General features: G+C 43.0%; 1 protein-coding gene across 1 annotated transcript; it reads left to right on the top strand.

Annotated features, from left to right (window-relative positions):
• The first annotated feature begins 18,924 nt into the window (after window positions 1-18,924).
• TSC22D2 (TSC22 domain family member 2) lies at window positions 18,925-70,667 on the top strand. Its single transcript, XM_088447712.1, is given in 5 exon segments — window positions 18,925-19,394; window positions 19,397-21,098; window positions 40,339-40,407; window positions 62,697-62,748; window positions 68,122-70,667. Coding segments are annotated over 5 exon segments (2,121 nt in total). The 5' UTR covers window positions 18,925-19,363; the 3' UTR covers window positions 68,389-70,667.
• The last annotated feature ends 1,422 nt before the right edge of the window (window positions 70,668-72,089 follow it).

Genomic DNA, 72,089 nt, shown 5'->3' with positions numbered 1-72,089 from the left:
AGCAACAATACAGCTGGGCCCATCAGTATGTTCCAGTCCACATTCCTGAAAGAAAACACTCTGAGCATGGAAATCAGACTTCCACTCTTCCTAATCATTGGTTGGTTTAGGGTCATGAAGTGTCTGAAGTACACAGCGAACAAGTCCAGCGAACTCCTCACTAAACATTCTTGGAGGTTCCCCCTAGTTACTCCTCATGGAACTCCTGTTCCCTAAATGGTTGTTTACTCCTTTGCATTTCTGACATGCTTTCAGCTGCAGGCATATTAGTGACACAGGTCCCTTGTGGCTGTACAATATTGCTGTTAACGCTAACTAAAGTAGACCTTTGACAGTATGAGCTTTCTGTTGTTAGGGTACCAATGAACATTTGCTCTGATTACAGTATCCTTGCATGATACATTGAAAGATCTTCAAATCAGGTTTGTTTCTATACTCCTTGGTTACGTGAGCATAAGCTCTACTTCAAAATACATGTAGATGGCTAATATTTGGCATTCTAACAGTCCAAATCTTCCAGTAGTGTCGTGTTCCTGACTGCCATTGCAGGTGATTGAGTTTTAAGGTTATTCAGCTGTTGTCACTGCTTACGCCCAGAATTTCTTCTTGAGATTTGAATCATTCAGCATAGCTCAGATTCTCTCAACTATTGTTCTGTTTGCTCTTTCACTGATGCCATCTTGTTTCGGTGTATAGGCAATAGTTAGTTGATGCTGTACGCCATTTCCTTTCAGTTACTTAGTTAACTTTCTATTCTCATATTTTCCACCATTGTCAGATCTTAGAACTTTCAGCTTCTGACCTGTTTGGTTTGAAAAGTGATTCCTGTATACTTTGATCTTGTTACTTCGCTTGTTTCTTAGTAAATAAACTTGTGTCATCCTTGCAACATCATCAATAAGTGTCATGAAGTAATGCCTGCCACTCATGGATTCAACTGCCATTGGTCCACAGTTTGCACTAACTTCAATGGCACTTATGCTCTGTATAAAAACTTAGAACTGGAGTTTAGGGTGTTGCTGGGCGTTGTAGTGCGCTGAGCGTGATTGTGGTAAATACGCCAGCGGATGTTAGCACTGGTGCACTATACACTAGGGGTGGTGATACAATGTACTTGCTCTTTGGCATTGTGGCTCTGTATGGTGTGAGTATCCTGGGTCCAACCATCCCTAAGGAATGCCAGGGAGTAAAGATGTGCGGAGACATCACACAGTAACGCATGACAGAGTTCAGGCTTGTCTAAATGACTCCAGCAAGTCCTAGTGACCACCAAGTGAGTCTACCTTGTCAGGGTACCTGGGGGATGCAGCGCAGAGGACAAGAATGCTGCCTTCCTGGGCACACACCTCCATTCATCCTCTTTTTGGGGAAAGAGGGCATAGTTTTGCCTCCACAGCCCTGATTGCTCTCTACAGCCCTGATCCAAATACACAGAATAAGTAGGGATTCAAAATACACAAAATATGTCGGTTAGATTTCTGCAACAGGTCCACCTTATATGACACCCTATAGCAAATATGTTTTGAGTGTCCTGGCCTGAAAAACTTTAGGTCACATGGGCGTCCCAGCTTCTCATTTCAAACTTATGTGAACCCAACCACTCTTGCCTTTTAAATACGATAACTGCGGTGCTTCCTTCTTTTCTGCAATTAGCAGAAACTCCAGTGCAAATTCACTGTAATTAAAAAATGTGGCTTTGTGTTTTAAACAGGAAATAACACTGAAAAAGGCACATTTTATAATTAAAAAATATAAATTGTTAAGTAATCCATTGTACAGGTATGCACTGAACAACAGGTTCTTAATGCAGTTCATCATTAGGTTTCCAGTTCAGATGGACTATTGCTCATAATGGAGTAACAGAGAAATTAATTTTGCTTTTCTTTTCTGAAAAACAGGTTTTTATTGGTATTATAAAACAAACATCCTATGATGATTTGATAAATACTGACAATATGAAATGAAATTATAGAAAGCAGCTGAATGTATCAACCGGCAAATGTGTGACAGAACAGTGTGTTTTCTCTGTTGACACGACATGCTGTCCTATTCAGCCTCCAAATCTATCCAGAATGGTTTGGTACTCCTGTCATATGCCAACGGGTATCGAGCCACGCTCTTCTTCAAGGCCATTAAGATTGTGATATCCATGCTATGAATTTTATCTTTGACGGTACCTTTCAATAAATAGTGTAATTGTGTTACACTATATTGTGGTGATTAGCTTTTATCTTTCATGTATGAGAGACAATTATCATTTATATGACACCACATGTCGTGTCAACAGAGAAAACAATTTTTAAGGGAAGTAATTGCCTTTGGTATCGCATTGCTGTTTTATGTAACGGATTTGTGATTAATAGGATTAGCGCCCAATGTCCGGTCATTTCCGTATATATAAATAAAAAAAGTCTAGTTTTTATAAGCAATACTGTACACTCATAGTTACAGAAAGCATTCTTTGGAAGAGCATTTAGAGAGAATTGCAAAACTGTTTTTCTATACAAAGGAAGGAAAAACATATTGTAGCTGGTTTTGTTCCAAAAAAGAAAAGCCCTATTTCAATAATGATATATTCTTACATTGCTTATTTTACTAAACAGTTTAACCTCCCTGATGCTAGTATGTAAATAAACTTGCGTGTATGTCTAGAGGGAAATACTCTGGATTAATTGGGTTAAGGAAATGAGATTACAATTAGTGTGCTTTATTTAAACAAAGATAATGTTTGGTGCATTCTTTTCCATAATGTCATCCAGTCTAGTCACACTGTGATTACCCTAATGTCATGTAATATAATTTTACTATTTTTTTTCGCATATAACCACCAAAAAAAAGTTTGAAAAATGTTTACATTACACGTATTACTATTAACTGCAACATAGTTCATGGTCTTATTAAAAAATACAGTCCGACATTTTTTTCTTCATATGACATTTGCATGTATACTGGCTCTTTTTTGAGTAATTGTAATATACTGTAGTGGATGTCTCATACCCCCCATTTCTCCCAAATTAGCCAGGACAGTCCCAGTTTGAGGGGACTATGGGCAGGGGCTGGCTGACAACTTTCAGCCTGGGGGGAAACCAGAGCAAGTGGCCTAGCTTTTCTACCGGCAAATACAATTTTAAAAATGGGCGCGACAATAATGTTGGAGGGGTGTACCACGTCCTGATGACAAAGTAAACTACTACATGCCTGATTTTTTAGCCTATATGGTATCTATAATAATGACCTTTTTTACTTCAATGACATTGAATTTATTACACTATAAGGCGCTTGTTTTTCACCTTTTGCCAAATTATGTATATATTGTGACACAGTTAGGTTAGTGGGTCCCTCTCCTGGGTAGAGGACTCCTTCCTTACACACACACACAGCAGCAGGGAAGCAGCACACCAGTCTGGATGCAAGTACAAGCTGGTCGGCGCCAGTCTTTATTGTACAATGTCAGAAACATAAAGAAAACATAAATATAAATCCTAGCCCTGTCGGGGCACTAACTTCACAGGTAGTTCCCTCACTACCAGAACCTGGCAGGGCCTAATACCCTCGCCAGCAACAAAGCACAGCACAACACTCACAGTTAGGTTTCCAAGTGTCTCTGAGCAAACTCCCTGCCTGCTCTCCCAGGTGAGACAATCAGCCCTCAACACACTAGGCTTATATTGGCCACTCTCAGGTGGAAAACTAACAAGCCTGTTACCAGGCTGCGAGAACCAAAACCTGGAGTGGCCGTGGGTGGAGCCCTCCCTCTCCTCTCACCCACAACCCCCAGGTCCCAAACCGGCTTTTCAAAAAGCCGAAACTCAAGCCTGCTACACTGCAGACTTTCTCCTGGGGATTTTAAACACATAGGACAGGAATCTGGGATAAATGTCCCTGCCACAGACCACTTTACCAGTGATCCTATCACAATATATATATATATATATATATACACAGTGCTCGAAGTGTGCCAGTATGGAACGGTATGTCATGCCGTCACTGGCATACGCCGGTCATCAAGCAGCTACTCTCTGCTTGTTTAAATTTGCCTCCGGCCGCGAGTCAATCATGGCCGCTCCTGATTGGCTGCCGGTCCACAAGCTGTCATTTGCTCACAACCGGCATTGAATTCAAAATGCCTGTGCCACCAAGGACAAAGATTGGGGAAGGGCCCAGGCAGTGGCGGATCTAGACCTTTCTTTTAGGGGGGGGGGCGATTTACTGTTTAGCATAAACTCCTCCCCTTTCCAGACCCGACTACCTCCCCCTTCAATTAATTTAATAAACACCTTGCCTTGCCAGCCAATGAAGTGGGTATGATAGTGGTGCAGTGCCTGATATATCTGTGCCCTAGTTTGAAACCATGAGAACGCTATATTCACCATTTCCAACAAACCTTTATATAAAACAAACAGGACATATGATAAGACTTTGTCAAAGCATGCACACACACACACACACACACACACACACACACACACACACACACACACACACACACACACACACACACACACAGATAACCACACATATACACACAGCCACATATGCACACAGATAGCCGAATATATACACACAGCCACATATATACACACACAGAGATAGCCATATGCACACACAGCCACATATGCACACACACAGCCACATATGCACAGATAGCCACATACATACACACAGCCACATATGCACACAGATAGCCACATACATACACACAGCCACATATGCACACAGATAGCCACATACATACACACAGCCACATTCAGTATATACACACAACCACATATGCACAAACAGATAGCCACATACATACACACAGCCACATATATACACACAGCCACATATGCACACACAGATAGCCTACCCTCCAACATGACCCGTTCCATTAGGTACAAAACACTCTGCTCCTGGACTTCCCACCAAATGTATGATTGCAGTCACCTGTGTTGAACTAGATAATTGACTAGGCAGGTGTTTCAGCACAGGTGTCTGCAATCATAAATTAAGAGGAAAGTCCAGGAGCAGAGCAATGGAAAGGGTCATATTGGAGGGTCTGAGATAGCCACATACATACACACAACCACATATGCACACAGGTAGCCACACACTGTATATACACACAGCCACATATGCACACACAGATAGCCACATATGCACACACAGATAGCCACACATATACACACAGCCACATATGCACACAGACAGCCACATATATACACACAGCCACATATGCCCCCACATATATACACACAGCCACATATGCACACACAGATAGCCACATATAAACACTAGAGATGAGCGGTTCGGATTCTGTGGAATCCGAACCACTCCGGACATTGGGGATCCGAGTCCACCCGAACGCTCCCTGCCTGACTCGGATCCCCGTTCGAGGCCGAGCCACAGCCTCCTGATGTCAGATTCTCGCGAGAGAATCCGACGTCAGGGCTCCTCTAGTGTAGGGCAGACATCTGTGATAGCGGTCTGCTCTACATAGGAACAAACACACAGCCGCCAGCGGCAGCTGTGTGTTTGTAATAGCAGCCAATGAGAGTCACACAGACTCTCATTGGCTGCTGCATGGAGGGAGCCGGTTGGAGCTCACTCATGAGCTCCGTCTTCCGGCTCCCTCCGCGCGTTATACAGCAGAGTACAGCGGCGGGAGCGGGGATCCAGGTAAGTATCTTTTTTAATATATATGTGTGTGTGTGTGTGTAAGGGGGCATTACTGGGGGGCATACTACTACTGGGGGCCTGCTAAGTGGGGGCCTGCTAAGTGGGGGCATACTACAACTGGGGGCCTGCTAATGGGGGCACTACTACTACTGGGGGCCTGCTAAGGGGGGGCATACTACTACTGGGAGCCTGCTAAGGACGGCACTACTACTACTGGGGGCCTGCTAAGGGGGAGCATACTACTACTGGGGGCATGTTAATGGGGGCACTACTGCTGGGGGCACTACTACTGGGGCACTACTACTGGGGGGCATGCTACTGGGGGCCTGCTAATGGGGACACTACTACTGGGGGCCTGCTAATGGGGGCACTGCTACTGAGGGGCATACTACTGGGGACATGCTACTGGGGGGCATACTACTACTGGGGGTACTGCATAGGGGGCCCTACTACTAAGGGGACTGCATAGGTGGCACCACTACTGGGGCCATTGTGTAAGGGACACCACTGCTGGGGGCATTGTATAAGTGGCACTACTACTGTGGGCATTGTATAAGGGGCATTATTACTGTGGGCTTTGTGTATAAGGGTCACTACTGTGGGCATTGCGTAAAAGGGGCACCACTGTGGGCATTGTGTAAAAGGGGCACTACTGTGTGTCGAGACCCTACTTTATGGTGTAATATGAATCAGGGGCACTATGTGCGGTGTAATGTGAATAAGATTGTGCACTGTGACTCCTTGGGCCGTAGCCCACTTTGTAAACAAGTACTGTGATTCTACTGGCTGTACCCACTGGGTGGGTGCACTACTTTTCATTTCTGCCACTGCTGTGTGGCAATGTTTCATAGATGTGCTTTAAATTGTGGTGTCTGTGCCGCTGCTTTGTCGCTTAGCAATCAGTCAGCTCACTGCAACCTTTGGCCAATAATGTTGAAAACAATATTATAAGCTGTGAGGTGGTCTAAATTGAATGTAAATGACTGGAAATTAATGTTATTGAGGTTAATGATACTCTAAGAAGAAAAAAAGGACCAATTTATGTGATTTTAGCTTTTTTTGTACATTTTTGTAAAAAAATCCAAATCAAAATCCAGTCACCGCAGTTTGGCAAATCCAAAGCCGGACGACGAATTAGAACCAAATCCAAATCCGGTGTTAAATTTGTAAATAAACCTTTTAATATATTCCTTCCTATAAACCTCTAAGATTCACCTGCCTAGAACCTCTAAGACAAAACCCTGCCTAGAACCTCTAAGACAAAACCCTGCCTAAAAACCTCTAAGACAACGCTAATTGCGTACGCAGTATGACCGCAAATAAGGACAGGAGTGGAACCTTGTGGTTCCAACGCACAAGTATTATTCAGGTAAAAGTACAGTCAGTTACACGCAATCTATACATACATAATTTAGGCGTAAAAGGAAATAATACAGACCAAGTACGGTTATACATACGCTGCGCCTCCGGACCCAGAGATAGACTTCTGACTAGATATCCTCAGTTCACCCAAAATTCAGCATGAACTCCCAAACCAGTGTTTGGACACATGTATTTATTCCCCCCCAGACTGAAACAGGACAAAAGGGAAACTTCCTGCTGATCTCATTGGTTCCCAGAGGAGGAGCATATGTAACAACACATTTAACAGGTTGTTTCAAATAGACTTTCCCTGCCTCTAACAGCCGGGGTCTTTCTGGTAACGCCTCCTGTAACATCCTAACAGTTGAATCTAAAATATACATTTTGGTTGCTTGTAGGTTCTGTGGCCCATAACTCGAGAATGCATAATGCGATCTCCTCACCGATAGCACCGGAAAACTGTGGAAAGAGTATGCGTCAGAACAACTCCAAGAATGACATATTTATCTTGTATAATTCCTTAGTTAACAAATATCTTTATTTCTTAGCATTTAAACTAACTGAACCTTCTTGAATCATACATTTTGATGCTAATGGAACCTTGTGTGCGAATATGTAGTGTGTGGGTATTCGGGGTTTAATATAAGGACGCTAGTTATTAATGGGTGAGATTTAAGTGCATAATCTCTCATACACGAAGTGAACATCCAGCAGTGTGGATGGCTGAGGGTTGTAATTCCACATGCCCTCTGTCAGCAGGCCCCCTCCTGCTGTGTTCAAAGGAAAACAAAACCTCTTTTGTTCTCACAGACTCTTGTGTGAAGTGCAAATGTATTATCACCTCAAACTATGGGATTTAGAGCCATCTTGTCTAGAATTCAGGCAAATCCAATTGTGTAGATATTATATTACAATTGCCACAACTATACTTTATCTGCATCCCGGGATTCCCAATTTGTATGTAAAAATACCCATTGTCTCTCCTTATTTACTTCTACTTAGAAAGCTGTTTTTTCCCGTTGCCCTTGGTGTTAACAAAAACATTGCCATCTGTTCTTAGTTAATGGGTTATAACTTGAATTAATGCTGACCACACAAAATGGTGTCTTGTGATCTCATTTCCAAAATGGAGTCTTGTGGCCATTCGCAAGATGGCGTCGCTGCGATTAAATTTTAAACTGAACTTGTCTCACTCAATTATTCAGCTTTGACACCGGCAAAAATGGTTCCGGCGCACACCGCTACTAAACACACAGATAGCCACATATATACACACAGCCACATACACACACACAGATAGCCACATACACACACACAGATAGCCACATATGCACACACACAGATAGCCACATACACACACACAGATAGCCACATATGCACACACAGATAGCCACATATATACACACAGCCACATATATACACACACAGATAGCCACATAGCATTGAACACACAGATAGCCACATATATACACACAGCCACATATATACAAACACTGAAATATAAGGAGCTTATGTGCTGTTATTACCTTGTTATGGTACCACTTTATGCCTGAGCCGAGTACTATCCTGTGATGCACTTTGGAACTTTTACAGCCTGCACTCTGCTTGTCTCTGCCATGGCACTCTCCCCCATCAGTCCCCTCTTCCAGTATCACCAGTTGCTCGCTCCCCACAGCTCCTGGACCCAACCTACTATAGCAGAGATGAAGGAAGGGGTGGGGGCCTCAGACGGAGGTGCTATCACAGCTGCTAACATGGTAGCAGCTACGATAGCACTATTATGCCGACTGCCGCAGATGCACAAAAGAGGCCAGGAAATTTCCGTCAGCTGACATAGATCCTGGCCATTTACCTCCACCACAACGGCGACAACATGCCTCCATTTGGAGAAACGGAGGCCGTCAATGCCCCCTCCCCGCCCAGAAACGTCAGCAGACTATCAATCACTGACGGACTGCATGCGGGATTCACAGACCCATACTGCACATGCACGGTACGGTTCATGCGCCTACACACAGCACTGGTCATCGGAGATGTGCGCTAACCATCGGGTTAGCGTGCATCTCTGAATCAGCCCCTAGGTGACCAGGTGTCAATGGTGAGTAGTGCTTTGAGTATCTGCAAATAAAATACACAGCAATTCCAAGGAGTTTTTATTAGAGCATGCTAAGGGACGACACCCCAGGACGTGGCATGCTCTCATGTGACATGTTCACACCCCTTTACCCATTTGCCAGGAGTTCATTGTTGGGAGGTATGGTGATCTCTCAAAATATCTACTAAAAGACTGTGAAAGAAAGGATGCATGTACCAATAACTACCATGATGGGGTGGGGTTTGTGGCTTATTTAAAGTTTTCACCCATGCCAGGGTTCTTTCTTATTTTTTATAGTGTAGCGTTTTTCTTGTCTATTGCAAATCACACAGGTCTACGATGAAAAAAGCTTCTTTTAACGAATTTATGTGATACTTATAGATTTTTAGCTTCTGAACACGAAAATGACTCCCGATTTTGCAAATCACATCACTTTTTTTGCAAAACGTGCATTTATGAATATTTTTTTTTCATATTCTTTAAAGAAATAAATGTATTCTGCCTACATTTATTATAAAACATTGTCTTAAATGAATTCAGTCGGTAGTATAGAACGTTGCAATTCAATTCTCAGCATAAAACTTCGCCCTGCCCACTGCCAGATTAAGGTCCACATGGTCCTGGAGCTGAAATGTACAAAGGGCCTAAACCCCATACTGTCTAAAGCAGGCCTGGCCAACCTGAGGCTCTCTAGCTGTTGTGAAACTACAAGTCCCAGCATGCCTTGCCACAGTTTTGCTATTATGGAATGCTAAAACTCTGGCAAGGCATGCTGGGACTTGTAGTTTCACAACAGCTGGAGAGCCACAGGTTGGCCAGGCCTGGTCTAAAGGAATATTGCACACACACAACTACAAGGTGAGCTGGCGAAATGGAACCAAATACAACAGATGCAACACAGTTTTGCCCTGTGCCGGCTCATTTTAACCCCTGCCTACCACCACATACACACACATAGGACATATACAGTACACACCACTCATACAGTACAAGTGATTTCAAAAGGCAATGTCAAGGATCCAAACTACAAAGAAATTGTCAGGGAACAGCTTAATAGTTACAGTAACCTTGGCTGCAATATGAGTTTAAAGGTACATTTCTTGAATTCCCATATTGAGCATTTCCAGAATAATCTCGGAGACTACAGTGAAGAACAGGGTGAATGGTTCCACCAAGACGATATTTCATAAGTGATACACTTCATTCGTTTCTATTCTTATACAGATTCAGATATCCTACGTCAGCATTATCTACGATATAGCTACTGCGCATAATATTGCCTGGTGGTCAAAATATTTTGTCCACTCAGTGTATATGATATGGTCTTAACTCGGTATTTTAAATTCTAGTAAAGCTGGGCATACACAGCAATATAAAATGCCTGTCAGACCGACACATTTTATCTGGCAGCCTGCCAGCCGCAGATGTCCGCGGTATACACTGTGAGATTTCTCTTACAGTGTATTAGCTGACATCTGCGCTCTGCCCCCGGGGGAGGAGACAAATCCCTGTTCCTTCCATGGGAAGGAACACAGGAAATATCTGTCTGTCGGCCGCTGCTGGGCATACACTGCTTGATGCGGCGACAGTTTACCAGTAAATATCGCATCAGACGGGCATGCTGGACAATCCGGCATGCCCAACCGAGCAATATTTAACCCTCGGTCGCCCCCCCACACGCTACAATTATCGGGGAGATCTGCGGCTATCGGGTGGATCGCCCCGATAATTGTAGCGTGTATGGCCAGCTTAAGTGTGAATGATGATATTCCTGAAAAGGAAAACACAGTGGAATTAAATTAGTTTGTGACCCAAACACTGTGTCCTGGCTTACTGTGCTATTGAATGTATTCTGTAAAAAGTATCAAATGTATTTCTTCGGTGTATCTAATACAGGTTGGTTTTTTGTACATTTTGAAATCTCGTATGTTTTTTCATCACTGTCCACTGAGGTTTGATCACATAGGGACCTTGGTTTTCCCTTAACCTTGAAAATGTAAGTGACTGGCACCAAGTCCGTCTTGGGGGACAAATGAGGGTAAAGATGTGCAGCCAGGTACAGCAGGAGTCTTTCAATTGGGCTCCTCAAAGCAGGGCAGGGCCAGCCTGGATATCTGGTACTTTTGGCAAATGCCAGAAGGGCCAATATAGGCCGATACGGGTCAAAATCCTGGCCGAGCAGATCCACCTTTCAACTCTCTGCTCAGCCAGCATGCAGAGAAACGGGGTGTGCCGTGTGGTTCACGTTGCAGTGACTCAAGATGCAATAACTCAAGACACACCGCCCATAAGGTGTAGCCATGCTTTGTTTGGTGTGGCCATGCTCCTTTTTCTGTTGATGTTTAATTATGGGACACCAAGTCCATTTAAATTATACCATCACTATAATACAGAGGGACATCAGGTTTTTAAATAAATGTCCAAGGCGATTTCACATCCTAACAAGAGTGAGTATATTGTGTAGCATTTAGAAAGCACAGTATAATCTGTTCACACTGATCTGCACCATCTTGGCTTTCCATTCCTCTACCTCTGGGATTTCTGTGGTATAAGAATACATGACAACAAAGACACCCGGTGCAGGATCTACTTAGCAGTAAAATGCTGTCAAACCTCAGAAAACTGCCATTTTGTGAGGTTTGACGCAATCCTTGCTGGAGTTTGAGCCCGATAACCTACGCCATAAATAGATGATGTTGCATATAGAAGCCTATCCCTGGAGAGGGATCAGAAGTATCCCTCTCAGTCCCTCCCGTCCCCCTCCTGTGTGGCTTGCATATGCACAGGCTGACAGTATACGCAACAGGGCTCCTTGGTCTTAAACCCGGAAGCCCTCACATTGTGAGGGACAGTTCTAAACGGAAATTGTTCCAAGCATAAGAATTCGTATTTATTCATGCATATGGCTTTAATAAACGCTTCTATGCATGCAATAAGGAGAGGGATGTATCTCATAGAATATGCGATACATGATACATCGCGCCCCTAATTTGCTTACACAACCACCGTAGGACAAGGGTGTGAATTTTTCCAAGGGGTGGGGGGAAAAGGTGATAAGTGAAATTGACACATGTAACACTACTTACCTGTCCACTTCTGTGGGCCGCTGTATAGCACTACAGTGGCAATGGTACATTGGGCAGGGAAGGAGACTGGACCCTCCGCAGCCCAGCATACAACAGCATGTGCTGGGCTGGGGAGGGAGGCACAGCAGTAGCAGTCTCCTCTTTCTCCCTGCTATACCACTGCATCTGCTCTTCTGTACAGCGGCCATCGGTAGTGGGTAGGTGAGAAGTGTTACGGGGAGGATCCGCCCCTGATTTGTCCAATGCATGTTTATATTCAGAGGGAGTATATAGATGTATTCTCCTTGATCCTTTAATTAACATTACAATGCACACTATATTGCACTCTCTCTCCCACATATTTCAGGACACCCATTTGAAGAAATTATCTAAACAACATATTACTCAGGGGTCAAAAAAAGCACCAGACCACCTTCTCTTCCCCATTTCCCTTAATCTTGAATGTCACTTTAGTGGTTTGGATGTTTTACTCTGTTAAATGTTTGGACAGATTACAGCTCACGTACAATGTGCAGCACAAAATGATTTGGTTTTGCACTGGTGCACCCATGTAATTAACCAAGCACACGTTGGGGGTACATGCCCACTCTGCTCTCCTGGGAGATCATAGGGGCAGATGTATGAAGCTCTGGAAAGTGATAAAGTGCAGAGTGATAAATGACCAACCAATCAGCTCCTGTCATGTTACAGACTGTGTCTGAAAAATGACAGTTGGGAGCTGATAGGTTGGTCATTTATCACTCTCCACTTTATCACTTCCCAGAGCTTCATACATCTGCCCCATATGGGGTATATAAGAGGTATTTATTGATGTGTGGAGAGACAAAGAAAATGTAAAAGCTGCAATGTTCAAAAATGCAGACGTCACATCAAAGGTCCAATCACATACTCCTCTAGTACCACACCTTTAATTAAACTTTCACTTTCTGCCGTAAAATACTGATCAGCTAACAATAAATTATGCCAACATGTAAAACTTTGTATATTTTCAAGATTTATTTTATATTGCGAAAAATGCACAAGTCCATTTTCAAAGTAGAAATGGCTGTATGTCCTTCTTAGCAGAGTGTCCTTAAAATTGACCCATGTTCACACATTATTTCAAAAATATTGCTCAGAAAAAAATACATTTAATTGTATTGCTTCTCTACAGAGTTTGGACAACTGGCTTGCTCCATACTTTGCACTTTGTAATATATAGTCTTCATTCTAGCACCCTGCAACTGTCACAACCTGTGCAGTTCTGCCTGAGGTGTCACTCTCTGCCCTGGTGCTTCTAGCACACTCAGCTGATGCAACAAACTGCTGAGATATAGACCAGAGTGTGCTAGAAGCTCCAGAGCATTAAACGGCACTCCAGGCAGGAAAGAAGAACTATTCGTTGGCGTATTGAATGCATCTTTCTATCTGAAAGTGCCCTTAGTAATGATGCACACAATATGCCGGCTGCCAGACAAGCAAAGTCTCTATGTCTGGAGTTATGTCCATCCTGGAACTTTGTGACACTGCATTTCGAGGAACATAAGACACACAGGAAACTGTGGAAGACATGGTGGGAAGACAGGCATGTTTTCCAGATTGCTTATAAAAAATGTCTCATGCCAGACCAAAGTCCTTATATGTCTATTAAAGCTTTGATTAAAATATTGTACTCTTGTTCTACTGTATTTATTGTTCTACTGTTAATTATTGTGTTGTTAGCCTCTGATAGGGCTATTAATTTACTAGGCATAAGACATTAGTGTTAGGAAACAATATACAAATAATAATTATCTCTACCTCTCCCAGTGTTGTGTAACTGTTCACAAGGTACAGTAACATTCAATTTGCATATAAAGTGTATTTATTTTGAAACATAGGTTACAGCTAGGGTACATTTCCTACCAATTTAGTAGTAAAAATGTATGCTTTCTTATTAAAAGTTGGTCTCAAAGAGCAACATTATTGAGAATATCATCGTACCTTCCAACCCAAGGGCTTATTCATAGGTCGTACATATACGACATGGGTCGTACACATACTGTACATCTAGGAGTAAACTTTCAGGATAAAATGTCAGGTCATTCTTCTGACTAGATATGTTACTTTCTCAGCCCAGCCTTTAATTTTCCATAACTGGTACATTTTATCTGCACGGAGGTTACAACAAAAATATACCTGCAGTGAGCAGCATACAACTGACATTAAGTTAGAGTGTGCACAAAGCAAACGTTTTCTCTCTTTGTATTGTGCACTGAAAGGTAATGATGGTCAGTTTTTAAATGGTATCCTTTGGATATAGACCTTTCTGTCGGAGACACAGCCAGGTGACTGAAGTGGTCTCTCTGGTCTATAATTGTCTCCGCTAAACAAATGTTTGATAACAAATTTGTGATAATCATGCATACACATTAGCAAGCTATCACTTTACTTTCTTCTTTTATTATCAGAGCCCTTGGCCCTGCAAGACTTTCTTGCTACATTGCCCCAATAAATAATTTCCTATTGCCACAATTAATTGTACTTATGTTGGCTAAAATATTTCCCTTGATGAAATTACTTCTATGCATTTAATTAACCTACTTTATGCTGCCATAGGAATCACTATTTTGGTTGTTTTTAGATTCACATTTACTCATATTATTGATTTTATGGCATCTATAACTGCTACATCCAGTGGTAGAAAACTAAAACAATGGCGGCATCCTGATGTTTGGGAGTACTACTGCATATAATGGATGGGGCCTCACAGGACTGAATTGAGTTCAAACTGGGCATAGATCCAGATGTACGGGATGAGCGGCTGGACCCGAAAAATTTAGACATCTTCAAATTACAAATGCATGTATCTATTGGGATCATGGGGCCAAATATAATAGGGTGAGAGATTAGAAAATGTGAGTTTAGCAGTAAACACTCACACAAATTCGGCCAGTGTAAAAGAGTCTGAGAACATGCAAACTCACATATTTTTAGACACAAAAAACTCTCAATTTAAACTCTCATCCAGATGTTTTCCCATTTTGAAGATAAAACTCAACCAATGTGAGAGATTACTGTTAAACTCTCACCCTATTACATTTAGCCCATTGTGCCTTATAATCAATGCAGGGAAATGGCACCGATAATACCCTTTGAATGTATATCTCTCTGACTCCTTCCTCCCCCCCCCCCCAAGTGTATAATTGCTACACAATGGGGGTAAGGAACAATCAGGGAGATTGCTGAACTCTTCAGGAAGCCAGGGTGACTGCTACTATTTCAGGGAGTCTTCCTGACAATCAGGGAAAGTTAGCAGGTATGTTATATACTTTCTACCCCCCCAAATCTTGAGCTATAACCAGTGGTGTAACTAGGGGGGGGTCGAACTGGGCACCGTAGCATTCCCAGCAGAATGGGGTCACCGCCGGCCGGGGCATCGTACCCTCATCACCATTGCGCCCGGACCACTTTAAAGAGCAGGCAAGTGTGCCTGCTGGGCTGTCTGTAAGGGGAGCTGCAGCAGAAGTGCGCAGCCCCTCCAAGGCAGTCTTTCCATATTGCTTGCAGACAGCTGCCGTCGAGTGACAGTTTCTTCCTTCCCCGGCGCTCCAGAGTAGGTATGTATTAATTTGTAACAGAAAAAAAAATTAAAGTTCCTTGCGCCCAAAACTGCTGCTCAGTTCCACTCCTAGGAACACCAATCCCTCAAACATTCAAAATACACAAATAGAAGTGGTCCGCAAGCGCTGTTTTCTCTACACGTTATCCGTTCACGGACTCCGTCTCTAATTCCTCCTCCACTTCTATGGACCATCACCCATTGACACAGATAGCACTAACCAAGAGTCAGAGGATAACATAAAGGTTTCTTTAGATCTATGCTGAATATCCCACACTTCAGAAGACAGAATATTTCCTCCTTTGGAGTACCCCACACTTCTAAATGAGCTCACCTTAATACCCCTTGGGTTGTTCTATAAAAGGTTTATTTTCTGGTCACACTCTCAGATGCACACGGATACTGAAAACATCTCCATAAAAAATATTTTATTCCATAAAAAAAATCCAAGTGAATGTGTAACATCCTGAGGAAGGACTTTGGTCTGAAACGCGTTGATGGTGAGGGGGCATACATCACTGGTCTGGCTCTTTCCATCTGGCATGCTGCTATTTGTATCAAGCAGAATCCTACTTACCCGGGTAATGTAAGGATACTGGCCGCTGCTGACTGGCTGTATGTGATGTATATTTGAACTTTGCTACTATTCATTCACTTCGATTTTTTTATGGAATAAAATATTTTTTATGGAGATGTTTGCAGTATCCGTGTGCATCTGAGAGTGTGACCAGAAAATAAAACTTTTAGTGGACGACCCAAGGGGTATTAAGGTGAGCTCATTTACAAGTGTGGTGTACACCAAAGGAGGAAAGATTTTGTCTTCTGAAGTGTGGGATATTCAGCATAAATCTAAAGAAACCTTTCTATGTGAACCTCTCCCACTGACTCTTGGTGAATGCTATCTGTCAATGGGTGATCATGCATAGAAGTGGAGGAATTAGAGACGGAGTCCGTGAACGGATAACGTGTAGAGAAAACAGCTCTTGTGGACCACTCCTATTTGTGTATTTTGAATGTATTAGTTTCTATTGCCTCCGCGGGAGGGGGGCCGGACTGCCCCGGGAGGGTGGGGGGGATTGCGGACTGCCACGTGGGGGGTGCTGGTCTGTGTAAGCTTTGTCAGTGTGTGAGTATCTGTGTCAGTGTATGTGCCAGTGTGTGTATCTGTGTCAGTATGTATCTGTGTCAGTGTGTGCCGGTCTGGCTGAGAAATGAAGCAGGTGGGGGAGATGATGGTGTGGCTGAGAGATGGCATGGGGAGGAGTGGTGTGGGGAAAGACGACGCAAGGGGGGGAAGTGATGGTGTGGCTGAGAGACGACACAGCGAGGGAGATGATGGTGTGCTGAGAGATGACATGGTAGGGAGGTGACGGTGTGGCTGAGAGACAACACAGGGGGAGGTGATGGTGTGCTGAGACAACACGGGGAAGGTGATGGTGTGGCTGAGAGACGAGGCAGGGGGAGGTGATAGTGCGGCTGAGAGACAACAGCGAAGGAGGTGGTGTGCTGAGACTACGCGGTGGTGAGGTGATTGTGTGGCTGAGAAGCAACGCAGGGGGGTAGGCGATGGTGTTGCTGGGAGACGATGCAGTAGGGAGATGATTGTGTGCTGAGAGACGACGCTGGGGTGGAGGTGACGGTATGGCTGAGAACGCAGGGGGTAGGTGACGGTATGGCTGAGAGATGACGCAGAAGGGGGGAGGCGATGGTGTGCTGAGAGGCAACAAGGTACGGAGGTGATGGTGTGGCTGAGACAACGCAGGTGGGTGATGGTGTGCTGAGACGATGCAGGGGGTAGGCGATGGTGTGGCTGAGACAACGCAGGGGAGGGAGGTGATGGTGTGCTGAGAGACGACGCAGGGGGAGATTGTGTGGCTGAGAGACGCAGGAAGGAAGTTACACAGGAGGAATGAGTCTGATTGAACCGCTGTTGTATGATGACCTTGTTAATATTCCTATTCAAACAGGCATCTTCCGGACGATGTGACCTACATGAATAGTGAATATTGACTGGATGCCGTCTTCCCATGGAGAATACATTTCTTCAGAGGTTCCGCGTTGTGAGAAACCACCGTATAGGTAAGGTGCATATGTCAAGATGGCACACCCCATTTTCAGTGACCACACGCATGTATATTTTACTTTATTATCTGGGGGGGGGGCACACTGTTCTTCAGCTTGCCCTGGGCTCCAAAGACTCTAGTTACGCCTCTGGCTATAACTCCCTCCCCAAAACCCCCACACACTACCAGCAGTCAAATACTAATCATAGCGCTGTTCATTGCGTGTAAGAGGAATGCAGTGGAAGATAAGCTGAATTCATATTATTATTCTCGTTAAATCTATGTATTAGTTTCCCAACTGTCCTGGTTTCGCCGCCACAGTCCCGAATCACGAACCCCGAAAGTCTCGGAGCTCAAGGCCCCCATATATCGGCAATTGATTGCAACAATCGTGCAATTTGTAATCGATTGTGTTTGAAAATCTTTCCCTTTTTCAATCGATTGAAAAAGGGAAAGATTTTTATACACAATCAATTGCAAATTGCACGATTGCTGCAATCAATTGCTGATGCATGGGGGCCTTTAGTCTAAATTGGCAGGGTTTCACCAGGTAGGCGTGTTGATTCTGGGCCTAATGTCCCGAGTCTGCATGTGTAAATATCGGGAAGTGCGGGGTCTCTTGACGGTAATGTATTCTAGTCACCCCGCACTGTATAAAGCAAAGCACAGCGCCAGCACTCCGTATGGATGTTATCCCGTGTTGTCCTATGACAGCCGCCGTCTTGTCTCTCTTACACGAACTGGAGCCCGCCTGCTGCAGCACCGTCATTACCGGAGACATGCTGCGTGCGGGTCCGGCCAGCGCTATGCGAATTACACACTGCGGAGCATGCAGAGAGCCCGGTGATAGTACAGCGTACCCCGCCTACATTACCGGTGCGCGGTGACCGGTCACAACCTGAGTGTGCCTTTAGGGGGGAGGCTCCTAACCCAATGACGTCACCACAATGCAGCCAATGGAATGAGGGCACACATGCCTGCAGCCCCGCCTGGCTCTCGCGCTCTCCCTGCTGTACCCCTGGCGGCCATCTTGCGGAGCAGGCGGGGGAGCTGGGCGGTGTGAGCGGCGGAGGCGCTGACGCTGAGGGATGGGCAGCGGGGAGGGGGCGTGTCCCGCATCGCGGGAGTAGGAGGAGCGGCCTGGCCGCCGTCACTAACAGACATTTATCCCCCGCTGCTGCCGCTGCTGTAGCTTCCACCTCCCAGCAGCAGCGTCTCTCACTTCCTCTCTGACGGGACAGCAGCGCCACATCCTAATCCGGACATGTCCCCCGCGATGTGTTAGGGGAGAGCGGGGGTACCGCGGCCTGACTAGAGCCGGTACTGCAATCTGTAAGGGCGGCCTGCAGCGACCCCGGGCTGCGGTGACAGAAGAGGCCCACACTGGGAGCCGGGATGACTGCGCTGCGCTAGAGCTGAGCTCGGTGACCCCGGGAACCCCCCTTCCCAGTGAACCGGAGCAGCGGAGCCGCCTCTCCCAGCCTCCCCGGGGGGACGTGCCCCGGCTCTGCCCCTCGCCATGTCCAAGATGCCGGCGAAGAAGAAGAGCTGCTCCAGATCACCAGCGTGACCACGGCGCAGGCGGCCAGCAGCATCACGGAGGACACGGAGAGCCTGGACGACCCCGACGAGTCGCGCACCGAGGACGTCTCCTCCGAGATCTTCGATGTGTCCCGGGCTACCGACTACGGACCGGAGGATGTGCCGGAGCGGAGCTCGTCCGAGGAGACCCTGAACAACGTGGGAGACGCCGAGACATCCGGCACCACGTCCCCCAATCTGCCTCAGGAGGCTCCGGGGATCAGAGGCAGCAGCGGGCAGGCGGCCGGCCCTCTGCACCAGCCCCCGGCAGCAGCAGCCGCCGCCCCCCAGCCCGCGGCAGTCGCCTGCACCTCACGCTTCCGGGTAATCAAGCTAGACCACGGCTCCGGGGAGCCGTACCGGAGGGGCCGCTGGACGTGCACGGAGTACTACGATAGGGACTCTGAGAGCGGCAGCCTGATCACCCGCAGCGTGGACACCATCCGGCACACCGGCACCTACGATCACTCTGCGGATAGCGGCCTGGGCGCCACAGGGGGCTCCACGGTGCACGTAGCTCACGGTGCGGACTCTGGGGCTGACAGCTCCCACAGCGCTGACACGGTGATCAGCCAGCACGCCCCGCAGCAGCACTTTGTCACTGGACAGCCCATGGGTGGAGGGGCAGCTGTGGTGGTGTCTCAGGGTGCTGGACAGCCCATGTATCCTGCAGTCCCCTCCCAACTGCTGCAGCAAGGCCAGTCCTACATCCCTACACAGAGCCTTCTGCAGAGTGGGCATAATGGCCCAGTACCTGTACCCATTGCACCATCACCTATGTCTAGCAGTCAGCAGCAGACCAATGTCTCGGTCAGTCAACCCCAACAATTTACTTACAGCCAGTCCCAGATACAGCCTGGACATATGATGGTCACACAGTCCTCTGGCCAGGTTGATTATGTGCAACACATAACCGTTATACAGTCACAAGGAACAACCCAACAACCATCAAACTCAGTCATTGCGGGTTCTGGGCCTCCGACCGGTCTTCCAGGCCAGCATCTGCAAACAGGTGGAGCGCAACTTATGGGTCTTCATTCTGTATCCAGTGACTCAGTGAGCCAAGGATCAGGACTCCTACAGAGTGCACCAACTCCCCAGGGCCATCCAGTTCATATGCAACAACCTGGAGGTGTGACACAGCCAACAGTGTCAATTGTTGGTGTGGTGCAGCAAAAACCTATAAGTCAACAGCAAGTGAGTGGGAGTAGTCAGGTGTCGGGCATTCCTGGAGGACATAATGCCATGACACCTGGAGTTCAGACTGTTCCCATTGCTGTACCCAGTACTGGTGTTTCAGGACTAGCAAGTAGTGTCTCTACTACTCCTATTTCTATGCCAATTTCTCCTGCTACTTTTGTACAGTCTCCATTGAGTAGCCATACTTCTGTAAGCAGGAGTAACAGCCTAATTCCAACAGGTGGGCTTCCATCAGTGCAAGGTACAACAAATGTACATACAGGTCTGCCACAGTCTAACATTAATCAGTTTCAGACGCAGCCTTTGGCTGGTCAAATTGATGACAGAAGAAAGTCGGAACCCCTACCTCAGCTACCAATTTCCCTGATTTCTGAGAAGTCTTTTGTGAAAATTCCAATCACAGACACTCTAACAAATCCTCTTCACTTACCCGTATTTGGTTTACCTATCCCTGTTGATGGTGAGGATGACAGGTATGAAGCATTTCAAATTTGTCTTAATGCTATGAGTGCGCCTTGTTTCCAGGAACTTGAGCACAGTTTCTGTTTATATACCACTGAATGACACACTTGAACAGCAGGTTTTATAGTGTTGAAAAGTGAATTTGTCAAATTTGGTGGTATCTACAGCTCCAGTTCAACAATGATCAACTTTACACTAGTCAGGATCAGTGACTACTACTTCCACTGCCGCACACAAACCTGCTCCTTTTGCTATTTGTTTAATGATCTCAGTAGTACATAGTGCGTGTTGAGCAATAATGAAACATGGTAGTAATGAATATGTATACATGTTTGTATTCCCTGCTTTATGCTCAGTAAAATACAATATAATATTGATGACTTTAGATATGTTTGTCCTATGCCAAAGGGTATCTAGCAAGAAGATTACACCACACTGTTGTACGTCGTTGGCACTTGTGCTATTCCTTCATGTTTCTGCCACAGAAGCTCAGTAAAAAGGACACAACGGTAAGACTGAGGGAGAAATGCATGGCTTCTCCATATAGCAAGAGTTTAGCAAGCGCCGGTTTATGTGTGAAACAGCTGTTGGTCAAGTGCCAGTCAGCATGATCATGAAGTACCATTTTTCGCTGCTGTTTATGGATGACATTTGTCTTAGTAAATAAGCCCTACTAACTAGAAAACCTCATTTAACAACTTTGTTTCTAGGTGCAGAAGTTATCTTTGAGCTCTCTTCAATTAAACGTAAATTAAATAGCGCCGGGATGGAGCTCCCGGAGCTAATCAATTCAGCGGGCTTTTCGGTCGGAGAATGCCTGTTCTCCTGCCCCTCATGCCTTAAACAGGGTGTTTAGTCGCAAGAACGGGCATTCCCCGACTAAACAGCCCGGCACGACGCAATTTCCACGACGCTAATGGCAGAAAACAGAATCGCGTCTGTACTTTTGTCAGATTTCTGCTCGCACCCCTGGAGGAGTGTGAGAAGAAATCCTTAACCGCACGCTGAATTGAATAGCTGTGTGAGCTCCCTCCCGGGGCTATTTCATTCGCGTTCAATTGAATCGAGCCCATAGAGTTAAAATGGGAGCAAATAAGGCAGGTTTACATAACTACACATCAGTGTGCGTCTCTGATCTTCTTCCCCTGATGTAGAATTCCCTTTGTCTAACTGTTCATTCATGACAACCATATCATTTTATTTTTTTTTTTGTTTAGGTTTATCTGTATTTTATTTATCATTTATTGCTGTGGTTTTTCTTCCATGCTTTCTCCATGACCCGCACTACTAGGAGTTTGGATAATGGGGTCGGTTTTCTTTTTGAGATTTTAATTTTCTCGCAGATAACACTTACTGTGGTCTACTGCATATAATGTAGATCTCTTGATGTGCTTGATCTGAGCACAGTCTTGTTAGTTAACAAGCAGTTCAGAAGCTTAAGTTAACCTTGTTGGTAAAATGGGAATGATCAGTATGTCTGCTGTATTAGTTTCAGGAGTTGTGTGTATATTTTATTTTAACACTAGTGATATGTGGTTCTAGAAATAACGCAAAGTAACCTTTTAATCCAAAATGAAATCAAAGCTTTATTACATATGAAAAATGATTTTAATTTAAGAAAGTTATGTTTATACATAGAAGATGTCGGACGTCATTTTTGTGGCTCCTATTTAAGCAGGACAGTTTTTATAATGTAGTTCAGATTTTCAAGCTTTACTCAATTTGCCCCTTTTTGCTTTCAGTGATTGCAAGAGTCTCTGTATTGGGTCCCAGTAATTTAGTAGTACCAGTAATGTATGCAGAATTCAGTGACATCATGTAATCAGCACTCAAAAGGCTTCCTGGATTGTATTGCTGAGGTTAAATACCACTGCCCTATGTCATTATAGTGGATGAGATGAAGGAAAGTAGTTCTCCATTACCAGTTCTGCAATTTGGTTGTCATAATCATCAATTTAAAATTACAGGGTGCATTACATGTATTGCTAAGCATAGCTTCCATTGTGAGATACTAAGGAGTATATTTATTAAAGTGAGTGTTTTTTAGAAGTGGAGATGTTGCCCATAGCAACCAATCAGATTCTAGCTATCTTCTATAAGGTGCTAGATAAATGTTAAGTAGAATCTGGTTGCTATGGGCAACATCTTCACTTCTAAAAACACTCCCTCTAGTAAATATACTCCTAAGCGTTTGATATAATGCTTTGTACAAACTCTTAAGCTGTTTATATAAATTTGTGTTTTGGTTTACAATTTAAAATGGATAATAAACCATTGTTTTCACACCTTTTTGTGTGTATAGCTGTCAGTTCGGGGGCCGCACTGGATGGCCCTCTAACTTTCAGTGGGGCTGCACATTACTATTAAATTCAGTAGCAAGTTAAATTAGTACCTTTTAATCGATGGAATAGATACTTATCTTAGTCTTTCTTCTAGCACCCTGCACCTGTTAAAACCCATGCAGTTCCTCCCTCCTGTCTGGGCTGTCGCTCTCTGCTCTGATGCTTCTAGCACACAAACTGCTTAAACGCGACAGTTTCTTGCATCAGAGCAGAGAGCGACACCTCAGGCAAGTTAGAGGAACTGTACGGGTTTTAAGGTGCAGGGTGCTAGAATAAAAACTACTTATCTGTAGTAGCATCAGTAGGCCTTTTTAAACAAGTATTATTATAAATTATAACAAACAATTATGACAACAAAGTTGGAAGGGGCGAAGAGACTGGCTTGGAGGGTCATGCATCACTAGTCTAGAGCCACAATATTAATACTTCTGTGTAGTTCTGTTCCTAGATAAGATATTGGTGGTAAAAGTATATTCCTTTCAGGAGCAAACAAACACTTTGCAGTTAATATTCATCATGTTCTGCTCTGTTTGTTATACCCATATATGAGTGTGTGGAATGCTTATTGAAAGATTTGTGTGTAGCTTTCATTTATTAAGACTTCATATATTTTAATGCTCACACACCTAATCTGTGTGTTTTCAGTAAAGAAACATGGACATTTGCTTTAATTGCCAATTCAGGTTAGAATTGCATAAGTAGTTTACCAGTCTTTAGAAAACCCAGTACTTTACTGTTACAGGAACATCCTGTTGGTCCTTTTTTTTTTTTTTCTTTTTTTTTTTTCAAAGCAGGTAATGATCTCTGTTGCTATCCTGGTGCAAGAGAGGGACAGGTGATGCTTGTGCTACCTGGCTCTGTCCCCTTTAGCTGTTTAACTGTAAACTGGTAATTTGCTGTTCTTGATAGCAATACTTTTGCTGGTAATGATTGCTGTACTGTAGCCCCTTCTGACGCTGTGGTGTTGGTTGTTAGAAGGAAGTGATGATCAAAATTTGGGGTTTGTCCCATGCAGAGAGGAAGGCTGTGTCATTTCTCTAAGGGCATTTTGAGCAGCGTCGGGGTGTGCTCCTACATACGGCCAAGTTAGACTTTGGGACAAAGATTATCTGGAAGTGCAACTTTACAAAAAAAAACTAAAAAAACGGTGGGGAATTTGTTTGAGGGTGCAGCCGCATCCAGGGAGAAAGATCCTTTCAAAGCCATCCTTGGTGCAATTAATCAATTCAAGGATCTGGATATACACTACAAAGCACTATTTTTGGTTAAATACAAATATAAATGTTACGAACCAAAATGTTAGCTTTGTTAGGAAGATGGCTTTCCTGCTAGACTGTTTCAACGGGGTGTTGTGCCTTGCCCGATCTTGAAGTGCTAGAATGCACCTGGCCTTATGGAGGCGCCCCCTTTGATCACATGTTGCCGCCTGTGGCACCCTGCCTCCCGGTGTGCTTCCCTCTGTCCTGCGCCCAGGCACTGTGCACGGAATCTGTCCGCAGTGAGTGGAGAGGTTGGTGGCAGCCCAGTTTCCTTGAGTGCTGGGCACACCCCTCTAAAGTGCTGGAAAGGGAGGGGTGTACTGAGACCACACCCTCTCCCTGAGACTCCACACCCCAATTTCGAGAGCACAGCTGTACTCTTTCATGATCTAGAGCAGGGGTCTTCAGCCTTGGCCCTACAGCTGCTGTGGAACTACACATCCCAGCATGCACTGCCACCTTTTTGATATAACAGCATGCTAAAACTATGGCAGTGCATGCTGGGATGTGTAGCTCCACAGCAGCTGGATGGCCAAGGTTGAAGACCCCTGATCTAGAGTGAAAACTAGGAAGATGTTATTTAAACATGGGTAAAAGCGTGATGGAAAAAATGAAAATCGCACAAAAAATAGCAAAAAAAAATAGTTCCTTTTAACCACAAAGTACCAAAAATCCTTTAATAACATCTCTTGCAGCACTAATCTTCAGTATGAAAATATGTATTACCAAAACTGAGCAATGTACTTGATTTAACTCTCCAATAGAGCTGGTAGACAAGGGCATATTAAAAGATTACAAGTTCAACGCAGAGCAGCGTTCTCTGGGGTCAGAGGCAGATGTCCTAAATTTTGCCAGGCATTTGCTAAGCCCTAAATGAATGTACCTATTAAACTCCATGATGCCTTTTAACCAGCATTTTATATTTCAGAACACTGAAGGCTTCATTGAAATAGGCCTGTGGTTCCCAAACTCGGTCCTCAGGACCTCACACAGGTCACATTTTCCAGATCTCCCGGCAGGTGCACATGTGTATTCATCACTCACTGTCACAGGTTAAAAAATTCACAGGTGAGCTAATTATTTCACTTGCAAGTATGTGAGGAGACATGGAAAACATGCACTGTTTGGGGTCCTGAGGGCCGAGTTTGAGAACCTGTGACAAAGACACAAAGCAAACGCTAAATTGTTTATGCACATGGAGGGGTATTCAATATGGGAGCGAAAAGTCCCTGCTGGACTTTTCGCTCCACATCGGAGATTTTCCTGGGATAAAGTATCGGGCGCGCACCCGCTTTATCCCAGTATTCAATATAAAAGCTACGAAAACGGGAAACTGCGTAGTGGGATCTGCGTAAAAAAAACAAATTTTTCCTTGAATAAATGGTAGGACCCCCTAAAGTTGTAAAAACATGGGGGATCACTATGGGTACCCCTGTTTTAGCCTGCAAATGAAAGTCGGGGATTTAAATAGCCGCAGCAGGTGTTTTCTCCCGACATTGAAGAAGTGTTGCAGAAGAGCACTTAGGTTATTTTTTTCCTTTTGTTAAGTGGTCCCATCAAATTTAGGGTACATGAAAATTGGTACTAGCCTATTTTTATGTCCCTAAAGTAACTTTTAAAAAATTCTGCAACTATGCACCTGCCGCATATTTGCAGAATAGCCCTGAACCTATTTCCCTATTTTTAAACACTTTTTTTTCCCTTTTTTTTTTTTTTCACCCCAATTTTTAAATTAATTTTTTGGGGTGTCCCTATTTTTATTTTTTATTTTTTTTTGAGTTATTTTTAAAATGTCATTCCCAGGGGTGCAGGCTATTTTTTTTAAGCCTGCACCCCTAAACCCCAATTCTGCACTTTTTTTCACCACCTATTCAGTGGTGAAAAGTTTTATCCCTGGTTTTTTTTTTTTTTTTTTTCCAAAGACTTTTCGCAGGTTCGAAAAGTCTTTGAAATTGAATACAGTGTAAAACCAAAACCACCGAAAATGACGTCATTTTTTGCGACATTATCGCAAAAAAAGACTTTTCGCTCCATATGGAATAGCCCTAATGGTGCTTTATTTGTTTCAGTACCGCCCTCTAGGTTACTCTTTAGGTGTGAGCAAGGGCAACAAAAGTTGAAAATAAGCACTTGAAATGTTTTTTTTTTTTTTTTTTTTTCCCTAATGTATTTATAAATCAGGTCAAGCAAAAAAGTTAATTCTAAAAAATGGCACTATTCTCTATGGTGAGCTCAGGCAAATGTCTGTTCGCGTTAATTTGCTTTTATCAGACAACAGTTACTGTAGAGAATGGAATGGTTTCTTTACACTGCTATACTATTATGTTGCTTCTACCATAAGTTAAACTTGCAGTTAGTTGTGGTTGAAAAGCTTTTTTTGGCTAATGCGAGACAATCATTATAGAGTGGGTGCAAGTGCATAAAGTCTAACATCCAGTGTAGAGCGGTCAGTGTAACGTAGTATCCTGAAATGGGTATACCAATGGTTTGCTTCAGGGAGAGTGTGCATAACTGTCTTTCCAAAATCTTATTTGTTGGAATGCACTCTTGACATGTAAAGCTGGGTACACACTAGTAGATTGTTCGATATGGGTAGTGCATCGGCGGGTATGTACACTCGCTATGTCTGTGAACGATGTAATATCATGCAGATATATTGGTGCATCTATGTGTGTACGGGCTACCCGCAGACCACCCGTACACACTGACACCATAACTGGATGGTCAAATTGAAATGCCCGTCCAGTTTTATTGTCTTGCCAGACCTATCAACCTGGGTTAGGTGTAGTGCGTATCTTGCCTAAGTTAGACTGTTACTTGTTTTTGATATATAAAATTATATATAAAATTTGGAAGCCAGTCAGTGAATCTAGGAGAGGTGTCAACAAATTTTTGTAAAATCTATGAGCCAGTTGAAAAGTTTAGGGGCCAGACCACTGTGCCCATCCAAAATATACAAAAACTTGTATAGACTACCACACGCACCCCTTACTTAGCACCCAATTTATAGTGTGCCACACCCAGGAGGGCACCATATTTATCGTGCATCACACTCAGGAGTACCCCATGATAATAGTGACCCACACACAGCAGTGCATTTAGAGAGAGTAACACACAGGAGTGCCCTCTATTTCAAACAATATTCTAGAGGTAGGTTATTCTGATAAAATGTCACTCACCAGCTGTGTACAGCTCCCTGGAGGACACACTCCCTTCCCCGTCAGCAGTACTGCAACTCCCCAGCAGTCACTCTCCTACTCCCTGCTAGCAGTTCTGCAGATCCCACGCGGTTACTCGCCTCTACTGTGCCAGTAATGATGCAGCTCCCCTCAGCTGCGTGGTCACTCTCTTCCCTGTTAGATCTGGAACTCCCTGGTGGTCACTACTCCTTTGTGCCGGGAGTAATGCAGTTCCCTGCGGCATGTTCACTCTGCTCCCCACTCCCAGTGTTGCTGCAGCTTCCCATGGTGCAGGTATTCTCTACCCCACTATAGGCAATGCTGCATGGAGAAGGACTGGATCTATGATCCAGCATACAGTGAAGGGAGAAGCCACAGTAATTGAATGTGGCGGATGCGAGCTTTCCTCCCCGTGGGCTACGACAGAAGTGCAGCATCTCACCCACTCCTCTAACTACCAATAGGAGCTCTCTGTAACTGATTTTTTTTTTTTTTTTTAACTATTAGCTTTTTAAACTTTTTAATAGTACCTGGCTCTTCTAAAATCTGTTCGCCATGGTGACCTTGCTCCCAGGATTTGTCGAGCCCTGATCTAGGAGCAGAAACTTTTTAAAGAAGCCACGGAAGATCTGCATCCTTTGAAATTAATAGATGTATTTTCAGTGTAAGATTGAAGTAACAGTGGTAACATTTGAAGTATTACTGCTCAGGTCTAACTTTTGGGTTCCCTATTATCTGAATTGCTCAATGCAGTTTTGTTGTGCAAGACTGTCAGCTGTTTGTGTGTGTGTGTGTGTGTGTGTGTTGTTTTTTTTTTTTTTTTCCTTTTGTGTTTTCTTTTTGCACCTTTTATTCTCACGTTGTACTGTGGCGGAAGAGAGGATATCCAGAAATACAGGACATTAGACCTCTTTTGCGGTAAGAGTTAGCAAGTAAAAAATATTTCACTGCACAGTAATGCACAGTTTTGTTAAATTGTACATGCAGTCTAATGTTTTATTGATTGGGTCGTACTGGTGTTTTTATACGTGAGCTAATTTTTTATTTTGAAAAAGCACCTATCGTCTTTATGGTTTAATTACTCTTCTGACAAGGGAGGCGTGTTCCATTTTTAGGTTAGCCTGTAATCTTGTGGGAGTGACTTAATGATTTTATATGCTGCGTAACCAATTAGTCTAATTTTGGAGTTGGGCCTGTTTCTATATCCATGTATGCATTTAATTCTGTTTTGTCCAGACGTGTTTTAATGTAATCATTTTGAAACCCATCTGAATGGATGTTGTAAACTGGTCCAGAAATATATGTTGTGGGTACTATTAAGACAGGACTCGACAAAACCCGGGGGCCAGGTCGCCATGGCGACCAGATTTGGTTGCCATGGCACCAGATTTTCAGCAACACCTGGGCCCTGTAGTGCAGACCGCGAGCGTTGTCCACACTACAGAGTAACAAACCCACAGCCGCCAGCGGCGGCTGTATGTTATATCAGCCGATGAGTCTGTCAGACTCTCATTGGCTGCTGCGTCGTCCACTGAGTGAGCCGGCTGGAGCTCACTCATGAGTTCCACCTTCCGGCTCACCCCGCAGCAGGTTGGGAGAGACTTCATGACTTCTCTCCCATAGTGCAGAGCGGCCAGGAGGAGTGGACAGCGGCGGTCGTCGGCAGGAGCGTGGATCGAGTAAGTTGCAGGTTTTTTATTTTTATTTTAAGGGGCACTGCATGGGAGGGGGGTAGCCGCTACTGGGGACACTGTGGACACTGCATAGTTTGGGTGGACGCTACTGTGGGGGCACTGCATAGGTGGGGATGGCTGCTACTGGGGACACTGTATGGGGGGGGGGGCACTACTTGGGCACTGTACTGGGTGGGGCCGCTACTAGGGGTAATGCATAGTGGGGACTACTACTGGGGTAACTGCATAAGGGGGACTACTATTGGGAGCACTGTATAGGGGGACTACTACTGGGGGCAATGCATTGGGAAGACCACTACTGGGGGGACTTCATAGGGGGGGTGGCTGCTACAGGGGACACTGTACGGGGGCTATGGCCGCTAGTAGGGCACTGTATAAGGTGGGGTGTTACTAGGGCACTGTATAGGGGGTGCTACTAAGGGCAATGCATAGTGGGCACTGCAGAGGGGGGGACTACTACTAGGGGCACTGCAGAGGGGGGACTACTACTGGGTACATTGCATAGGGGGACCACTACTGGGGGAACTGCATAGGGGTGCCCAAAGCATATTCTTGCAACTGAGCCCACCACTCTCTAGTTCGGCCACTGCCGGCGGTGGCTTTGCTTGCCCGGGGATTTTTGGCTGCAGAGGGGTGGTCTTTCTGGGGGTTGGTTGGCTGGAGAGGCAGGTTAGCTGCTGAATAATGTGGGAAGGTGGTTTACCTGGGGTACCCCGTTAGTGGTGTGGCCATGGGGGTTGGTTGCCTGGGGCGTAGGTGCTCAGTAATGCTGCCCCGGGCTAAGGGGGTGGTCTGGCTCCTAAACTTTCATCCTGGCTCCTAGGTTTTAGAAACTTTTGTCAAGCCCTGTATTAAGGAAGCGAACAGCTTCTTGGGATACTCTAAACAAGTCTGAATAGCATAGCAGGTCCTGTAGCACAGTCAGTTTGTCTGTGGTGCTCCCCAAATTAGTGCATAATATTTGGTCCTTAGCCTATTGTGTTTTCTACTCTGATAGAATTGTTTTGATTGCTTGGGTGTTTTGGCTTTTATGTGTAGTGATACCACAGAGAGTGGTGTTTCAGTGATACAATCTTTTCTGACATAGCCATTCCTCATTCGCTAAACCCCTAACATGTTTCCTTAAGCATAGCTTGCTGCCACTGTAACAGTAATGCTAAGTACTGTGTTTATCAGCTGTAAATAATGGGAACTGCTTCTGGCTAATTGAGGAGTGGGTATGGCGGATAGTTTTTAGTGGGGTGGACAGTTTTTATTGGCTGATGTAACCAGACTGTGTTTTATTACATTTTATCGGGGTGTTCTAAACTGAAATTATATTTATTTATTTTGGAGAATATGACCTGCTAAATGTGTCTGGTTCTACCTGCTGGATACTGTCTTCATATTCCCATGTAGGATTTACACCTTCATAAGAATTCTCTGCCCAGGTTACTGTTTATATGCATTTAAAACTAGCGGTTGTATTTAAGGGAGATGTTCCTTGAAAAGTCCTCCACATTTGGCACATAGGTAAAATGACTGTGTGTTGGATTAAGAACAGAGTACAGATCATTTTCCATAGATAGCTGACCAGTATGAACTGCACAGGCTGCATTCCAGGAACTGTAATGAATGGCTGTGATTGTGAGCTGTCAGCTATAGCGGCTAGCCAGCTGAAAACCTGATTGTAAGCCCCTCGTTTCTAGGTGCCTGTTGCCTCATTTGCTTAAAGGCTTACTTGTGCACTGTTAATTGAAGCTGATAAATCATTCTATTATCAGAAATGACCATTAAAATGCTTGTTATTAACATAAGTGTTGGACTGATTGAATTTAAGAACTACATAGCTGTCTAGTAGTTTATGCTTGGGAAAAGCCACATGTTGGCTGACTATTTCCTGTTAAGTTGCTGCCAAGCATTGGGGACCCTCAGAGCCAACTGTAATATGAACTGTTCTGGGGGTGGAAGAAGCAGATTAATACTGCTATACTACTAAAATGACTGACAATTATTATTTTTTTTTGTCTAGCTTGCTTTTAGGTCATATAAATAACAAAAATTAAACTAGCAGAAGTTCAAACTAATTGAGCTGTAACCTATATATTTCCTTTCTTCCTCTTCGACTTCAGTGAGCTGAAGGCAAGTGGTTTCACAGTATTCTCATTATCTGGCTTTCTCACTTTAATGTCAATTATTAGCTCTTTGGAAATAGAGTGAGGGTTGGAGACTTCCAAGTGGATGCTCCCATAATATTGAATATAGGGATCTCCTCCTTACTTGGATTTACTCTAACATACATACAGCTTGGCACACTAACTTACAAACCGTGGGACCCTATATAGTTAGAAGAAGAAAAGGCAAAGTTGCCCTTGTGCTCTAGACGGAACTGAAATAATAGTTCTGTTCTATGTACTAAAGTGCAGAATTTAAAAAAATATTTTAACTCCCTAATAATTTGGGATTCATATCCATTAATGTGTTTAAAACTTTAAACCTCAGACTTGCTTTTACTCTGTACATGATTTACTTCTGTTTAGTAAATATCATATGGTTGGGTACCTTTAATGTCTATAGACACCAGCTAATGCATAGGCTGTGCATATAGAACACATTTGATAGATATTGATCATACAAGTCCTTTTTAAAAGATGGGGGGGGGAGTGACACCCATTAGGTATTTGAGTACTAATGTGTATCCCGTGTATATTTCTGGGCCACATACTGACTGACTGGCCGCCCATTCTTGCCTAATCAATGCTTGGAGTTTGTCAGAATTTGTGGGTTTTTGTTTGTCGACCTGCCTCTTGAGGATTGGCCACAAGTTCTCAATGGGATTAAGGTCTGGGGAGTTTCCTGGCCATGGGCCCAAAATTTAGATGTTTTGTTCCCCGAGCCACTTATTTATCACTTGTTCCTTATGGCAAGGTGCTCCATCTTGCTGGAAAAGGCAGTGTTCGTCACCAAACTGTTCTTGGATGGTTGGGAGAAGTTGCTCTTGGAGGATGTTTTGGTGCCATTCTTTATTCATGGCTGTCGTCTTAGGCAAAATTGTGAGTGAACCCACTCCCTTGGCTGAGAAGCAACCCCACACATGAATGGTCTCAGGATGCTTTACTGTTGGCATGACGCAGGACTGATGGTAGCGCTCACCTTTCCTTCTCCGGACAAGCGTTTTTCCAGATGCCCCAAACAATCTGAAAGGGGATTTATCAGAGAAAATAACTTTACCCCAGTCCTCAGCAGTCCAATCCCTGCACCTTTTGCAGAATATTTGTCTGTCCCTGATGGATTTTTCTGGAGAGAAGTGGCTTCTTTGCTGCCCTTCTTGACACCAGGCAATCCTCCAAAAGTCTTTGCCTCACTGTGCGTGAATATGCACTCACATCTGCCTGCTGCCATTCCTGAGCAAGCTCTGCACTGGTGGTGCCCCGATCCTGCAGCTGAATCAACTTTAGGAGACTGTCCTGGCGCTTGCTGGATGTTCTTGGGCGCCCTGAAGCCGCCTTCACAATTATTGAACCTCTCACTTTGAAATTCTTAATCCGATAAATGGTTGCTTTAGGTGGGTTCTTACTAGCAGCAATATCCTTGCCTGTGAAGCCCTTTTTGTGCAAAGCAATGATGATTGGTTAACAGAGGAACAATGATTTCAAGCTCCACCCTTCTTTTAAAGCTTCCAGTCTGCTGTTCTAACTCAATCAGCATGACTGTGATCTCCAGCCATGTCCTCAACACTCTCACCTGTGTTAACGATGGAATCACTGACATGTCAGCTGGTCTTTTTGTAGCAGGGCTGAAATGCAGTGGAAATGTTTTTGGGATTAGGTTCATTGTCATGGCAAAGAGGGACTTTGCAATTATTTGCAATTCATCTGATCACTCTTCATGACATTCTGGAGTATATGCAAATTGCCATCATAAAAACTGAAGTAGCAGTCTTTGTGAAAACCAATACTTTTCATTCTCAATTTTTGGCCATAGCTGTATATAGTCCAGTGCTGCTTCAATAAACCATTCCCTGTGACATTAGCTTTCCTTCGCATTACACTTGTACAGACCTAAATGAACCTTCCAGTTTTTGGGCACTCTGCACCGGTTGTTGCAACTCACTAGAGCAGGGATTCTCAACCTTTTAAATTAAGTCAAAAGTTTGTCTGGAACACATACCACTAACTCTCTGTAAAATCTGGAATATTCCTTTAAATTAACAGACAAACTTGGCCCCTGTGGGAAAAGGGGTCGGGGCTCTCCTTTTATAATCAGTATATTGGGAGCCTCTCATCTAGTCTCAATCGTGTTATTGCTCAATATTCCACTGACAGTCCTTATGTTTGGGACCACTGTGTTAGCAGCTTGAAGCATCGTTGTAATGCAGATATGAGGTGGAACCAAAGTAGCATCGTCCATTTTGACTGTACGCATGCTAGTACTTTTTGTACTTAACATGCAGACTGTTATATTTGTCTGTCATAGGTCCATCTTTAATGCAAATGTCACCTGCTTGAATTTTTATGAAGAATCTTGGCGCTTGCATCATCAAGCTCGTAGGTGTGTAGTAGTTTTTGTATTTTTATAGGTCTGTCCATAATAGGAGATGTAAAGGATTTCTGTTTATTAAGAGTCTATTTTGGGTGATTGGTGTGAATACTTAGTCCATGTTTTCATTTTATTTTCAACTTTTTTTTTTTTTTCCAGCCCATTATTATGACTCATTGGGGGGCGATTCAATTGTTTTTACCGTGGCTATTTCTTTTGGGCGCCCAACAAAGCCATTCAATTATTCCTCCGTTCGGCCGTGAATAGCCAAGGCTGCACACATTTCTGCTCGCAGCCTCCCAAAGTGGCAAGCAGAAATGTGCGATAAGTATGTAATTTGGGCGCCCAAAGCAGGACTTTAGAGTGGTTTAGCCACATTGCATTGCTAAACCTTGTGCTTCTGGACGTTCATACCCGCCCTAACTTGGGAACAATTGAATTGCTCTGAAGGACGTCCATTACATTTTTGTGTTTAAACAATTGAATTACCCCCATTTAGGGGCAATTCAATGCAGCGTAGCCCCGGGAAGGAGTTTATTTGACTGCACAGTTAAGTCTGACTAGAACCACTTTAATTCTTTCAATGGTTGTGAGGCCACCTGTGTGCCAAGGTGTCCAAAACATAAATGAAAATGTATTCTGTGCACGCCCTCAATATATATTTGCAGTAAGTAGGTCACATATACCTGAACCATTAGGAGATTAATGTATTAGAATTGGTCTGTAGCTAAACCATTTATCAGTGTGTATTTAACTTTTTGAATTGATTTTTTTTTTGTCTTCATATATAAGTTTTTGTAAAGTAAATGATTCTTGAAATATAATTTATAAGAAATATATCAGATAGGAAGTCTTCAGATGAGTTGGTATGTCGCTGCTTTTGTAGTTTAAAAAAAATAAAAAAAAATCCTAAAATTATCGAATGGCTAAATTCATGTTCTCCAGAGATTTTTGCTAAGAATTTTTTTTTGTTTTTGTTTCAGAAATACTATATATTGTGAGCATGTGCTATTAAATTCTGATCCTTCTGCTCATACAATGTAGTAAATTTCAATTGGTGTATAATCCCATTTTTGAGCATGTTAGATACTTTGGGCGGTATTCAGTTGTTAGCACTCCCGATCTCCCGTCTAAAGTGACAGGCGATCGCGGGGTGCTATTCAATTGATGCCGATTATTGCGCTGATCGTGCCCATAGAGGTCTGGTTTAGCCGTGTAAAACTGCTACCCCCGACCAAAGTGCTAAACGCGATCGCGAAAAATGCCTTTTGGGCGCTCAAACGGGTCACTTTTCGCCCATTTCAGCTTGCACCCCCCGGGGGTTTGAATAGCTCCTTCGGCCGCGAAGGGGGGTAGAAGCAATTGAATTCCGCCATTGTGTAACAAACCTTAGCATTAATTGTAAATATATTAGGCAATCCTTGGTACCTCATTCACTGGAGACCTTTTAGGCACACTAGACCCTCTCCAGTTCAGAGAAACAAATTGTGGTCTGCATACCCAGTGAAGCCTGGACCTCTGGTGAGTGAACCACAGTTAGTCCTGATCGCTGTGGAATAACAGGACAAAATTTTGAAGCATGTCTACATCTCCAAACTGCAAAGTATCAACTTAACCTGGGCAAACTAGCTTCAAATAGGGAACGACATTTTCGCCCCTAACAGTTTGTATCCAGCTATAACTCATGTATGTTGTAATGGTGGTGATACTCCAGAAAGTTTTTTCTTTACAGTCTGGCACCTAAAAGGATAAAGTGGCATACCTCTGTACCGTATGATTGCAGGACAAGTAAAAGTTGCTGTGAACAAGGGCATCTTAAAAAATTTTAGTGTTCCTGCTAGGCTGTTTCAGCAAGGTGCCACGCCCTCACCGATTTTTAAAATGACAAGTGCAGTTCTTGCCCATTAAGGCCAGCTTAACAAGTAAGTTGTCCCCTCGCGGGCTCGCTGCGCTCGCCACGCTTCGAGCTCGGTGGCTCGCTATGCTCGCCACAAGGTTGTATTCCCCCTCTATGCCCTCTTGGATAGTAGGGAATGACACTGGCTAATGACGTCAGGGTCCTCTCTGGGAAGGGGATATAGACATTACCATTATAAAATCCTTATTTCTCTTAACTGGAACCTCTTAATGATCCTTCTCTGCATGAACCCTTTGAAAGTTATAACTAGAGGCACACCCACCAATGTAATGTACTACATTTAGCTTCATAGATGATTCATTCACCAGAAATCCATTCTGTAATGTGCACGCACATTCCTTGTAATGTTCAGTTTTAGTGGAAGCAGGCGCTGGTGGTTTCATATTGATCAGTTTCCCCCTTTCACGGTTTGTTGTGATATGATAAGCCCATCATCCCCATACTGAGGTTTTGAATAGAGTAACACTATAGGTAATCCAGAGACATATAATCTTTGTGCCTGTATTGTCAGGGTCCCGTGCACAGGTCAGAGTTTGACATTGCTAATCTACACTGCATTGCATCACTGAGGCTGATGTTTACAAATGGCTGAGAGCACTGGGTTGCAGAACCAGCAAAAATATACACATTTGTATTATGTAAATTGATCTACCCAGGAATGGTGGCTCTTAGCACATAACAAGCAAATGCATGTCGAGGGAACAACTATTGCTCTCAGCTGGGTTTAAATTATTTAATTTTTGAATATTTAAACCAGTGGGAGGCAGGGAATGCTGATTCTAGTAGTTCAGAATGCTGAAAAAAGTTTGGTTAGGTTTGGTAAAACACTTTCATATTAAGCATTTTTCTTTCTAGAAACATGCAATATTATTGGTGGCAAGTCAATTTGTTTTGTCACTCCTGTCTAAAGTGATGGGAAACCGGGTGGTATTTATTAAATTTTCATCTGCGGATACCCAAATTTCTGTGTACATCTGTGGCGGGCAGAAATCTGCGCAAAGTCTCTTTATTTTGGCCTCTCAATCCAATTGTTGCGTCGTTAGGGTGGCGAGTAGAAATGTGCGATAAGTTAGTGGTTTGGGCGCGCTAACCAGGACTTTAAACTGTTCAGCCGTTTTATGCAGCTAAACCCGGTCATGCACAAAAAGACATGGGCGCCAGAACCCATTGACTATCGCTGCAGATTTCCTGGCACATAAGATGTTAGATCAGGCGAGACTAAACAATTGAATTTGTCAAAACCACTACCAAAGCTTCCATGTTTCTAGGCCCAACACTTTTTTTTTTTTAGTTTCTCATTACTATTTATTGCAATACCACGTTAAGCTTTTCTGTAAGTGTTGCATGCTTTATTCAATAACTCTGCTTCTATCATTGAACAGTGTGTAGCTTTGTACACACTATCCGATTCTCTGCTCGAAATGGCTATATCTGTCAGGGTCTATAATTGTGTAGTAGAGTGGTTCCCAAACCATTTTGATTCAAGGAGCCCTAGGGTATCAATCTTTTTCATGGCACCCCTAGGCCAAAAGTTTCTTATTGAGAAATTCTGCATACATTTATCAAATTTTTCCTCCGTATGTTCAGTGTTATGGTGGTGAACAGGGTTGCAATTATGTTTGTCCGCATATTTTACAATTCGCAATCACCTGCTCTGGTTTTCATATGGATCTAAACTGATCTGGTTCTGGACCACAAACCCATGGCACCCCTGTAAGTGCCCCGTTATGACCCAGGGTGGCACAGCACCCAGTTTGTGAACCACTGGTGTAGTGTATGTAGCACCAGGGCCTGACTGTTGGCCCAACATCTGTCGGCTCAGCTCCTAACATAGTGATTGCTGCACGCGCTATGTCGTTCTTGACATTTTTGTATCGTTCAAAAAGTGAAGTGTTTATGTACCTCGGCCTGAGGTCTTCCAACAATTTATTGTAAACCAGCCTCACGTTTGGTCATTTGTATTTAAATTCGCTATGATGTGACTTCCCTCTGCTCATCAGCGGGAGAACGAACGTTATGGCGGTCGTGAAGGTAGTGTGAGGCACCCCATTTGCCGTGAAACTACACATCTGCTTTCACAGAGACCTGTACCATAGCAGAGCATATTAGTATGTGTAGTAGTCTGTCAGGGATCTCAGGGCAGCCATCAGGCATTGTTCTACAGTTTTGGCTTTCCTTAAATAGGTGTCTTCCTTATCTCACTGTAGGGAGTGACATGTTGTAGCAGCTCCTGAAAGTTGGGGGTCATCCATTCACAGAAAATTCCTGTAGTTATCAGGATTATTTTCTAATCTGGTGTAATAGGGGCTTTTGGGACAAGGACTCTCTCCTCCGTAGCCAGTCTTTGGTCCAGAAGGGCCCGTCTCTCCCTCCTCTTCTAAACCCACAGAAATCTCAATATAGCGACCACAGAGACTTGTAGGGCAAGGCTATAAAGGATATAGTTTATATACAATAGTATAATAACCAGGGTACAACCAACAGTAGAATGCAATAATTGACTATAACTAGTCTTGACACAATATAAGTGCAATACCATAATGGTGATTATTGTACTTCACTCTTAAGACACACACACACACACACACACACACACACACACACACACACACTTGAAAGATAAGAGACGTGCGCCTAATAGTATAGTATTCCCGGCTGGGAAAGGTCAGACACTGCGTCTGAGAACACACAGATTCAGCTAGATCCAGTTGAGTTTGCTTTTGCTACACTTGGATTCAGTTTCATTCAGGTTTTTTTCATTGTATGAAGAAATAAAGAAAAAGGGGGCTACCTTTTTTCTTTTTAATTGCATGCCTTCATGATGTCATCAGGCATATAGAGATGCAAAGTCCAGAATAAAACAAATGGATTCAAATTAGCAACTACAAGTAAAACAGTAGACCCGTGACAGGAGTTAACAAGTGTTGTGTTAAAACAGCCCTCTTTAAGGTTTTTTCAAGTGGTTATCATCCCTTGTATTAATATCCATAACACATTGCCATCACGTGCTTCCTGACCATAGCAATGTTACCTGGACATCAGATAAGCTTTTAAACATATAATTTTTGGTACACAAAATTTACTTTGAGCACAGATTGCTTTACTTTAAATACTACACGATTAGGCGCACGTCTCTTATTTTTCAGCACCCATCTTCCCGTTGCCACACGGACCACTAGAGGACTGCTGCCACCTGTCACTATCAGGAGTGTTATTCACAAAGTATTGCCGCATTTTTTTTCAACATTATGACTTTATTCACATAAGGAATTTAAAAATTTGTATATGTATATGTGTGTGTGTGTGTGTGTGTGTGTGTGTGTGTATTCTCCATCTCTCCATCCATCCAATGTAAGAACGGCACTCACAGATAGCCAGCTTGTTGGGATGCAGATCTCAGGTCACCTGACAGTCCATCCATAGGCATCCACAAATAAATTCAAAAAAGAGAGCACTCACCAATTTCCATAAAGTAGGCAGGCAACTTTAATAACTCACGGCATCAGGATAATTCAAAAAGGCGATGTTTTGGGCCCCACAGTGCCCTTTGTCAAGACCAGAATACCACAGCCCAAATTGTCCAGGTAGCAAGCCCTACCACCAGATCAAATGGGTCTATAAGTACCAGAGGCCCCTTAGATGGACACACCCCCAATCAGGTGAAACAGGCATCATCTCCATCATCAGGTACCTAAAAAAGCATTGCAATGATCCGATTGACCAATCTTCCCAACTCACGAACCTCATGTGCTATTACAGCTGTCCGGCTGATGAACAAGGAGTTTGCTTTGTGCACTTTTGGCCATCCCGGCACCCATGCGAACATGAGGGCACGTCATTTCCGGTTTGTGTTTCAGCTGGTGGAGCGCACGCCGGACAGCTGTAATAGCACATGAGGTTCGTGAGTTGGGAAGATTGGTCAATCGGATCATGTAAGTCAAAGTTTAGCGACATCAGATGTGCTAGTGTTCACTTGTAAGTTCTAGGACAGCATTAGAATGCTTTTTTAGGTACCTGATGATGGCGATGATGCCTGTTTCACCTGATTGGGGGTGTGTGGGGCCCGAAACGTTGACTTTTTGAATTGTTATCCTGATGACATGAGTTATTAAAGTTGCCTGCCTACTTTATGGAGATTGGTGAGTGCTCTCTTTTTTGAATATATATTTATTACTGTTATCCAGTTAATTTTACCTATTTTGTACAAATTGTAGGTTTAGGACTTTTTTGGAGCGAGTGGTATGTATTTGCTCTTATAGGCCTGCAGTCATCTATTCTTTTGACACTTCTGTTTTATTTAGTGTGTTTAATATTTTTCCATGTGATTTTTGGGTCTCACAGGAATCCTTCCTCTGCTTTCTATGAAGCATTTCAAGTGAAGTTCCGTGGGTCAAAGAAACTGGGTTCTAGGTATGACCATTGAATGACCACGTGTAGCAGTTTGCATGGACAGCTTGCAGTTAGCTTTGATTCTTGCATTAACCAATGGGGACTGTGCTATCACAATGATTCAGCTTTTGCTGGTTGATGTAGCATTTGGGATATGTGTAATTTGACTTCAAATTAACAATGTTTTCCCCCCTTAGGTTTACCTGCTCCCTTCAATGCTCAAATCCAGTTCTAGTCTTCAACATATTATCTGGGTTGATGTACCCTTACACCCCACCATCAAGATGTATCAATTTACCAGTGTTTTCATTAGCAGAATATACTACTTTATCATATTTCCTGGCTTTTGGTGAAGTGGTATGGCACTACTGTTCCTACACTTTTTTTTATTTTTTTTATTTTATGGAGTAGTTGTAGCTAAAGCTGCTACTTTTTTCTCCCATCTAATACCCCATCATTAAGGAGCCCATTAATGGCTTAATTTGTATGTGTAAATGAGAAAAACTGCTCCATCAGACCAGGTGCTGAAAGTGCAGACAACTGTGGGGGCTCTTACTTTTTATTTTGAAGGCGGTAAAGTTCCCATGTGTGGGAGAAGTATTTGATTTGTTCAGAGAAAGCGGCTCCTCTTGGAAAAGCCCACAGCAAAGTATACAAGTCTCATCCAGTCAATTATATTAATTTTGCTCAGTTCGATTTTTATCTTCTGTAACGTTGCATTTTTACAAAGATCATTACAGAATTTTCCCAAGAAGTATTTATACCTCTATAAATACCTATACGGAAATTATCAAACTTCATATGGATAAAGTGATTAATATTCACAACTTTTATTTATAACTTTTTTTTTTTTTTTTTTAACCAGCGAAGAGCTGTGATTCATTAAAGCCCCTTCCTGCCACCCAGCAGATTCATCTTTGAAACTGTTGTCTTTCATCTGGTAAAATTGGATTTAATAAAGCTATTCTACCATACATGCACACTGGCTGTGCCCTCTAGTGGTGAGAGAAGCTAGTATTGGCGGTGGTTCCCTCCATATATTTTTCCCTCAGTATCCACTAATCATTTATACAACTCTAAAACTGGCACGGAATTTGAATTTAGGCAGATATGCAAAGGTAAATTCCTTTCTTTTTAGTTTGGTTTTTAGTGTAATGAGGTGGTGTTTAATAGTGATGGAAGCTTTGCCAGGTCTGCATTCATAAAGCCTTGCCGTCCCTATTGTAATGGAATGCCATTTTATTAGTGAGGCCCACAAAAGTTAATTCATCACTTATGACTTGAGTATCGGTGGTATTTTTGGGAAGCATTGGTTTTGCCTGTTTATAGGGTCAATCATTGTAATTTATGTTAATGTATTCTTACTGCAGTCCCTCAGAATGTGACCTCTTGTTCCTTTAAACATTACTGAATCCCATGCCATGTATGTGTTTCATACTATTATAGATGACAGAATATATTCTGGTCATGTTTCACATAAATCCACCTTCTCACCCACTGGAGGGGAATTTGTTCCTATATATGGCACACTGGCCCCACGTCCAAAGTGAAGTGTCCCATTGACAGTCCACCTTCTGCTCCAGAAACCTCAATTCCCAAATCCTGTGATCCTTGGTACATATTGAGGGAGCTATATAATCTAATTGTGTACAACTTTTTTTTCTCTAGTCTTTTTAGATCTACAGTATTTCTATTTTGCTTTGGAAGACCTTGGAACTGGATTAGAGCAGTCAAGGGAGCAGGGGATACCGTAAAAGAAAAATAAGTGGGATTAACAGTATGTGAACACCGACTGATTTAGCAACTTATTCTAAGTCCCAAACAGAAAAAAAGAAGTGGAAAAGGTAAGATTAATTTCCCTTATTGAAAAGGTCCTCTGTAAGTCCATTAATATAGGCTTTAAGGGGTGTTGTCAACCAGTGCCATAAGGTGTTCAGTGGTTTCAATGTGTCACCAGTGCAATCTTTGTAAACCTTTAATTCACTGATAATTCTGACCGCAGTCTATGAAATATGCCTTACTAATGTTCTGGTGTGCTGCACACAGGCGGGCTTGTAATACTTTCATTATTTTGCTTCCTAGAAATTGGTTGTTGTGTCTTGCATAGTTTGATCTGATTGTGCTTGTAATCACAATGTTTTCAAATATCATGCATTATAGTTTTGTAATATTATTATATATGGCATGCTTCTATTTGCATTGTAACTCTGCTATGTACTACAGATCTTACATTTTCCCTCAAACTTTTGTTAAATTTTGCAAGTAAATGTGAAATATCTCTGGTTTATGTATTGTATAGAAAACGTATTGCTGTGCACACAGAATGTGCAATGGATTGGAGTGTTACAACTTCCAGCCTGATAATTCGGTTGTTCTGTGTGGGGTTTGTTTCCTCTGGGAAGCTTTATTTTAATCCTTACCGTTAGGGTTGCTATGTGATTTATCCCTAGAGTTTGATGAGAGGAATTAACAAGTTAGTCCCTATTTATTTAGTGGGTGTATTTCACACATCACAATTAGAAACATAACCTCCTTGCTGTGAACCTGTTGCTGACGATCATTTCTGATCATACTCCAGTCTGTGAAGGGATGGTAGGATTGATTACCACAATAGTAGGAACAATCCATCAGAGAATAAAGAGTTAGGCACAGAGGTGGATAGTATGTCAATTAATGAAAATTGGTACAAATTTTATTACTCCAATAATATTATATAGGAATCCTGCTTGTAAAGTCTGTAATTGGATTTTGACAGGAGAGCCTTTTATGTTTAAGTAGTATGCAAAGCTACTAATGCGCATACACCATACTACGTTAGTTCTACTTCTCATTTAACATAACTGTGCAATGTTTTATTGTGATCTGAAGTAATTCCTTTTCATGTGTACACTGCTGCCAATTAGGGAACAGGGAGCTGTAATGGTGCATATACACGGTCAGATCAGACGACGATAAAGATATCATTGTGTGATCGTGCTACATGTGCTGGATGATCGTTATCGAACATCCAGCACAACACAACCCCTGAACTATCCGCGATCGCGGGTCCCAGTAGTAACCTGGTCGATATCGACAAGGTTGGACTGCATGCACGGGCGATATATCGTCTGTCGTTTGGGGGTTGGCAGGGCATGGACGATATAAACAAACGATATCGTGTTTATATCGTCCTGCTAAATCTGACCGACCGTGTGTATGCAGCATTAGTGTGACTTCCCATGCATACACTGAGGCTGAATGCAGCCATCTGCTGGGCTTTCTTGCACATATTAACCTAAGTAATACTTTCCTGTGTGTTAACATTTTGGTCTTTGAAACAAGAGGATGTGTTTTCTGTGGCTGTATTCTATTGTAGTACAACAATTTCTGTATAAAACATTGCTGAATGTACAAGAGGATGGTGTGAGTATAACTGTATACAGGAAGTGGTAGATTTGCAGTATGTATCAGGTATAAAGTCCTTGTCCTGACTAGTCTGCAGTCTATGGAGGGAATACAAATGTTTTTGTGCTCTCATCGGAGCTAATCAATTGTTTCTGCCGACAGGTGCAAATGCATGTTTACTGCTCGCTGCATCCTGAGGTGGGGAGAGAGAGCTGCGAAAAGGCCCTCTTGCTGCTAAGCAGGACTTTAGACTGGTTTTAGTTGTGTAAAGTGGCTAAACCAATCTATTTGATCGCAACATGCGCAAAAAACGAACAATTGAACATCGCCCTGTCAGTTTAGATGGTTGCAATCTGGTGCACAAAAACAATTGCTTCCCCTGACTTGCAACACGCTGCTGTGCGTAAACTGCAATCAGCACTGCAATATAGACTAAGCTTCTGCGAGGAGGCCTGTCTGAAACTCCTCGTATTTATTCTGGTTTTATGTATGATGTGTATTTTATATGATTTTAGCACTATGGTGCTTCCTACAAATGATTATACAGGACTGCATGTCTGCAGTTTTTTTGGTTTGTTTTAGTTCAAAGCAGATACAATTTAAACAGGAAGCAGCACGCACACGCACGCACACTCCGATGCCAGGTCCGACGGGGGGAGCTACATGTTATGCCGGATTCTGCAGCATGGCATCAGTAGGGACATCCCCAGTCGGCCCTGCAGCAGCAGGGTCGATGGGCGATGTCACTAACGACCCACAGGAGAGCACATATCATGTGTACACACTAGATGATGTACACAATATGTTGCTCTGATCCGCGGAATCGTATGGCACAGTCTTGTGTGTACCCGGTTTAAGATTATAAAGTGGTGATATGATCAAATTGCTACATTTTTAAAGAAAAATATTGCAGTGTTAGTAGCTTAAAGGTGATCCTGTGGTTTAGTAGCAAAGTCCGGAGGCAGCTTTTCAGGCTTATGTGCCTGAAAAGCTGGTTATTAACCTGCATGTCAAGATTACATTATTTATGCTTTTTGTTTTTGAACTTCTAAAAATAAGCTTGAGTGGATGTAATAAACATGCTCCTATAATGGCTGCAGACTATGTAATGTAAGTTTTTTTTGTTTTCATTGTAAGTTTTCAAGAAAATAGGTTTCTTAATTTTGGCAGATTTTATTTTATTCTCTTGAGGCACGTGTCCAGACATGAATTATACTTAAGGTGCGTATCCACTAGCAGATAGTGGAATGACAGTATGATTACAACATTGTAATTGTACAGTCATTCCTCTTTCCCTGCAGTGCCTACACTGATTATGTTCAGTGTAGGCACCCTCCCTCATTCTTGAACCTGATCAATCTGACGTTATCGGCAGATCGACCAGCATGTTCAGGTTATAATTGATGTCGGAAACTACCAGCAGGAGCGCGCTTTGCTGGTCGTTTCCGACAATTCATGCACGATTAAGGAGCCATTTTTAACTATATCAATCTTTCAATCGCTCATTTTAATCGGCAAGTGGATACCCGCCTTTAAACAAAAAGTCTTCATACTTTGAACCCAATATTCATTTTTTTAATTTGGTATCAAAATGTAGATTTAGCTCAGTGTAATAGCACCATCTGCTGGACTGAAAAGAGAATGCAACTTAGTAATATTAAAAAGGGAAAGTTTACATGGAAGCTCCAGCATGCATCACACGTTGCTGTGGACCTGCAGTGACCAGAATTCATAGCCAGGAAACATATTTGGGTGCATGCAAGTAGTGTAATCTTATGCATAAGTGTATCCAAAATAATAATTTTTTAAGTAATTTAGGTAAACCCAAATGTATTTGCTTTTCTGAATCTACTTGAAAGAAAAAAATCTTCTATAACTGAGCTGCAGCCTATGTACTTAATGGTAATTTAAAACTTTTTGACATTTTTGTGATTTGGGGTAGAATAATCATTCTTGGGTAAAAAAGAAAACAATTTTTGCTTGTATACATGTTAATAATCTGCCAATGCTGCATGTCACTGGCAACTTAAGCTGCAGGATTGTAACCCTGTGTAATAGCTACATTTGTGCCTACCTGGTCATGTCCGTCTGGCAGTACACGTAATGTGACTGGACAGTGGGACTTCTGACATTTTGGTTCTAAATTTTAGCTCTTCATGTAGATGAGGGAGAATGTTTTCCAGTCGGCAGGACACATTTGTTAGTAACCAGTTCCTTATAATATAAATGTGATCTACAATCTCTGCATTTACCTTTTTTTTTTTTTTTTTTTTTTTGTAGCTGTTTGTAATGAAATTTCTGTATAGCCCCGGAGGGGGGGGGGGGGGATTCAATTATTTGTGCTGGTGGCATTTACTACTGGGCGCCTGCCCGGCATTTCTGTTCGCAGCCTCCTGAGGCGGCAAACAGAAATGTGTGCCACAAGTCCTGGTTTTGGGCACCCAAACTGCTTCTGTCTCTTTCAACGCAACCTGCACGATAAAGCATGGGCACCCAAAAACAAAAATCGCACCCGATCTACCGTCCCTTTTAGACCGGAGATCAGGTGTGATTAAACCATTGAATCGCCCCCTTAGTATACCCTGAATAGGATTTGCAAATGAAAGGATAAGAATAAATATCTCCTAATTGGCGCTAAGCTAATGGACTACAGAATAGCAGCTGTATTAAGAGACTGTAATGCTCTCAACAGCCAATAGCAAGAATGTAATGAGCCCAGTGCTTGTTAAATAACTGATCACTCTAGTTAAGTGAAGTCTTGTCGCTCAATATGCTCCTCAAGTTACTTTACTGTAATGAAATGCACATGGACTTCAGTATGTGCAGGATGGTCCTTCAAGTTTAGATTGGGACGGTGTTCATGGGCCTTTTTTATTGGAAAGTTTCTGGTAAATGTATATGTTAAGGCAGAGGTTCCCAAACACGGGCCTCAAGGCACCCCAACAGTTCAGGTATGAGTACAGGTGGTTAAATCAAATTGACTGAGGTACAAATTAAGTCACCTGTGTTCAAGCATAGATATTCTTAAAACCTGGACTGTTAGGGTGCCTTGAGGACAGAGTTTGGGAATATCTGCATTTGAGGAGTCTTCTCACTATTCAGTCGAAAACTGAGGATTAGGATAGAGTTGGTAATTATTTTCATCTTTCTACTTCACTAAGTGGAAAGGTGGCTCATATTTTATAGAAGATCTTTCCATTGGAGACTTAAGCTTGGTACACACTATGCAATGTATGATCCGACAACAGCATTATACAATGTAACGACACATTGCAGGTACCATACACACTGCAGGATCCGGTGAACAATGGTGCTGTTACTTGGTGCATATAACTGCAGTGCGTCGTTCATTGCACCGTCCCATCTGCTGTGCAGAATAGCAGACTGGATGATGCGTTGAACGATTACCACCAATGATCAGGCGCACACACTATACATTGTGTACAGTATATTGTTCCGATCCTATAGCACACAGGGTCTCAAACTCTGTCCTCAGGACTCTAAACAGTGCATGTTTTCCAGGTCACCTCACAGAATCACGTGAAATAATTAGCTCCACCTTTTAATCTTTTAAAATGTCAGTGAGTAATGACTACACCTGTGCACCTAGTTTGAGAACTACTGATAGTGTGTACCCAGCTTTAAACTTTGAGACTGAACATTCTTCAGTTGGTCTCTTATTGTGGTATTACACAGTGTGTGTGTGTGTGTGTGTGTGTGTGTGTGTGTGTGTGTGTGTGTATACATAATTGAAGCTTTTTTTTTTTCTTTTATGCTTGATTGTCTAAATCAAGAGCATTCCCCTGGCTATAGAGCTGCCCAAATTCACTTGGCTAGTGTCCTTTCTTAACAAGCACTTGTCTACGTTTTTTCCTCTTCCCTTTTTTTTTTTTTTTTTATATTCCGTTTCTATTTGCTGAATGCGATTCATGCATCTATTACTGTAAAGTATTGCCTGTTACTCACATTAGCAACCAGTGCAGGCATGTGAGATCACTAATTACTCACACTCTATGTAGTAGTTTAGCTTATTGGGAGAGGAGTATAATTCAGCAATGGACAAGTCTTGGAATAACTACAGCTGGATATACACCTATAAAATCGTTGGACCGTTTTCAATATTGCATGTGCATGTACGCACCTTCAATCGTCTTGTCTGATAGATACTGGCCGAATTGAAGGATCACATCTGTGCTGTCTAATATTCATCCGAATCAACTGGGCTATATCGGACCTAAAGTTCAGTGTGTAGGCACTTTGCTACCGTTCTTGCGATGCTCCAACAGCAGCGCCACCTCTGTGGGTGTGAAACCATGTTGGGTGGCTTGCTAGGCAAATCATCTCCTACAAACTTTCCTCCATCACCAGGGGCGGATCAAGACTCTTACATTAGGGGGTGGTTGTGTGTGTGTGTGTGTACATACATGACGACAGCACCCCCGTACTCTACCAGTCACTCAGAGGCTTGCTCGTCTGCTTGGGCCATCTAGCTCAGCCACTCCTCCAACACATACCCCAGCAACCTTGATTGTTCCCAGTCAGTGTCACCTGCCGTGGAGAGCTGGGTGAGCCAAGGGGGAGTGGCCTAACCAAGGGAGGCATGGTCACGCCCCCTTATGGGGGGGGGAACAAAACCCTTTCTGCAGCGTGGTGTGACATGTCCCTGGGCTCAGAGCTGCATGCATTGAGGTAACCGTTGCAGAATGCAGATCACTCAATCCATCTTTAGAGGCAGGAGGCTGCCAGTACTACTGTGTACACAGTGGCTGTGTGTTACGTGGGGCGACCGCTCTGATCGACCCCCACTGGATCCGCCACTGTCCACCACTACATGAAATACAGCCATGTTGTTGTAAATTTCTCTTTCATCCACTAGGGGACACTGGAGGTGCTTACGCTGGGGTATAGAGGCGTGGATAGCTGGAGCCGGCACTTTAAAATTTAGACGTGTGAAGCTCCTCCCCCTCTATGCCCCACCAGCCCTCAGTTTAGAAAATGTGCCCTTGGAGCTGGTCACAACCTGCTGTGCTCCAGCAAGTCAACTATTTTATTGCTTTTATTTAACATATATTTACTTTTGTTTTATTATTTTATAACATCTTTTACATAATTTTTCTTAGTACCCTTCGCCACCTCTCTAAAGGTGGGGTCCGGGTTACTGGCACCCTGGTAACCTCCTGGGTTACAGGAAGGAGTGTGCAGTGCTTCATCAAAAGCATCTGACAGCTCCTTACTGCCGCACACAGCACAAACACCACAGCTGACCTTCCTGTGAGTGCTGTTCAGAGGAGCCGTCCGGAGAGGGAGCGCAGTGAGTATGAATCACCTGCACATCCCCCGTCTCCTGTCCTGCGGCCAGCGCTGGCTTCACAGAGTGCGATAGCGCTGCTCACTAATTACATCTATCTCCCCGCTGATGAGCGCGGCTATCGGCTCCTACTCAGCGGGGCTTGCACAGGGGGGAGATGATCCTGCAGGCGGGGGCAGCCATTTTCAAGCCCTTAGGGCATAAAGAAAGGGGGCGGAGCCTAACAGCGCGGGCTCCCTGTCTCTAGAGCGGCTCCCTGTCTAGATAACGCAGCAGCGGCTGCATGCACAGCGTGGCTGCCTTGTTTAACCTGGTAAAAAACTGCATCTCTCCACTACAGGCTGTATGCAGTGATTACAGAAGGCTGATTCTCCTGACTACATCCCTGGCAAGAGGTTGTGAGTAACACTGGGGTGTTTGGCAGGGAATCTAATCTGTAGGAAAGAGTGGGGAGTGCCTCTTCCTCTGTATCCCAAACCAGCCTTCTGTTTTATTTCTATTTTCACTGCTGTCCCTCTTGTGTCTGGGTAACTGTGTGTATCCATGTCAAACAGAACAAAAGCGGCTCAAAAGATGTTTGTCTGTTCTAAGTGTAACAACAAACTATCCAAGCTGCATGCCGCTGGGTCCACTTTATGTGATGCTTGTATAGCAATAGATCCACCTATGGCTATTACGGCCGCACCTGCTCCCCCATGGGCCGCTGACATGGTAGGAGTAATGACGAATTTAACGTCTGAGTTAGCTGAGGCACGCAAGTCTCAACCTCCCTGGGTGGCAGGGCTAACCAGGTCTCTAGACACCCTGGTATAGGTAATGGGTACAGTGGTGCCTGCACCCTCCACCTCCTACCAAAGACCGACACAAAAGCGTACTCTTTCGACTGTTCTCCAATCAGAAGAGTCGGACGAAGAATTCCTCGCTACGAAGGAAACAGAAGAAGGGGAATTGGAGGAAGCGTTACAGGACGCTTCCCCTCAAGAATTAGAGTCCACCTCTCCAGGGGTAGAATCTCTAATTTTGGCAGTCAGAAAAGTTCTGAATCTACCTGAGGATGTAATACCTGCATCCCAGGAGTGTGAATTATTTCATGAACAACCAAAGAGCTCTACGGTTTTTCCGTTCTCACAGCAACTGCAACAGCAGCTCTCAGTGGCCTGGAAGCAACCGGATAAACTGTTCCAAATTCTGCGCCGGTTTCCATCTAGTTATCCCTTTCCATCAGCCATGATGGAAAAGTGGGAAACACCCCCTCCAGTAGATGCGTCAGTCTCCTGTCTCTCTAAGAAAACAGCACTCCCAGTACCGGGAGCTACAGTACTAAAAGATCCTTCGGATCGTAAGTTGGAGACAACGCTAAAATCAATTTATACTGCAGCGGGGGCTCAACTTAGACCCACCCTTGTTACCGCTTGGGTTAACAAGGCAGTGGTCGGCTGGGCTGACCAGTTGATTACCGGTTTGGACTCTGGTACCTCAAGAGCAGAGTTACGTCTACTAGCAGAACACATCCGTGAGTCTGCAGTTTACCTGGGAGAAGCTTCGAAAGATATCAGTCAGATTAGTTATCGCATTTCTGCTTCTGCTATTTCGGCCCGCAGAGCCCTCTGGTTGCGCGCTTGGCAAGCGGACGCAGAATCCAAGCGTGTGGTGGAGGGTTACCTTTCACTGGCGATATGCTGTTTGGCCCGCAACTGGACAAATGGATATCCCAGGCCACGGGGGGTAAGTCTTCCTTCCTCCCGTCGGTTGCTCCAGCTCCCAGGAGATCTTATAATGGACCTTCGTTTCATTCCTTTCGTGCGCCACATTCCTTTCGTGGTAGAGCCAGAGGTGCTCCCACGCAACATACAGGTGGCAGAGGTAGAGGTCGTCCACACCCTGTTGCACGTAGACCAGAGCCTAAACCAGCGGATAAGCAGGTGGCATGACGGTCTTCCGTCCCACCTGGGACCTCCTGCAGTGGGAGCCCGCCTGCAAAATTTTCAACAGGTTTGGAACCAGACCTCTACAGAACCGTGGATCCGCAGACTAATTTCCCCGGGGTACCGAATAGACTTCGAAGTCCCCCCTCCACCTCGGTTCTTCACCACAAGTCTGCCAATGCCTGCAAGCAAGGCCAAGGTTTTACAGGAGGCTATCCAGTCTCTAGTAGTATCATCTGTGCTAGTTCCGGTCCCGGAACATCAGAGAGGTTTGGGGTTTTACTCGAACCTGTTTGTAGTACCAAAACCAGATGGCTCGGTCAGGCCCATCTTAAACCTCAAGTCTTTGAACCTGTATCTGAAGATTTATCGCTTCAAAATGGAGTCTCTGCAGTTAGTCATAGCGAGCTTGGAACCAGGGGAGTTCCTATTATCCCTGGATATCAAGGATGCCTATCTCCATGTCCCCATTTGGGAACCTCACCAGGCTTTTCTGCGTTTCGCCATATTGAAGGATCATTATCAGTTTCGGGCATTGCCGTTCGGGTTATCCTCAGCCCCCTGCGTCTTCACCAAACTCATGTCAGTCATGATCGCTCTCCTTCGGTCATCAGGAGTGAACATAATCCCTTATTTGGACGACCTGTTAATCAAGGCTCCATCGGTATCTCTTCATCAAATCAGGCCTTACTGACATATCGGACCCTAATCCAACACGGTTGGATAATCAACTTCAAGAAATCACATCTCAATCCGTCCCAGAAACTTCTGTTTCTGGGCATGATCTTGGATACGGCCTCACAACGGGTTTTTCTTCCAATAGACAAGGCCCGGGATATCCGGTTGTTAGTTCAGCTGGTCCTCAGAACAAGGAAGGTGACCCTGCTTCTTTGTCTGCGTCTCTTGGGGAAGATGGTAGCAGCTTTCGAGGCACTACAGTTCGGCCGGTTCCACTCCAGGGTGTTTCAGCTGGACCTGCTAACATAGGGGTCAGGGTCTCATCTGCTTCTTCATCGACAGATCCGTCTGAGGCCGGGTACCAGAGTGGCCCTTCTTTGGTGGACACAATCCAACAATCTGTTAGCGGGCAGAAGATTCGGAGTGTGGGACTGGATCATCGTAACAAGATGCCAGCCTTCGAGGATGGGGAGCAGTAGTCCTCGATTATCACTTTCAAGGTCGATGGTCCCCTCTAGAACAGAAGTGGCCCATAAGTGTGTTGGAACTCAGAGCGATTTACAATGCTCTGATAGAGGCAACAGACTTGCTAAAGGCTCGTCCGATAAGAGTTCAGTCCGACAACGCGACGGCCATCGCTTACATCAACCGCCAAGGAGGGACTCTGAGTCGCATGGCTATGTGGGAAGTAACTCAGATCCTTCGCTGGGCCGAAAAACAGTCGGTAATCCTGTTGGCGGTATTCATCCCGGGTGTGGACAACTGGGAAGCGGATTACCTGAGTCGACAGGATATCCATCCCGGGGAATGGAAGCTTCATCCAGAGGTGTTCAACGCGCTGATACGTCGATGGGGATGTCCTCAGGTGGACCTCCATGGCGTCGCGATTGAATCGTCAGCTCCCAGTATACGTCTCAAGAACTCGGGATCCGCAGGCGGAAGCGGTAGACGCCCTGACAAGTCCGTGGATCTACGACTTCGTTTACCTTTTTCCTCCGATTCCGCTTCTTCCTCGTCTTCTAAAAAGGATAAAACAAGAATCCGCCTCTGTAATTCTCGTAGCTCCGAACTGGCCTCGGAGAAGTTGGTTCTCGGACCTTCGGTCCCTATTGTCAGACGATCCGTGGCCCCTTCCTCTACGCCCGGATCTTCTACAGCAGGGTCCATTCGTACACCCCAACTTAGCGCAACTGCGTTTAACGGGGTGGCTCTTGAAACCGATATCCTAAGACGCAGGGGCATCCAGACGCGGTTATTCCCACCATGCTAAGCGCCAGGAAACCAGTTTCGGCTGCGCATTATCATTGCATCTGGCGTGCTTATATCTCATGGTGTTCCAGTCGGGGTCTTCCGTCTAGAATTTTTCGGTTGTCCCGGTTTCTGCTTTTCCTTCAGACGGGTCTGGATTCTTGTCTGGATTCTTGTCTTCGGCTAGGAACTCCAAAGATGCAGGTTTCTGCCCTTTCCATTTTCTTTCAACAAAAATTGGCCCTCATTCCTGAGGTGCAGACGTTTCTTCAAGGGGTCTTGCGCGTGCAGCCTCCTTTTGTACCTCCGATAGGTCCCTGGGACCTAAACTTAGTGCTTCTGTTTCTTCAGTCGCCCATGTTTGAACCTTTTGGAGGAGGTCGATCTTAAGTACTTGTCTTGGAAGACTGTCCTCCTCCTGGCTCTCGCTTCGGCTCGTAGAGTTTCGGAATTGGGTGTTCTGTCCTGTAAGCCATGCTGATAGGGCGGAACTCCGGACGGTAGCCACCTTTCTTCCCAAGGTTGTGTCGGCTTTTCATATCAATCAGCCTATTGTGGTACCATCGTTGCTGGAGGACTCTGGTGGATCTTCTACCTTGGGTGTGGTTAGGGCTCTCCGCATCTATGTTGCCAGGACGGCGTCTCTCCGTAAGTCTTTGTCCTCTGTGATGCTGTTCGGAGGGGTTGGCCGGCGTCTAAGCAGACTTTGGGACGTTGGATCTGGCTGACTATTCATCAGGCTTATAATAGTGCTGACCGTCGTCCTCCTTCTTCCATTTCGGCTCTTTCCACACGTTCTGTGGGTGCGTCATGGGTGGCCGGTAGAGGAGCCTCCACGTCACAATTGTGCCGTGCGGCTACTTGGTCTTCAGTTCACACGTTTGTCAGGTTTTACAAATTTGATACGTTTGCTACTTCGGCATCCCGTTTTGGCCGCCTTGTTTTGCAGGCCCCGCAGAGCGCTCCTGCCCGTGGGGAAAACTTTTGGGACGTCCCCAGCGTAAGCACCTCCAGTGTCCCCTAGTGGATGAAAGAGAAAATGGGATTTTGGTACCTACCGGTAAATCCTTTTCTCTGATTCCACAGGGGACACTATGCCTGCCTGTTCGGTTTTGTTCTGTATGTTGTATGATTTAGTTGTTGTGTGTTCTTCTCTCCTTTCACTCCGCTTGTTCTCCACCTCCTCTCGGTCTTCATTTTCTAAACTGAGGGCTGGTGGGGCATAGAGGGGGAGGAGCTTCACACTTCTAAATTTTAAAGTGCCGGCTCCAGCTATCCACGCCTCTATACCCCAGTGTAAGTACCTCCAGTGTCCCCTGTGGAATTAGAGAAAAGGATTTACCGGTAGGTACCAAAATACCATTATTCACATCTTCTCATTTGCCACAACTGTATTTGGTTACTGATACTAAATCTGCAATACATTTTATTTGTTAATCACTAAACTGCGCTCTGCTATAAAGCATGGTATACACTTTAATTCAAAAGCTATATGTAGTATCTTAATGGAAAAATACTTGAACCAATATATACTGACTCTTCCCGTTATTCAGTGCACCTGTTTCTACCCTGCTGCTCATCCTCAGTTCATGTACTGTATACTGTAGGTAATTATGGCATACTATGGTCTAAGAACCGTTTTATTTTGAAACCTCTGCATAAATTATACATGTGTTGTTTTTTTTTGTTTTTTTGTGGTGAACAATGTGTTGTAGTAAAAGAAAATGGCAAGGTCTTGCAGTAGGTACATAAGTAAAGGAAAATAAACACTGCAGCTTATATGGTGATATAAAACGCCAATCACGATTCTGTGTTTCATTCGATTTTTTTGGGGGGTGACTGGGATCAAAGGACGCAAGTATGATTGTATAGGTGTGTACATGCATATCGCCACTGCGGTCAGGACTTCCGATTGGGGATGGAGTTGATTGAAACATTGCATAGCAAGAGTGGTCACAGGTGTGTACCAAGCTTAAGTTTATTTTCAAATTAATCACTGCATAGCTTTACAAATTACTTTTTAAGTATTGAAAACCATCGTATAGGTGACATGAAGTTTTTAGAAATTGGTTCTGACCACCTGAAATCTCAAATATCTTTACTGCCTTATATTTTATGATCTCGCCTTTTTTGCTTTTGTATGATAGTTGTAATGGGGCCTTTCTGCTTTTACAAAATGAATATTTAATCACGTGTGGCTTCTACATTTTTTGACTGATTACCAGACTTTGAAATGCTCACCTCAGTCTGACAGTATTTAGTATCTGAGCTTTGTAAATAGGAGCGGCCTCATAGCCTTCTTAATTTAAAAAGCCATTTTTAAGTATTAGACTTTGGGAGCTAATCTACATGATGCTTAAAAAGAAATTCTAATTGCGGGCTTACGGAGTGCATGAACAGTGTTGTGCCCACATCTTAAGTTCGGAAAGCTGTTTACAGCGACTACTTTGCACACTCATCACAGTAAACTGCTGATGTAAGCGCGGGCCGCGATACGGACAATTGCATAGCTCCAGCCACTCATTCCCGGATCTAAACAACATCTCGTTAAACTGAATTCTCTCCCAAGAGCCCCCGCCCCCCCCCTCTCTCTGTCTTCCCTTTAACTTGGGGTCTGTGAGCTTGAATGGCTGCAGATGGACGAACTTACATTTCAGCACTCAAGCTTGTTCCTGTAAAAGGATCACCTATTCACATTCAGAACTCCCCCTCTTTGTACAAGAGAACAGCTAAAAACAGAAGTAATTGGCAGTGCTGAAACTGCACTATATACACTACTATTCAAAAGTTTGGGGTCACTTAGAAATGTCCTTATATTTGAAAGAAAAGCACTGCTTTTTTCAATGAAGATAACATTAAATTAATCAGAAATACATTATATACATTGTTAATGTGGTAAATGACTATACTAGCTGCAATCGTCTGATTTTAAAAGGAATATCTACATAGGTGTATAGAGGCCCATTTCCAGCAACCACCACTCCAGTGTTCTAATGGTATATTGTGTTTGCTAAGCGCATTAGACTAATGGATGTTTAGAAAACCCTTGTGCAATTATGCTAACACAGCTAAAAACGGGTTTGCTCGTTAGAGAAGCTATAAAACTGGCCTGCCTTTGACCTAGTTGAGTATCTGGAGCATCACATTTGTGGGTTAGATTATACTCTCCAAATGGCCAGAAAGAGAAATTTCATGTGAAACTCGACAGTCTATTCTTTCTCTTAGAAATGAAGGCTATTCAATGCGAGAAATTGCCAAGTAACTGAACATTTCCTACAACAGTGTGTCCTACTCCCTTCAGGGAACAGCACAAACAGGCTCTAACCAGAGTAGAAAGAGAAGTGGGAGGCCCTGGTGCACAACTGTGCAAGAAGAAAAGTACATTAGAGTATCTAGTTTGAGAAACGGACGTCTCAAGTCCTCAACCGGCAGCTTCATTAAATGGTACCCGCAAAATGCCAGTGTCAACGTCTACAGTGAAGAGGCAACTCCGGGATGCTGGCCTTCAAGGCAGAGTGGCAAAGAAAAAGCCATATCTGAGACTGGCCAATAAAAGGAAAAGATTAATATGGGCAAAAGAACACAGACATTGGACAGAGGAAGATTGGAAAAAAGTGTTATGGACAGACAAATCGAAGTTTGAGGTGTTTGGATCACACAGAAGAACATTTGTGAGACGCAGAACAAGTGAAAAGATGCTGGAAGAGTACCTGATGCCATCTGTCAAGCATGGTGGAGGTAATGTGATGGTCTGGGGCTGCTTTGGTGCTGGTAAAGTGGGAGATTTGTACAAGGTAAAAGATTGACCCAAAGCACACCTCCAAATTATGCAAGAACTATTTAGGGAAGAAGCAGGCAGCTGGTATTCGGTCTGTAATGGAGTGACCAGCGCAGTCACCAGATCTCAACCCCATTGAGCTGTTTGTGGGAGCAGCTTGACTGTATGGTACGCAAGAAGTGCCCGTCAAGCCAGTCCAACTTGTGGGAGGTGCTTCAGGAAGCGTGGAGTGAAATTTCTACAGATTACCTCAACAAATTAACAGCTAGAATGCCAAAGGTCTGCAATGCTGTAAAAAGGAGCACGCTTTGACGAAAGCAAAGTTTGAAGGACAAAATTATTATTTGAAATTATTATTTCTAACCTTGCCAATGTCTTGACTATATGTCCTATTCAATTTGCAACTCATTTGATAAATAAGCCAGTTTTCATGTGACCCCAAACTTTTGAACTGTAGTGTATATGACTGGAACTGTCTATATAAAAATGTATTGTATTACAATATACAGTATAAAGTTCATAGTAACAGATGTGGTGCAGGTTGGAGGTAAACCTAAGATAATTATCAACACAGTTGTTGTCCAACGCCCCCTCCCCTCTATATACATTTAGAAGGAAGGGTTGGGTGAGCTGCTTGAAACAAGCACACTGAATGGGGATGTTCCGGAGCCCCTCTACTCATTATATCCTCTCACGTGACTCTGGCTGCCATGGTACACATGATACTTGCAGATCCATGTGAGTATTATGGACCGGGCTTTCCCAAATATTGGAAAAGCCCCCAAACTGTTCTGTCTTGTGTGTGCAATGGTTACACTTTAAAGGTGCATACACACTAGACGATATGCTCCCTGAGCGATATCGTCTAGTGTGTCCCCGGCAGGCTGTGCTCAATGTCGTTTATGACATTGAGCACAGCCGCTGAACGATATCATTAACGATATCGTTCAGCGCCGGGCTCTCTCCCCCATTCCCTGACATGCAGCAACCTGACGAGATCATCAGGTTGGCCTGCATGTCAGCCCGATGAACGATGATGACGAACGACCCGCGGGAACGCGCGTCGTCGTCATCGTTCATCTTTTTGGGCTTAAAAATGGACGATAAAGTGGACGACTGAACGATATCGTTATCGTTCAGTCGTCCACTTTATCGCCCAGTGTGTACGCACCTTAAGTGTTTGGAGGTCTTAGAGAAAATACATGTTCTGAGTAACTGTTAATAAAGGATGTTTTTTTCCTTTTTTGATCTTTTTAAACAGCACACATGCTCACTCCTGTGTCCATTCTTCAATGCAAAGCACTGGTAATAGGACCATGCAAAGAAGTACATTAATATATTGCAGGGTGGTCTTGAAAGAAATTTGATAGGTTCACAGTATGGGGCAAATTTAATACTATAACCACAGTAAAGATTTTTTGTTTGTTTTTACGATGTAGTAGCCCATTCTATTCACTTACGATATATTTCACAACATCTGCTAACTAAATGCCAAAAGAGAGCAAAAAAATTGCTGTGATGCTTATTTATTTATTGGTGCTATTGCTCCAAGCATAAAACAATGGCATCTGCTTTGGGCTGTGACTGACTGATTGTGGACACTTGTTTTATGAACACAAGTAGACTCAAGGATGAAGTTATGAGTCAAGACAAATATATTATCATTTGGCAACTTTGGGGTTTACAAAGTCAGCCCCTCTAGGTCAGCCCTATTGTTGAGGGGAAAATAGCAATGATTCATGCAATTGTTCCAAAATCTTGTGACACACGTGTAAATATTGCCTCAGAACCAGATTAAGGTATACATTTTTAGGGACTGAGAGCCTGTAAAGGTAACTAACAATAAATCTATTTGTGTGCCTTGCACTGTGTAGTCAGGCTATAGGAGTCAGCTCGCAATTACCTGTGTTTCTTCATAGCGATAACTCATTTGCTGATGAGGCTCTCTGTAATCACTGATAATATTGGAATGTGACCACACACACACATGCCACACACATACACACACTTACTTGTTTTCAGAAGATGTTGATTGTTTAGAAAATAGCATTTTTGTGTTTTTCCTCCTGACACGACCTATGCCCAAAATTGTTTATTATTTCCCAGATTTTAATTTTGTTTTCAATAAGTGAAGAATCTATTGCATTAAATGGAGGGTGCCTGTGTATGTTGAATTCACGATGGTGGGTTCAGAGCAATAGAAAACAACCATCCTTGGACTTAATAATCTCTAGTACAAGGCAGTGTTGTCTCTTGATCACAATAATCGGCAGACAAGTATTACTAAGATGGGGGAATGGGCATGTTTAAAAGGAGGGATTTGATGCCTCTTTCAAATGAGGCTCCCCAAAAGCCTGTAGGTGCCAGGATGGTGGTGAGGGTGATTTGGGGGTCACCCCCATTTTCTGGTATTGGGGGTTGCTAGAGTGTGTTGGCAGGATACAGAATAAGTTTTTAATAGAATAAATTACTTAAAACAAATATAATGCTTTTGCAGTATGCTTCGGGTCATTGTCCATCTGCACTGTGAAGCGCTGTCCAAGGAGTTCTGAAGCATTTGACTGAATATGAGCATATAATATTGCCCGAAACACTTCAGAATTCATGTTTGTTTCATTTCAAAGCCATTGTGGTGGTGAATAGAGGCCAAAATATGAAAATTCTGTCAGTGTCCCAATATTTATGCACCTGACTGTATGTATATTGGCTATGATGAGTCTGTGAGGTCTTGTTCCAGCTGGAGAGATCCTTATGCTGTTGTAAGGGTCTCTGCCTCAATTAGAGGTGTCCTAGTATGCTCTGCGGCGTCCCACCTTTATGCTCTGGTTATGCCTTTTAATACGTGCTGGCACTCTGGTGGCTGTGCTGTGACCCCCTTGTATACCAGTCCTCAGTCCCTGGTACAAGTGGTGATTCCTCAAATTATATCGCCCTGTTACCGTTGCAGTGATGTAGCTCAGCAGTGTACTACTGACAGTCTGTCACTGTGATGGGCTGTTAAAGCTTTCTTTGGCAGTTGCTGCTTCTGGAGGGCTGTCTCTTTCCGGAGGTGCCGGAGTGTATCGCGGCTGGTATCTGTCTGTGTTTTATAGAGCCATGTGTTAGACGGTTAGCCTTACGCATGTGCAGAATGACACCAGAGGGACTTTTGGGTCATAGACCTGGATGTCCCGCATTCGTAAAGGACGGCTCTTGCTGAGAGCCGTCCTTTTTTTTTTTTTGTGGTGGGTTTTTTTTTTTCCATGCATACCTGCGTAACTAACGCCGGTATGCATGCAAGGTGGCTGGATGCATTGCAACCCGCCCAATACCTTTTTTAAAATGGTTGCACTAAATTGGGAATATCTAAGATGCACTGCTTTTGCTACATATACAGGACAGAATTATAGTTGTTGTACATAGTCATGCTCTGTATACCATAGCAACTTAGAAAGCGAAGTAAACTATTGGAGAGTAATCGTAATGTACTTCTAAGCTAAATACTGGTGTGTGAGATGGAGGAAATCTCCCAAGTACAGACTTATGGTCTCCTAGGAATTGCATCCTGGTAGGTTTGCACTAAGTGAAATGACTGGCATCACTAACTTTAATTAGAAAAACTGACCTAATTTACTATTTGAGATTTGTGATCCATATTGGCAGCATTTTGACCAATGGTTAGTCATTGTGGAATTATTTTGCCATTTGTGATGGAGATGAGAGAAATTATAATCCTGTAACTATATCATAGGGATGTAGTTGAGACCGGCAGTCGCAATGCTGCTGGTTTCAATCCCAACAAGGCATCGGTATTTCGACGCCTAACTTAATCGCGACGCAGGACGAAAGTGCGAACGAAGGTAAGCCTGGGCGCTCTTAGTGTTAGCCGCGGGGGGAAGGGGGGGGTTAGATTTAGGTAGCCTAGTGGGGTTAGCGTAAGGTTTGGAGAGGGGGGGGTTTATGGTCATGCACCACTGGGGGGAGGTTAGGGATAGGCACCCCTAGGGGGGAGGGTTGGGGTCAGGCACCACTGGGGGAGGGGGGGGAGGTTTAGGCACTAAGGGGGAGGGTTGGGCCACAAAAAGAGGGTTAGGGGGAGAAGGGGGAGGGTAAGTATACTTACCAGACCCCTGTCTGGATACCAACCATCGGGATGCCTGTCTGTATTTTGCCAGGAGGCATCCCGATAGCCGGCATTACATACCGATTCCCTATCATGGCTTGCCTCAGATTGCATGGATACTATGTAATCTCAAGAAGGGAGTTCTTATTGCATGATTCAGAAGTCCTAACATGTGCAGCACATTTTTATTTGAAATGTTTGTGTATTTGATTTAGCTGAACATGTGTCCTGTAAAATAGTCTTGATCAGTTTAGTGTGATTAAATTAGTATGACTGGATTCCTTTTAGAACAACTAAAAACTAAATGTTTTCTGACAACCCCGGTAGTCACCACCCCTTGTGTATGGGTCATTTATCAGATGGCATGACACATGAGTCGTGCACAAGATGATATATCTTAGTACAGAGGAAGAGAAGGTTGGCAAGCATTGCATAGCTGTGGGTTTCTCTGTTCTAACCTAGTTCATTATATGTGGAAGAGTAAAATGACATGTAGACGCTCTTACGTGGGCTCTTCTGTTTCATGTGTGAGATCTCACTGGTGAGTCGTGTGTGAGATCTCACTGGTGAGTCGTGTGTGTGTGTGTGTGTGTGTGTGTGTGTTGTGTGTTTCCCTGCCGTTCAATCTGTCACATCCAGTTTCATTTACCAACAAAGAATATTTTCTAGACTTGTAAAACAGATGCACAATAATGACTTCCATGCAGTGGAGCCTACGAATTGTATGCATTCACCTCTCTGCATCTATGTGTGCATGTTATCTGGGGATTTGTTAATTGTTACAGTTGCAATGTACTAATTGATGCTGACATACAGTATTGTGGCACCAATAATGTGCATGTGTCAGGTATTATAGTGCTTAGTAAAAAATCACACTCACTAACCCTATTAGGTAGGTGCAGTATGTACTTGGTGTATATACTGACTTGAAATGAGATGTTTGAGAATAGAACAGTAATGTCTAAAGTTCACTGTAGAGCTGGATGTATTAAAATGGCACTTTTACCTCTTGATCATAAGACTAGGGTCACTATCTCATGGGTCTGTGGTGGAGAGGTTTGAAAGCATAAATGAAAAGGTTTATTTGGACTATTATAATGGAGGATACATGCCCAATGTTAAGGCTACATTACTGTAAAGATTTAAATAATATTAGTTGCTCTGGCAGAATCTGTCCATATAGCTTTATATCATTTTTATGTTCCCCGTCGGGTGTTTTTAATGTAAATAATAATTTTCTACCCTCACGGGAGTTGGCAGCAGTGCAGTTATTCCCAATGGCTACAGTTTCCGCAGCTTTGTGTCTGGTTTATGTGTGTTGGAGCCAGCCTCTTTATAGTGAGGTAGATTAGGCACATATAGCCGACCAGGGGGAAACCATATAGTCTGTAACCCTGGCACAGAGGAGAAAGGACGTATGCTACTTTCTGTGCGCCATTGCAATGTAACTGAAATATCAAACAGCGGTCATGTAAAATAGTTTTAGAAGCTGAATTACAACTTTTAACAATTTAATGAAGTCTAAAATTAAAACCTTCCCATTTGAGCTATGGTATGGCTACATAAACATGTAGGGAAGATCTGGTTCTGGGGAAAATTACAATTTTAGCTTTTTGTGTCTCTGTTTTTCAGCATTTTTAAAAAATCTACAAAAGAACCTAAGGAAGGAAGCCTGTATATAAAAAGATGCACAATCTCCAATGTATGATTTATTGTGTTTCTTTATCTTTGTGGCTGTATAGTTCATATTTTTGTGCAGCAACTGTTTTTTTGGGGGTAATTGTCCGACTGCTGTCTAAAATATAAATATATATATATATATGCTATGTTTTACATCCTCTTTGCAAATTGTAATTTAATTTCTATTTTTTTTTTTTCTTTACCTAGTACATCGGGTGCGAATGTTGTAGCCATCGACAACAAAATAGAGCAGGCAATGGTGAGTAGAGACCTGAAATGGATTCCTACAATAATTCAGTTTGGTCTATCATGTGGGTGTGATCATATTAATTGCTGCATTGGAGGATTATTATTTTTTTTTTTGCCATTTTATGTTACATTAGGTAAAATAGATGGTATTTGTAGCTCAAACTGCTGGTTATTGTGCAACTGAAGCTGTGGTGAGATGTCATTATTGGCGGTGGTGGGGGGGGGGGGGGGGGGGCGGAATTCAACTGAACACAATTATGTTTAGCGCATTGGGTGAATACCCGGAGCTATTCAGTTGTCCACTTTGGGTCCAGCACATAAGTTTTAGGGAGATGCATGTTTTGACTTCCGGGCGCAATGCAGTAAGCTCACAACTAGCATAGTGGTACTAGTTGAAATTGTACCCTCCTGAGGTGCGAGTAGAAATACAATCAGAAATCCTCTAGTCGGGGGTTTACAACGTGGCACTCATTCCCGGAGCTAAACAAACTCCTGTTCAATTGAATTGCCCAGCTTTCATTCTGCAGATAAGGGCCTGCTATTTCACCATGTAACACAATCGGGTGGAGATCCTCCCTAAAGGTAACACCACAATTGTCTTACAAGAATTTTTTTTTCCTCCAATGAGCTGCTTTAGCAAATACAGATGTAAAATGTTATCGAAGCTTTTAGGCAAAACTTAAAATGTGTGAAATAATTTTGTAGGGAAAGCAATATAGTTCTTGACTCCGCTCCCAAAGTGACAGCCTCTGTGTATAAGCAACTAGTTCTCTACTGCTAAGGTACATTTATTAAAAAAAACTTTTTCATATTTAATTACCGTAACTTGTTAGATTTATTGGTCCTTCAAAATGGGACACACATTGGCTGGTAACAGTAGTTCCTTGCATGCAACTGGCAGTTAGATCTGTAAATTAGCTCAACTACAAAATTTGTTGGCTAATCCTGGGAGTGTTCTTTGGTATTTATGGCTGTGCCCAATAGCTGAAGATACAGAATTGGTGTGCCTCTAGAATGGATGTACTTTATTTATGCTCTACAAGTGGTTTCCTATAGCCATTATTCCAAAGGACACATACAGATGTGTCCTCACTCGTCTGTGCTGCAGTCATGCAAAACAGCCCCCCTCGTGCCCCTGGTCCCGTTGGACTCTGCTAGCTCCGTGCGTCTTTTGTGCCGAATGTACGTCTAAGTTGTGATAGGGTGCACATGGAGACTGTTGATTAATTTGATATGCGACACTTGTATATCTGTGTGCGTCTTAGTCTCTGAAAAGTGCTATGATTCACTGGCCACAGCTTTTTTTTTTCTCCCACTCCCAAGTTCTGTATACAGAGTCAGTCACACACAGATATGCAAGTGTCTCATATCAAATTAACACCGTTTCCTGGTGCGCCGTAGTCACATGGTATTGCCACGTAGATGCATTTTCTGCAAATAGAGGAGCCCAATAGAGTAGTTACATGGGACCTGGTGGATCACTCACACAAGGCATATTGCGCTGTATGGCGTATTGAGGCTAGATGAACAAGGACACATCTGTAAGAACCTAGGGGGTCTATTCATGTAGATGACTGAATGGCTACCGGTAATTACCACTATATATTGCATCATTGATTCAATATACAGTATATAGTAGTGTTATGTATCCATTCAATAAAACGTGCCTTTCTGGCAACCTTCTCTGGTAAAAAGCCCCTCCACAATCCTCTGGAAGCAGCGTAGCGATAGACATTGCAGACTGTGCCACAGCCAAAGGAGCAGAGCATTCGGTAGGTCAGTCCAGTCAGAGGGAGTTCAGCAGTGTACATCGGTGTGGGAATAGCGGGTCAGCAGGGGGTGAGGTTGGGGGAAACCGTCGGCAGTCTGAGGTGACTCGGGACCCAAAAGCAGGCAGATGGACATCAATGCTTCTCTCCTGCTGAGTAGACAAGGCACCTCTGATTGGCTAGTTGTCAGAGAGGGGGGTGGGGAGAAGACGGGAAGACAACTGTCAGAAGGCTTTTTACGTGCTTCTATGAATTGCTCTCCCCATACTACTGTATGGGGAAGCGAAAAGTACATTAATCAGGAGCATTGCTGGAGGAATGAGAGATTTTTCCACAGTAACTGCTTCTATGAATAGGAGGAAGCAGTGAAAAGCCCTGTTATCACTGATAGCTGGCTTATCACTGCCACATTAATAGACTCAATTGGTGTAGCCATTCCTGCAGTCTGGTTCATGGTAGATTTAAACTTTGTATGTATAAGAGAAATGCACCAAGCATGTAATACCAAAGTTCAATACCATTATTTATGAGTGGTGTTGGTTGAACAAGATAAATAACAATAAGCAGATGCTGGCCGATTCAGAGGCAATATTAGTACAGCAGTTGGTGGGAAGGCCGTGTATTCGGTCATAGATCTTTACAAGTTTTATCTCTCTGTGAACTTCTGCTTTTTAAGAGCTGAGATTAAGTTTTATTCTCATCCTTCATATTATGGCAGTCCCATCATACTTATCTGTAACTGGACAGAATCTCTCCATTGCCAATATAATTACAGCATGTCCCATGCAGCAAAGTAGAGGCATCAGCAAGGAGAGTGCCAGTAATATTTCTCTATCCTGGATCACTGCAAACATTCCTACTGAAGCATTTGTGTTCATGCCATGTCCGGCGCTGGGCAGGGCACTGTAGGCCGGAAGTCTAGTGGGAACATTATTACATTATGGCCTTTTATAGTATTATAAATCATGCCAGGCCTCAGATAGTACTTATAATTGGGATATTTGGGAAGAATATTATCAACACATAGGTTTTCAGCACCAATACCTCCAGCAGGTCATGTTTTCTGGAACTTTTTAATCATGCACAGTTAATATATTTTGTTGGGGCAGTAATTATCCCACCTGTTTTCACAGACAAATCCTGAAAGCATAACTTGTTGAAAACCACTGTTACCACATTTGTAAAGAATGTGCCTGTAACAGGGACAATGAGCTCTGGCCTACTATGACCCTAACGTAACTTTTTGCAGCAAATTTTTAATTCTTTTTATGCTGTGGCCTCACAAATTCTGTTTTTGCAGCTTCTGTCCTCTCCATTGTTTCCTGTACAGTGATCTTTCTTTGAAGCTGGGGCCAGATTCAATTACTTACGATAAAACAAAACTTGCTGCTGGAGAAGTTTTTGCACTATTTGCCAGTTTTAGTGCTTTATTTTTTTTATTTTTTTTTTAGTATTTTAGCAATGCGCGCTCAGTTTTTCGCCCTATCCTATTTCAAAACACTCAAACGCATGCGTGCTAAAAGTACAGCACATATTGGGGAAATCAGTCTGTACCCCATAAAAAGTCTAACTGACATAGAAAATCAATATAGAAGTGTATTAATAGCCGTAATTAAAGTATTTGGGGTTCTTAAATTGTCAAATGGCTGTAATATCCATAGCTGCATAAGTGTTGAAATATTATAAAAAACAAAACTTTTTGGTGAAAAATAATTGCAGTTAAATTAGGGGTACATTAAAATGGGCGCAAGTATATATTTTATCTATAATGTGCGTGTTTTTTTTATTTTTTTTATTTTATGTTTAAGATACCTGTCGCATCCATACAGCCCCCCAAAATATCTGGCCAAGTATTTTAAACCCATTTTCCAAACTTTTTTTTTTTTTTTACATTTTCACCCCAAAAATGACATGTAATTATTAGGGGGAATTAATTTTTTAAATCTTTATTTTTGCCTAATTGTTCAGAACCCTTTGGACACCCCACAATGACCAAAGTCCTCACATTTTTAGTTAAATAAAAAATAAAAAAAAAGTCGTCAAAGATTTTGCACATTTTTTCACCTGCTCTGAGATGAAAACATTTTGCCGCTTTTTGTCTATGGAATTTAGTTGTCAGAGTGGAGAATTGGGGCAATGTATCATATATATATATATATATATATATATATATATATATATATATATATATATATATATATATATATATATATATATATATATATATATATATATATATATATATATATATATATATATATACCTCACAAATAAAGGAATACATCTCGGATAGATGCATCCTATTGTTTCCAACATGGGGCACACTAGAGGCTCGATCCAATTCAGCATGATGCTTTTCAATTCACCGTGCTGTTTAGTTCGACTGTTGCCAGTTAAGGGCCGTATTCAATTAGAAGCGAAAAGCCAAGATCCGCAAAAAAGTATCGCTGATTGTGACTTTTCGCTAGGCGGAAACTTATCTCCGTATTCAATTCCATACGCTTTTCGCTTACGCGGAAAGACAATGCAATGTAATGGACGAAAAAGATTTACCTCTGAATAGCAGGAGAAAAGTGCAAAATTATTATTTTGGGGTGCAAAATACTTTGGACAGCCCCCCAAAGGATAACTGCATTAAAAAATCTTTAAAAAAGTGAGGAACACCCCAAAAAAGTACATTTTGAATTTGGGGGCAAAAAAGCAAACTAGCTAAATAAGTTTCTGGGGGTGCTCCAAGAAGGGGTGAAGTGTTTTTGGGATTGCAGGTGCCTTTTAAGAGGGTGGAAATTCGCAATTATTAAAACCACTTTAGAGACATTAAAATATGATAGCACCCATTTTCAGGTACCCCAAATTTGACAGGACCACTTTTCGCCCCAAAAAAACAAACTGCTTTATGCTATTCTTCTCTACTTGTGCAAATACGCTAATTAGTGGCAATTGTGCGAACTTAAGTATCCAAAACAGTTTTATTACAGCTAGTCGGGCACTACTACATTGATCCCCAATGTTTCTGCATCTTTGTTGGGGGGTTCAGGCTGATTTCCACGATTCTGACACCACTTTTCGCCTGTTCTAACTTTGCGTGTCTCCGTTTTCGTGTGTTTTGGAATTGAATAGGGCAAATCACGGGTACACGCAGAATAAGTTTCCACGGCTAAAATAAGTGATGTAGGCGAAAAGTCCAGCATGCAAAACTTTGTTGTGTACACGAAACTAATTGAATACGGACCTAAGTTGGAGAATGCCGGTTCTTGCGGCTTGACAGGTCTTTAGTCGCGAGTACCGACTTTCTCCCACTAATGTGCTGGCCGTGTGGCTGGTGGCACTCTGTTAAGCTGGAAAACAGCCGCGTGGCCGGCACTTTTGTCGGATTTCTCCTTGCACCCTTCGGGGGGTGCGACAAGAGATCCTTTAGTTGGACCAAACAGCGCAGTGAATTGTATAGCTTACCGTGGCTATTCAGCATTGCACTGAACTGAATCGAGGCCTAGGAATGAGTCCTTTTTAAATTGTGTTTTTATAATTTGGAAGTTATCAGTCACTTATATAGCGCCACCATATTCCCTTGCGCTTTACAATTGGAAATCTTTAATTTCTTTTCTTTCTGCTAGGACCTGGTGAAAAGCCATCTGATGTACGCAGTAAGAGAAGAGGTGGAAGTCCTAAAGGAACAAATAAAGGAATTAATAGAGAAAAACTCTACACTTGAACGTGAGAATGCACTGTTAAAATCCCTTTCCAATAGTGATCAGTTGTCTCAAATCTCGGGCCAGGGAGGTCTCAGTACCTGTCAACAACAGCCTCCAGTGACTACAGCTCCTCCCACCGCTACGCAGACCGCACACCCACCACAGCAACCGAATGGATCTTCTGCGTAAAGTGTACAAACTGCTTCCTCGCCTCGCTCAGCAATCTGAGAGCTGTCTGTCCTTGTGTGCCACTGCTGGTCTCTCCACATTAAAAAATGGGAAAAAAAATTATGGAAAAAAAGAGAGAGCAAGTAGCCATGCTTTATTTGTGTTTGGCCTTTTCAGTATTAGACAATCGTACTCCCTGATCTCTCACTGAGAGAGAGGTGATACTTATTACATTGTGTATCAGGTTTTATCAGAATTGGATTGTGAAAATGTATGTGTGTGTATGTAATAATATTTACACACACATGTTCCTTGAATACTGGCAATGAATGTGAGCAGGTCACTAGCCCTTCTTACATTGGAAGGGGTAAAAGCAGCAGTTTATTTTATAGAAAACCTGCATGTATAAATGACAAAGAAGTTTACCTGTATTGTTACAAGAGTGGTTTAATGACCATACTGATACATATATAGATAGTATTGTGTTCACAAACGAGCTGAAGTGCATGCAAGACCAGGCCTTGGCCAATCAGATCAAGTCTACATGTGACTTCATTTTTTGTTTATCATGATAGGTTTAGAAGACCTTCTATTTATACATGTTGGACTGACAAGTGATGGCCATAACGAAGGTGTATGAACGTGTACATTCAGCTTAGAGTCTCTGCACATTGCCAGTGTCTGTCACAACACCATGTTGGCTACCCTCCCTATCTACATTATACCTGCAAAAATAAACTATACTTAGGTTCGTTCTACAGCTTCTAAAACACTTGTCTATTTAAGAATAATATGAAAATACATTATACATGTATCCAAGATGTAGAACTGCAGTGTATAGCTAAACATCTGCTTACATCTGTTATACTGAAGTGCTTGTTGGCGTCAAGGGGACAGACAATAATTTGCTGCATGTTTTAGCTAATGGTGGTAAATCTCAACTGTTTCTATCTAAAGTGATCCAGCAGTTACCTAAATATTTTATTTAATTCTATAAAGCTCATTTTGTTCCAAATGGGTTTTCTATAACATAAAATGCTGCCTCAATCAATAGTTGATGTCTGATATTCAGCAAAGGGTCTTATGGAGGCGTGGTGGCTCTCCCGGGGGTGTCACCTTTAATATATACTCTGAGCCATGTTTTGTCAGTCCTTTTTGTATGCAAAACTAATCATTGTATGCATAGTGAGAGCCACCACCCTTTAAATATAAGTAACATTTTGCCTCTTACTAGTTTCATTTAATGTTTGTGTTTTATTTATTACAGGGCTGCTATTTTCTTAATATGTATGAACAATGTCACAGACACTCTGTTTTATTTTCCTTATATAGAGAATAAACGTAAATCGTATCATAATTCGTAGAGAGGCAGGAATGCATTCAGTAGATGTTTCTGCAATAACAGAGCCTAAGTATCCAGACTATGTATATCGAACACTAACAACTGTTTTACTTTTGGTATTTATTTTACAATCTAGAAAATATCCAGTTTGAATGTAAATTTTGTAATGAGTGTAAGTATGGAAACATAATGCACCTGTACAGGAGAGTAACAATTGTGATACTAAAATAAATGATAGATTAGCTATTTTGATGAAGAAAACTTTGTTCATTTCTCTTCTTTCTGACTGAGAAAAATGCCATGATTCCTATGCTTTTTAGACAATTTATGTGAATTATTATAATTTTTTTAGGGTGGGATAAAAAAAAACTGTGAAATTGTTCAACCTACTTTGTAACCAAAGAAGCAAAGCTGTGTGTTTTTTATTATTTTGTTATGCACATTTTCTGTATTTTTATTCAGTGTTCTTTCATTCACATTATTTTCCTTTGTTGTTTTAAGCATGATCTGCATGACCTATAATCTCTGAACCACTTTCGTACCTCATGTTTTTGTCCAGCACTCTTATTGTAATATGTAATCTGTGAACTGCGTCCAATAAACAGAGCAAACCGCTGGTGTGGGTTGAGACGCGGTAGTGTAACATACACTAGTTGTAATACAGAAAAAAAATGAAGTGAGCCATCTTTTGTTCATTTTAAAATGGTGTTATAAATTCCGAATGCAGAAAACAAAGTTTTGTTACATTGCAGATTTAATGTATTTAATAAATTCAACATGCAGATTAAGTGCAGTGTATAAGGAGTATTTAAATTGAAACAGAATACGAATGTACATTTCATAAATACATTTGCGAAAGCATCTTTTTGTGTATAATAACACAATTGTGTCCAATTATTGTAAAGATCTCTATTTTAACACACTTTTCTGAAATTATTAAATTGCAGTTTTGTTGAAATTGTGGTTTCAGAATATGTTCTAATCGCTCTACTACATCTTAGTGAGGAGAAAGCAGTCACTTGGACAACCTTTTTTTTTTGTTTTTCTTTTTCTCTTTCCTTCAACTATTTAGAGTTCCAGTTTGTCACATTCTGGTATATGTTTTAAGAAAATATAGAGAGGAAATGAAACATTTAAGGAACTGGATTTAGCTATATATGTGTTTTTTTTTTTTTTTCCATTTTAATTGAAATTTTTAAAATTTAGGGAAGGGTACAGAAAGTGAAGAAAAAAAAAAGTGAGTGTAGGGGTTACAGTTGAATAAAGGGTTATGGAGGTAAATCGTTCAAAGATATCACAAATTAAATTTAACATAAAAAAAAATGCAAATTTAATTCCACTAAAGGCAACTATAAAACGATAGGAAGGTTGAGGCTTATCTGAAAGCACAGCTTTCCCTAAATGAGGATGAAAAACTAAATGGGTAAAAGATGGGAGGGCAAGGCAGAGAATTGAAAAATTTGGTTGGAGAAAGGGGAACATACGGGACAGTTAGTAAAGGAGGGAGCGGGAAATAATAGGCTGCTAGACTAAAGGGAGATCTGTCAAAGATATGGAGGTATATGTATTGGGCTGCAGACTTCAAGCATCGGCGAGTCCCATGCGAGACGCCAATGTTTTAAAGTAGCAGCCATTTAAAAGGCAAAATCAGGTTGATGCTTGCCATTTAAATGACTGCTACTTTAAAACATCGGGCAGACTCGCCGATGCTTGAACGCCGCAGCCTATTAAGTGTCAAAGATATGGAGGTATATGTAATAGGCTGCAGACTTCAAGCATTGGCGAGTCCCAATGCGAGACTACTTCAAGCATCGGCAATACTGCCCGATGTTTTAAAGTAGCAGTCATTTAAATGGCAAACATCAACCTACCGGTAGTTTTGCCTTTTAAATGACTGCTACTTTAAAACATTGGCCAGTCTCGCACGGAACTCGTCATTGCATAAAGTCCACAGTCTATTACATATACCCCATAGAGATGAAACCAGATGAAGGATGCTGTAATTGCTTTGAAATACAAGATCTAAGGGGACCAGGCACTGTTGAATTTGCTAGGGTGGTCATGTAGAATACTCATAAAGTGTTCAAGGTGTGGATTCCATCAGAGCTACAGGGGGAGAGTGGTGTTGGCAGCAATTAGTGGAGTTAAGTTTGTGTTGAGAAACTCTGGGAGTGATTAGAAACCTTTGCTAATCATTTAATCTATTATCCAGACTGATCCCAAAGGGAGACTGTGCCCTGTAATAGTGAAGATTAAGTTGTGAACTTATCTTCAATTGGAGCTCATTTTTGGACAGGGCTACTATATATTGACGAGGCTATATTCCTGACCGTAGTCTCTCAAACAATGGCCTGACGTTAAGGGGATGATGGCTCAAAGT

The sequence above is a fragment of the Taudactylus pleione genome, unplaced genomic scaffold (genome assembly GCF_031769625.1).
Source record: "Taudactylus pleione unplaced genomic scaffold, aTauple2 ptg000436l, whole genome shotgun sequence".
Lineage (NCBI taxonomy): Eukaryota > Metazoa > Chordata > Amphibia > Anura > Myobatrachidae > Taudactylus > Taudactylus pleione.
The sequence above is the reverse complement of the archived record's forward strand: the minus strand, read 5'-3'. Positions and strand labels throughout refer to the sequence as shown.